Source organism: Neospora caninum, chromosome XII (assembly GCF_000208865.1).
Source record: "Neospora caninum Liverpool complete genome, chromosome XII".
Taxonomy (NCBI): Eukaryota; Apicomplexa; class Conoidasida; order Eucoccidiorida; family Sarcocystidae; genus Neospora; species Neospora caninum.
The window spans coordinates 4094613-4163463 of record NC_018398.1 but is presented as its reverse complement, the minus strand read 5'-3'; the positions used below and the strand labels follow the sequence as shown (position 1 = coordinate 4163463).

Genomic DNA, 68851 nt, shown 5'->3' with positions numbered 1-68851 from the left:
GGTCGGGCTCTTCAAGTCAGCAGAGCCGTTTAGGAAAACTTGCCATATCCGAAACTCGCGAAAAACATCCCCGAGTTCGTAGCCACGTGCTATGCATGGTTGACTCCCCGCGTGGACTCTTCCAACGAGCGAGAAAGGGGGACAGCTCTGCAAAGTAGCGGTCGGAAGATCTTTTGTAGAGGCCTCTCAAAGCGCAGTTTTTCAAACGAATTTACTTCGCACAGCAAAGACCCTCAAGATGGTGAACTGCCGTCGTAGTGTTGTGGTTCACAGCATCCCGCACCTGCAGCTCTTTGCAGCCCGGCGGTGTTCGTGTGCTTGGCTGCTCTCGACAGTCCTCTGGCTCTTGGCGCTTATCGTGCCATTCATAGTTGCCTTCTGCTACGATGGTACGCCGCACCTTTACGCGTTTTCAAGTCGCCCCCCGGGAATGCTCTCGACTCCGGGGCGCAGAAATCAGGAGAGTGCACATGTACAGCTTGCCATCAATGCCGTTCTGCGGGTTGGCAGCCATCCGAGCGTGGCCGGTCTGAGATGATATCTCAGTTCCGTGCCGGTGACACATATGTAGAGTCTGTACTCCATGTTGCAGAGTGGCCTCGCGCCCGGCGGCTCCTGTCTTTGGCCAACCCGAGCTGTGGGCGCATCTCACTTTTTCGAATAGAATTGAAGAGCGACTGCGCCAGCAAACACATCTCGTCGAGTATGGTACGCTTCTGTTCTCTGCCTCTGAGCTCTTTGTGGTCAGGATGGTGGTTCGACAACTTCAACTACATGGTTTTGGTTTCAGAGAAGCCGCACGTTCTGTCCGTGAAGCCCGCGTTTGCGTCTGTGACTCTGCGGCCAGAGGAGAGTCACTCGGGGCATGGTTTGAAAACCAGAGCGTACCCAAATTCGAGCCGCCTCGTGTGGAGGCGGGGCCATCGTCCCAAGCGCCTGCATCAGGCTGGCGAAGAGTGGGCGACGGTGCACGGTGACAAGACGGAATTGCAATCGCCGCAAGTAACCGTAAGAGTTCCAGGCCGCGGTTTGCTATGCAGCCGCTTCCCATGCCCCCAAGGCCACAAAGAGCGCTGGATCAAGCCGTTGCGATAAACAGACAGAATGCCCGGCATCCGCACATACACAGGAGAGGGACGGTCCCATGACGGCGAGGCACGCATTTCGTGGGGCATCCAGGAGGGGGAAGGGAAAGAATTCTACGGTGGATTCGTTCACGTTTCGGGGCTCTACTCTAACCAGGCTGCTCTCCAGTGCAACGAACTGCAGATCTGGATACGCCAAGTTCTCTGTCTCGGCGGTCCAGAATAGGCAAAGAATTCAGTAGCTCGTCTGGGCGACCGTAGCAAGTTCGGCCATGTTGAAGGTCTGTCTAGTCATTTTGTTTCCCTGCTTGTTGCCGTTCATTTGCAATTCCCCCCTTTATTCGCTTCAGGCGTCTATAAGTGGCGCTGAAGGCGATGTAGTGCACGTAGAGATGTCCTGGCAACTGAACGCAGCGGCTTCAGAAACGAAAATCGCTCCATATCGCCCACCTGCCAATTCGCAGCCTGCGCGAGTGACTCGCTGCAAGCTGGGCCTCGAGGTGGTTTATGAGCTCCAGGTCGGTCCACATTGAAATGTGTGTAACGAAGAACAAGAGATGTCAGCGACAGCCCCTGTGAAGTTCGTGAATATCGACATTGACGAGCTTCCGGACAGAGTCAACGAACAGCCAAGATAGCTCTGGGGCCGAGCAGGTCTACCTGAGGGAAGGTACCTGTGACACAGAGGGTTGCAGTTCGGACCCGTACCGCTCTACAAGCGCTCGCGTGTCCGACGGAGCTAGAGTGTGCACTGACTGTAAACGCTGTTGCAAACTCGAGCGTAGCACGCGCTTGTTACTCTGGTGTTCCACGTGCCAGGCGACGGGCACGTGGGACAGCAGTGGCGTTCTCTGTGCGCACTGTAGTGTGACTAAGCTACTGGAGAGAGAACCGGATAGACGAGAACACCTGTGCGGACTTCCATTGGTTACGTTCAGTCGTTCCCTGGGGAAACATTCCAGGGCATCACCGTCGTTTCGGAGAGTTCGAATTCACCTGCATCAGGAATAGCTTTGGAAGGCGTCCTTGCACTCCAGCAGCATATACCTGTGGACATCCGGAGAACAATACCGCAAATGTAAGCGCCAATTAGATGCCTCGAAATCGGGTGTCGGTCACGCATCTCCCCTAAGGCTGCAAGGGCTCTCTCACAAAAGTGAGGATGTCTGTTGCTTCAATTAAACGCATACGAGCTTCAGATAAGTCTACGTTTTCAACAAGCCTGCTTCCACGGGGGGGTTGTGTTTCGGAGTCTGGCGTGAGAGCACAGAAGGAAGGAAGCAGAAACAAACTCTGTATCTGGTTAATTTGAACGTAACAAGGACACTGGGAAAAACGAGACTGCACAGACGTACGACCATCACACGTCGGGCCGGCTAACAAGCTTGGTGTCACCCCCCCCCCACCCACGACATAATACTCTATCGTTACCGTGCACTCGGGCTCCTTTCGGGAAATTCATTCGGCCAGTAACTATGTTTTGTCAAATGGTAGACGTGCTTTCCCCTACAGAGAAGGAAGTTTTTCTTGAAATACACTCATGTGAACCGCAGATTTGGAAAGCAGCCACAAAGTTCAAGGTGCGAGTGCAGTCGACTGCTGAACGGTGATGCACTGAATAACATCAACGTGTGGCAGCTTAAAGAATAGTCCTGATGGTTTGAACAAACAACTATTCTGCAGTATGAAATCGTGGGCATAAGGTACACACAGAACAGACACTGGGAAGTTTGGCCTCTTTTGTGTTGGCTTTCAGAATTCAAGGGAGCTCTAAGTCACAGTACACCTTGCCAGAAGCATTGGATGAAAAAGAAGCTTTCAGACTCCAAGAGCAATCTCGTACGTTCCTCCCACGCACAGTGGTAGAACAGTTCAGTCCTTTTGTGGGTCCGGCTGTCACCGAATGTCTCTTTTTTACAGCAACCTGCTGAGCTTAAGTTCTCTGTGTTTAGGGACTCTTCTTTGCGGAAAGGAAACATCCCCTGTTTTCTCTTGCGCCCTTTGCGATGTTGTCTCTTTCTTCCAGTCGGTCTTGCAGCTTCGACAGAGAAGGTCCAGTGGAATTACGGAGGATCGCAAACAGATATGGAACAGTTTAAGGCGACTATTAGCCTGACGGTGCTGTCACAGCCTGTGGCACGGAAGCCAACTTTCTTCGAGGTTGGAGTGACCGCCTGGGTCCGATACTTCGTCTTGGCATTTCCTTGCGTGTAAGCAACTGTAGAAAGGTGGGGATTCACAGGGACCGTAGCGTGCACCCTCGTAAGGACCGTAGCATGCATCCTCGTCTCAATCCGATTTTACGGAACGGAAGCTCATCTGCAGCAGTTCTTGTTCCAGCTAGACGACAGAACTGCGCGTTTTGCGCAAGAGCTCGTACTCACTGTAAAATAGTTCGATCTTCTCGTCGCTACTCTACACACTTTTGACCACTCCGAAGCGACCACACAGTTTCGCTTTGCATCCGCGAGAAAGGGCGTACCCCATCTGGTCGTCTTTGTAGAGGGGTGGTTTCTTGCAGTATGGAGGGGAACGCCTGTTCTGACCCGCCCTCAATGGCAAATTAAGAGTATAGTCTGCGACAGTGTCGTTCATAAGAGCTATCGCGTCCAACACGTCTTCGATTCCATCAGCTTCAGCAAATCGGAGCTCTAGGGTCTCCAAAATTGAATAGGCTCTAGCGGAAACTAGTCGCAAGGAGTGAAACTCACTTTCACACACGGACCGCTTGTAGCGTTGAATCCGCAGAAACGATATAAGCGACTCGAAGACAATGTGTTCACACGTGATTGCTCTGGCCTAATCCATGCTTTTGTGCGTGCAGCAAGATTATGAGGTTCTTCAAAAGCTTCTTGTTCGCGGGAAGATACGTCACTACCTACAGTATCAGCACGGTTTCTAACAAAGAGATATAAACAAGATAAGCTCCGGAGGGTCTCTGAATGTCCATCGGCAATTGACTTCGCGACCCTAACAACTGGCACGCAGCGACGGAAAAATTGCACCGGCTGCTTTTAATTTCTTATCATCTTCGCCGAATCACATCCCAAGTGGCGGTTTTCCTTGCAGGTTTTGCTTGACCGGTGGAGGCGCCGTCACTCAGATAATGTACGCCACAAAAATATGCCCCTTTTCTGTTCGAGTCATCGACTCCGAACTCACCAACTGCGACGCCACAGCATCTTTCGATCGAAACAGAGCCCCCCATGCAAATGCCTGTATTGCCTGAAGCGATCGACTACTCTTTTTCATAGCGGAACAGGGTGATCCATGATAAGATTGACGCATACGCATGTGCGTCGTCGCTTGTAACGTTTTATATTTCCATGCCCGAGATCGCCAGTATCACTTCCCGTCGTCGCTGCCTCACCGACTGCAGTCCCACATCCTCTCTTCATTCAATCCAGTGGACGCTGCTAAGACGAAAACTAACAAGTATTCACTGTCAAGAACAACTGCGACTGTGACTAGAAATCATTATCTTATCGGAGTTGTGTCGCCAAATTGAAAGTATTGGTTCGTTTTCCGTCTGCTCCCATTCTGAAACCCATAGTCGAGCTACAACAGGACTTCCAGGTTGTGTAGTAACTGAAGTGATTCTTCTCTGTACCATCGTTTGTACGGGTAACCTGGTGGACCCTGAACACCGTTTTGATATATCCAACGCTGATAAGACTCAATGCAGTTCCGTGTGGGTCTCTGTGGACCCACTTATATGATTCTTTATCCCCTCACGCTATAGGTGTGCAAGGAATAATGCCATCACCAATTTCCTGCTACAGACCAGAGGTGTGTAGTTCGCTGCAGTCACGGTACAGTAAAAGTGGCAATAATGATCACTACGATACGGAATAAGAATTGCCCACTGCGTCCCCTTGCGAAACGACGTGTAGACGAGAATCGTTTTTGGCAGGGGCGATCACCCGTGATCCTGTTACGCCCCGACATCTCTGACTCGACAGCGAGAATTGCGGTCCCAACCGTTTCCTTCTGTTTGGTTCCTAGCGGGTGCCTGTATTCGTGGCATTTCGATCTGCATTCGATTGGGTCGCAGTCTTGTTTTTTGTCATTACATGCGAGCCATAAAACGCAGTACTTGATGGCAGGACACAAGAACAGAAAAGCATGGCCCACACGATTTACACTGCTGGTCATCACTGCACGCGACATCGTCGTTCGTATCACACCCGTGAAGGGTATCTTCGAGATCTTAATCGCCCCTTTAGGGCATTACATTCTCGCTGTTGTTCGATAGCGACAGAAATACAATCACCAACGATTTGCAGGCACATGACCAAATCGGAAGAATGCGCCTGTGAGTTGACACGAATTTCCGACGCACTGTTAGAAAACCCCTTCCATGATCTTCCCCTCCTGACTGTTAATAACAGGAGAGGGGCAAAACCGCAGCTGGTGTGAGTACAGCATTTCGCCCAACAAATTGGGGAACCCAAGGCAGGTTACGTTGTGGTACTGCATTTTCTTAAACTTCGTTGTCGCCAGTGTTTTCCAAAAGTAACTAAGAAGAATACTATGATAATGAAGCATTCGGCAGCCTGCAGCGTGGCCTGTCAAGAAAAATACTACCAGTGCATTCGATGACAGCTATCGTTGACAAAGTCGCCTCTCTGGAGTAACCTGCTTCGTAAGGCGACACAGCAACTGCATTAATCTCAGGCACCGATGAGCCAAAGTCTTCCAAGGCCTCCAGGTCCACTTTATCTAGCTCTTTCCCGACAGAGACCGCTTGCTTATGCTCCTTACAAACCATAGGGCTCCTTTATGCTCCAATAATGTCCGCTTCGAACCTTTTTTTTCTATCGAATCTGCCCCTTGCCCCTTTCATTCGAAGAATCGCCAGATCCGCTGCACTGGACGAAGGAGGATAACCGAGTTCTCGCCTCTCGTTTCCAACATGCAGTGTAAAAAAACTTGTAGCCCCTTCCTCAAGCCCGGAACCTCTATTTCGGCCGATATTGTGCAATTGGCTTAGGCCAAAAGAGAATCTGCCTCTGATGAACTGGACAGCAGTGGCCCTGTGACTGGGCCAGTCCCATCTCTTCCATCGTCGCCTTCGGAAGCAGCCGTTACCACCTCACGTTCTTTGTCTGCAGCCTCTGTTCTCGTCTTGTCCTCTCCACGCTGGTCCCCTGCTTCTAAATTGGGAGTTTCGTACAGTGTTGGGTCGACGGACTTGTCGCCCTCTTGAGCCAGCATCAAAACATTCGCCCTTCCTCTTTTAAAGACTTCATCAACCCAGGCGCTGCAGCAGACACGCGAGATAACACAAACGCAAGAACCCTGTACCAGTGTGCTGTTCTTGAACATCCTGTTCCATACACACCATCCGAAGTATGTCTGCCAAACCGGCAATACGTTCCAATCAACGAATCCATAAAGACGGAGCACGACCGGAGCGGCTCGAAACACGCACTGAGGACTGAAAACTAACGGAATTGGATAAACCCTCATTTGCAACAATACATGTTTTGATTGTCCACAGTGAGAGTAGATCAAAAGATGAGCCAGGGAATGAATAGTTCGGGACACAGTATCCCTCTCGTATGCCCGTGAGCAAACGCCGAGCTGCTTGTACTGTGCCTCACTGCATTGCGACCGAAACGCCTCCAACACCCACCTTATCTCCTGCTGGGTGAGAGAGCGCAAGTGATGGTCGTCATCTGAAAAGGCATTCCGAAGCACAAAACAGTTACTGCTTATCGAGCCTTAAGTGCTCGGATCCAGCACATCAAAAGATGCGTAAAAGTCGCGACTGTGTCACCGATGTACGGCCTGTCCAAGTTCTGTTCCGGGGGCTACCACTGCCCACAAATTTTTTGTCACCTAAAGAAAGGAAAAGCCGTGAAGGTGGTGCGGCTCAAAGATGATACTACTTGCTACGGGGGGAGATGCGCACATGCATGCCACTTTCACCATCGTGGGCACTCGGAAACTGAGACTCACCGATCACCTCGAGTCTGCACCGACCGAGCTCTGCCGTCTCAACGAGGCGTATCGAGTCTTGAAGTGACACAACCGTGTCTCGACTCCCATGCACTATCAGCGTATACGGATAATTGCGAAGAGACATCTGCTGCGTTGTCCGGAGGTACCGCCGGTACATGTCTTGAGCCGGAGTGAACAACAGCTGTATTGAGGTAAGCAGCACAGCTTCATTGCAAAAGATGTACGCGTGGCCCCGTAACACAACACTAATGTGGTCCCTCGAGTAAGCGACGACAACTGCGCCACAGCCCTTCAGTTCGAACGAGTTAATTATTACCTTGTACAGGACAGTCCTAGCAGTCAAACGCTCTCACAAATACCGAATTGTCTGCCTGTCACCTTCACCAGGTGCGAGGCACTAGAGGGGAGCTGAGTCTGCATGCAGTAATTGACCTTCCACCGTGCCACAAGCACACAACATTGGCCACGAGCGATCCGCCGGGTCACAAAAGGACACGAGTTCACCGGCAAAAGCTAGGTATAATGCACAATCACATGCATGCGCACCCAAAACAAAATATGGCTCAGTAGGTACTTACCAGCGGCATCTTCGGAACATCCATGTGGAATGCGACGACAGCACCGAATGCTGATGCGACGACAACATGGGGCCTGTATGTGTGGAAAGCCTCAGACGCTTCGCGAACAGCCGTGCTCAGTATAAGTGACGACAACCACCGGCCACTCACGTAGTATCCAACACAGGTGGCGATGACCTGTGGACACAAAAAACGATATTCATTTGTTCATTTCACACAGTCATCAACGATATCATTCAAACTCTCCGCACGGCTCGACACCATCCACAAGCAATAAGCATCCGGTGGTGCCAATCTGAACCGTTTTTCCGTATACTACGAGCAGAATGCACATTGGCGAGACCATTGATCACATGCAGCCACCCACGTTGACGCCATCCGCGATCATTTAGCAGGCTGTCAATCGAGCTAGAGTACAGCCGATAACAAAAAAACAGCTTCCCGATGCAAGCGAAGCACGGCAACAGGCGCCGTGCACGGGGTAAGGAGCGGCGGCGGAAGTAGCCACGCAGCAGCAACGACAGAGTAGTGCGATGCTACGTTAAAATCGGCACCCATATCACGGTTATCAGTGGGCCCTCTTCATCTGGCAGGAGGGGGTCCGCTACGGTGGACCCATCGATACAAAACTACTATCTACTCCTCCTCTGCTCCTGCACGAATAGATCCTTACCGCAGCGATGGTGAACATGGCAGCATGAATAGAAGTAATGAATATCCAAAAGACCCTGAACAATCCAAATCCGCGATGACCACAGGGCGTTCGTTGGGGAGACGGAATTAGTTGAGCCCACCATTATTGCCAGATTGGAACTTGGCAAATCTCGAATGAAGTGACTATTATCTGCGTGAGCCACCCCTTATGTTGCGGAGGACCTTGTCACAAACTTTACACTGCCAACTGGAATGCTAAAGAAGCCCAGGCCATCAAGAAAGGCATGCAGTCGACGGACTGGCCATAACGAACTATTATACGGCATCAGCTACTGGGTCTTCACCCGATCCAAGATCTGTGTAGTCTTCCCTGGGGTTGCGGAATAGCAAGGGTGACTCGCAACTGAAAACTTACACGATTATACTAATCGCCAAAACGATGAAGCAACCGAAGGCGATTGTGTACAGCAAAAGGATTTTCCGGCTTTTCAGATCAGGCGCTAGGAAGTTACTCCGTCCCACGGCGCGTTGCAGGAGGCGTTGTTTGCTGCCAGCTGGTCCTCCGTCCATCCTGTATCCAACAACGCCGAAGGAGGCCGAAGCAAGAGAAGTCGAATGTGATGAGTGGGACAGACGAGATTTAGGCAAAACGGAATAATCATCGTGGCCTCTCAGACAGCTAAGCTTTCCCCCGTGTGAACAAGCCGGCAGAGCCCCCTCCTACGAAGCTTCTTACTCATACGTAAGACTGGAAGTCTACAATTTTCCAATACAACTGACGTTTGCATTGGATCTTCCAATATGTTGTACACAAATTTCACCCCGTACTACCTTCATCACAAAGCGCCCGTGCATCATCCCCCGTGGCGCCGCAGTACAGATAGGGGAAAGTGAGACCATAATGAGGCATTGTGAGGGTGATAGGTGGTTCATGAGGATATTCTCCTTCTTACCCGTGAAGGAATAAAATCCGGGGCAGATCATCATCTGTGTTGCTCATTGTGTCACCGCAAAAAGTATGGAACGAAACTTGGCACTGCAACAGCTGCGGCCACGTTGACAGCCGGACGCCGGTGGGCCCCCTGCACAAAAAAGTGCCACACGGGCTAGTCCGAAACTGACGCTGGCAAACTCGAAGGTCAGGTTAGCCGAGTGGTCGCTTTGTTGGTCCTTGCATTAAAAACTTCTTGTCGACATGCTCTCGACGGGGCAGATAAACAATACAGTGCAACTGTTGAAGGCCTGTCCACTAAACCACCACAGGGCAAACCAACTGGAGGCGACATACGAGGGAAAACGACAGCCTTCAAAGATACAGAAGCGGTTTCAACTACCGTATCCCCCCAACTTATGCAACAAAGCGGCATGCACTCATCTACGGCAAGTCTGTTCCCAAACGGAAGTCACTGTCGCCAGCAGTGACATCGGCCGTCGCCGTCTCTGGTGCTCCGCTTGACCGACTGCTGCGGCCCTCAAACCCACAAAGGAAACGGGATCACGTCGCATTTGTTTTGCATGCAGACAGCCGCAGCAACCAGTAAGCTTCGATGTACTAACGCTCGCGTAATGGACAATTCTAAAAAAACAGTCAAGCGCCTACCAGATTTGGACGTACACGGCGGGGGGACCTCGTCCACTGGAAGATGGCGGCTCGATATTTTCACCCCTTCAGGCATGCATCGAGATGCTCAATACCTAGTATGGTCTGGCTAGACTATCGAGACAATTCGTTCGGAAAGCAGAATGATCAACTGGAGTACCCGTGTAACAGCTCACGACAAGCACGACTTCAGCGTGTAGCGGAAAATGACGACGACAAAACAAAATCATAAAGCCTCAAAATTGTGTGAGAGATCCCCAGACAAATGTGTCGGTAGTTTTTTTCTGGTTTTCCACGTGATCTGGGCCGCTTATAAAGCATCGTGGCGCACAGCTTTCTCAGCACCGCCACGCCTAACCGTATGGCGCAGGCAGCTGGCCCGCCACTATTGATTTGCTTGCCCGCGCATACAAAGTCTAGCAAACGAAATTGCGACGTTGCAAACCCGTCATCTCCGGTACTGTAGGTTGCTCGTTTCAGTCTCTCATGCAGCATTTGGCTAAGACGAGAACTTTCCATCTGGAAATGTATTTGTTCGGTTGGAGACGCTGGCTGCTTTGTTCGACTACTCCACACACTGCCTCCCGAGCTTGAAATGCCCAGGCAGAATCCGCAGCTACCAACCTCCAGAGAGGTTCCCGATCTCGTATTCTTGCGTGGGGGATAACCACTAATATTTTGCCTGGGTAGAACGGGTGGCCACATATTTGGAATGCGGCCATCATCTGCAAATTACACAGTGGCAACTGACAAAACACCCACCTACAAGCGCGTGGTGCGCACGAGCCCCCTCAGATGGTTGATGAGGTGGGCGGGTACCTGATATGAAGCAAGGTATATTTTCACAATTTAAATATACTCACACACGTGTCCAGAGTCCGACAACGAACCGGTGTGAAAAAAGGGGACTTCAACAACGTCTACGTACAACCACGACGTGACTAAACTTCTGGATTGCGCGGGTCGAGACCGCTTCCGACTCGTTTTTGGATAGCAAGCACGATTCAGGAAACCACAACAGCAACGCCAAACGAATGCTGATTTCGAACTGGCATCGCTCCAACCGAGCCGCACTTTCGCTTGCATGCGGGGCTTGGCATCAGGCATGGCTCAGCCTTTACTGGACTGAACATCGACGCTGGGCAAAGCTGTGACGGTGGGTGTGCGCCGAGGTAGTGCATCCGCACACTCAACAGCGTTGGATTGGTGTTGCTTTAACAAGCGACGACTAAGATGTGCCAAGTTGTATGCAACCGTGCAGGTTCCGAGGTTTTGTCTGTTTCCCTGAAAAAAGCTCTCTCCGATGGCGTACGTAACTTGTTCTGTTCCAGATACGATTTCCAGTACCTTAACACTATGAATTGGGCAGACGAGAACAGTGTGTAAAGAAATGCGAGTACACTCAAAAAAAGACCTTCGCGTGTAGGTTGTCGCGTCCCGGGAGCTCACATGTCATGCCTCTTGATTAGTGTGGGGAAAAAGTACCTTTATCCGTCTGCGTCCTCGCGTTTCCACGGTTTGTGTTCAGTAAGATACCAGCGTTTGAAGGTACCTCCTGACTACTCTCCATATGGTGTTCATGACGGCAAATCCCCTGAAATCTCGGCGGATGCCAATCACAGTCTGGCCGACGGAGGAGACGCTCATGGCAGCGGGTTGTTAGGTGCTGCTACAGTCTGTGTCTCTCTCTTCTTCCTCTGGACAGCTTGCATCCAATTCGACGATGACGGATGGTTAAACATTTCAGAGTGAATGATCTGTTAATTCGTCCCTTCCTGCATTAGCATATTTTCCGTCACCATGGATAACGCAAAGGCTACCAACAAAAACGACCCTGGCATTACTTGTGAGGCAAGTATACGGAACCGCTGCAGACAAAACGACAGCCAGCTGCCGCCTGACCGATTTTCATAATGTTGCCCGATCCTCGAGATCGGAAACACCTGCGTTCACACCGCAATCGAAAGGTCAACAGTGAGGCGCGAGAGAAAAGTTCCGTCCAGAGAGTCCAGCATCCGTTTTCCTGCAGGCCCCGTTGAAACGTTCAGATTAGGTGCATATCGCACAGACCCAAAACACCGACACACCACAGCAGAGTTTTTTTCATGCGTTTGTGTTCACTATGCCTATCTAGGACGACGAAAACGAATTCTCCGTTGTAATGGAAGCACATGCTCCCAAACTGTAGTGCCCAAATATTTTTCCAACTGACGGGAGACGGCACCAAAATCTACCATAGAGAGTTTCCGTAGTCAATAACTGTATTTCCCTATCCTATCCAGTACAGTGCGAGATGTACGCCCAAAATTGTAGACGCGGTGCCAAAGAGCATCAGCCGGCCTCCTAGGTCTTGCATGTGGCTGTTTATCTTCCGAGTTTTACTGATGATCGAAATGGACTGCCCTCCGCTACGCCCGTGTGGCGATAGTGGCTTGGATATACAGGGACAGCCTTCCGAAATCGGAGAGATCGGACATCGGTAGGAGGTGTTGTGCAAGTACGGTCATACAAAACATGGTTACGCAGTTATGTGGATGCAAGTACGTCTGGTGGCAGGAACTGGAGAAGCTGAGCAAGGCAATGCGATCGAGAGATTTCCGTGGGCTTTTACACAGCTACGTAGACGAAATCTCAGACCCAAAACACAAAAAGGTAACCCGGCCTAGCTCCTGTTGCGGGTCCGTCCTTGGCACGTCACGCCCACCTTGGGATCCACCTTTGTGAATCGTCGGGTTCATTCTGCGCCCGGAACCTGGAACTTTTGATGGTCGCTAGAAGAGCAGAAAAGTGTTCCATGCGCCTCTCTAGGCGACAGCAAAGTCATAGCTCATGACCAGTGGGGGATCTAGAACCGTGCAAGACGGTTGTGGTGCCACGCTAGCGTACGCGACGATCCTTCGCTCTCTTCAGCTGAAGCGGAAATCCTGTTACCAGGGACCTCGTACCGGTGTGTCCTGCGCACGCATTTCTCGCAGGAACAAGAGGATTACATTCTACAACTGGAAGAGCAGGGAGATATGCCAAAAGGATGCGTACTACTGAGACCAGAAATCGGTCGGTGCCTTTGCCGCTCACAATCGTCTTTTGCGAACAGTTCGTGTAACAGGTCCTGTCACAGGACGAGGCAATTATTTTCGCCTGGCCGATTGTGGATGAGACACATCCTACACTGCTCCACACTTTGCTGCTTGGCTCAAAACCCACGCCGGCATCCTGGTTCCTCAGCCGAGTATCGGCGTTTGCCACCCTATTGCGGATAAGCGGCAAGCCGTTCAGGTTTCAGCAGCACGATTCAGCATCTCTTCTTCGCATCTGTGGTTCCGCAGCGGCCGGACGGAGGTCCTCTGTATTGCTGAGCGTTCCTGTCTCTCTCTTGAAGACGCAGAAGGAAGACAGACGGTTCGGGTCAAGAGCGCGGCCGGATTCCCCCGATAACCCGGTGTTCAGTGCCTGCGGGTTTTGTGTTTCAGGTTGTTGCGTCAAGAGCGATGTGGTGTACCCAAACGGCATCTATCAAAAGTGCTTCATCAATGTGTGCCATTCCCCCTGGATCGAAGATTTCTCGGTGGAGCAGCGCGACAGGGGATCCGCAGTAAACTTGCCGTACAGCATTGGTGCCCCGCGGCCGGACAAGGATAAACGTACGTGTGTTTTAGCTGAAGGAAAAACGTCGACAGCGGCCGAGCTGCCCGATACCCTCCACTGAAGTGAAGACTTCTGCAGAGGGAAATTCGCCGTCACCGCACGGTTTTTCATTCCCCTCATCAGTCAAATCCTGTCTTGAAGTTTAGATGGAGTCGGCACCCCATGGCAGACATTTCCAGGTCAACACAGACACAACAAACCAGTGCCAGGTGCAAGGCGCGAACGTGCGTCTCGCGCACGGCCCTTGTTAAAAAGGAAATTTGTGTCGCTTGACGCGTGCGCAGACATTCAACATCGGGTGAATGCTCGGTTAGGGAGTGCACAGGCGCAGCCCTATACCCGATGCCACTCTCAACACACAGATCTGCTGGGGCGTGTGCGGAATCCTGTCTGTGGCAGATGGCGCTGCGTGTCTCACATTTGACGTGTGCGTCAGCACCAATACCTTCGGACAATGCCATAGTAAGTCACCGAACATGAACAGGAAAAAAGCACAACGGGGTCGCTTCGCCGCGCCCTCACACAAGACACCTTTTCCTCCAGGTCAGAGAGCTTCAGTTGCTCCACGGTTCACATTGCGCATTTCTTTTTCCGGCACGCCACGAGCCGTTCACACTGTACCGCGAGGGACAGCTCTGCCGGTCTGGCAAAAGGACCACCGCAGCGACTCTCTGTTTTTCGTTCCCCTGTCTCTACGCTTCGATCTGCGCATCCGTGGCACGGAAGGGACCGTTGTGGTGTCTCGAACGGAATCTCTCAGGGCAGCCGACTCTTCTGCGGGTTCTGATTGAGAGTTGCACGGACAAGGTCAACTCCTGCTACCTCAAAGGTGGCGAGCGGATTCACCCCGGTAAAAAAGGATCAGCAGCGAGAGTGTGCGCTGTCAGCATCTGAAGCTAACCGTGCTTTGTGGACAGGACATAAGAAGGCAGTGGCATCTTCGACAGGGTGTCGTGCTTCACGATTTCACGACTCTGAAAATCTCCACTGCATGCGCGTGTGAGATGTTAGGACACTAGTCATCAGCCGATTTAAGGATCTGACCTGGCTTCGCACTTGCAGCTATGTGATACAGTATCTCTTGTATTTTACAGGTTCATGGTGCGCAGGCATGCACGAAATCCTCCCCAGTTCGTGATAAAGGCTCCAGAGGGCCTGCCGTGCTCTTTTCAATTCGGATATGGTCCTAAGTCCGCTCCGTTGCCACGCCGAACTCCCGCATCAGCTCTCGTTGTTTGGACCCAGTTGACCGCCTTCTGGGTGTCCTTTTGTCTCATAGCTGCACGTTTTCGTGTGTTCTTTCTTACTTCACCCCCAGACTTTCAAGTCCTCCAGAAGGCGAAATGCAAGGGCGACTTGCCGGGGTTGATGTCAATCCGAGAGGACATCATCAAGGACAAGCGCAAGTTCTGGGAGCAGCGAAAGAAAGAGCTGGAAGACAGGCGGCTGAAAAAACAGAGTGCCGACGATGCAGTTGAAGAAGGTCAGTCGACGAGAGAGACGGTGTGCTTTCTACAAGAATGAGTCGTGTTTCACGACGGCAGCCTTGCCTGTATCGGGCTGATGACTAAGAAAGCCCGCCATGTCTCGTTTTGCCTGCCTTCCGGCCTCCTTCCCTTGTAACAGCCGAAGGTCACATTTGTGCTCCTTGTGCATTCAGTCATAACACGGAAAGACTTGAAGAAGATGGCGAAAAAGGCGAAAGCGAAGAGCCGAATCACCCAAGGGTTGCGGAACGAGAAGGGGGCGTCAGATGGTTTCGCAGCGGCTCCAGCTTCGAAGCTCGGCTCGCCGGATGACGGAGAACGCGAGGAAGGCGGCAGCGATGAAAACGACGACTTCCTTCACGGCGCCACAGTGGACCGGCAGAAAACAGAGTTGAGCCCGGGCGAGTGGCGAATTATTCACCAAGGAAAAGTCGACTTATCGGAACTCTTCGGACACCACTCGACGGTACGCGTCGAACATACTTCTCTCCTCTTCCGCCTAATGACGGTATTTTCGTCTCTCCCCTCTCCCCATTAGCATGTGCACTAGGGTGGGCTCTCTCTCCGGTTCGGACTCCCGCGTCTCGGACTTTAAAACGTGTGTCGAGTTTTAGCTGTCTTGGCAGATAGGCCTGTTTCTAAGCCACCCCCTCCCCCCAGGAAGCAAGGGCAGACGCAGCGCCCGATTTTGCAGCTCCTCTCTACGTTTGTGTGTACGGAAGACGAGGATTTTGAACACACGTGGGTTTGAAGGTGTTCCAATTTTCAGTGAGGGATAGATTTGGAGCGGCGTCCATGCGTTCCTTTCTCTTCTCAAGGCTGGTGTGTTCACCGCAAAAAGTGGTCTTACGCGATGCCTCCTGCTGTGCTGTGTCGCTTGCCAGCTGCCTATGGAAAAGCCCGTCCCTGAGAACCTACGCGTCGAAATTCACCTCGGAGCTTCAGTAGTGAGCGCAGTTCTCGCCGAACAGCGGGGAAATAGCGTTAGGTCTGCGCTCTGTTTTGCTCAACTCCCTGCTCGTTGTGCTCGGCTAAGGCAAAATAGAACTTGGATCGATACACAAAGGCAGTAAAGATCGAAAGCACTGGAGCAGCGCCAGACTCGAAAGAAGTGTTCGCGAAAGTCGGGAGGTGCCAAGAGAGGAGCTGGGAGAGGAGACGAGACTCTGGCCATTCTCAGCTTGCTTACACAAAGAGAACCAGAAACGCGGAAACGTCTTCTCGCTTACATGCGGAACCAGATAACAGAGAGCTGTGAATCCACTTAAATCAGAGAAGCAAGTGCAGGCAAATACAGCATCAGCGGTGACGATGCACATCCACAAAGATCCATATATATATATATATATATATATATAGTGCTCACGTACTTGTAAATGAATATTTACGTTTTAGTATATTTCTTTATGGATACCTGTATGCGTGTGCGTACACCTGTTTCTGAGTAGCCGTACTGTTGAAGAAGGCGCATGGTCAGGCACAGATCGTGCTTTGGTGGGAAGGCCAGGACTTTCGTAGCGGAAGTGTATAGGCGACAAGGAGCAAAACGTGTGTGTGCGTGTGTGTGTCCGTTTCGTCTGTTTCTTCTTCCTTGTGCCTCAGCTTTCGAGTACGGACATCGACGTCGCTATTTCCGAGAATAACAAGGTGCTAACCATTGCTCGGAAAGGCGATCCCTATGCCCCCGTAAGACCTGGCGTCGTTCCTAGTTCGCTAGAGTCTTGCGGTTTTCTCTCGACACCTTTTCGAGTTTGTTTACACTTCCATCATTGAGGCTTTGCTGATCTCTCGCGTTCTCGTTCCCCCGAACTCCCCAGCCACTGCATTTCCCCTCCAGAAGCTGGTTTTCCCGAGTTTCTCGTGCTCCAAGTTTTTCGCTTCAGATGTTTTGGTCGCCCCTTACGTGCGCCTTCACTCTCTCTGTTCCTTTTAAGAGGGGAACGTTTGCGAAGTAGTGTTGGATTCTAACCGTTTTCCGCCACGCCGCGAGACTCGCTTCCCGTGTGTCTCTGACTATCTCTGGCAAGGCTGCTTCCTGGCACTCTACGGAGGAACGACTCGAGGGTTACGGCACCTTTTTAGTACATCTACCCTGGAACAGGGAAGAGCGCTTTGTGCTTTCGAGGTCATACGTTTTTTTGTAACGGTGCTTGTGTCGGCATTCTCACATCTCGCATTCTCACATCTCTCCTTGCTTCACAAAGCTTTGTCGCCTACTTTGCCGTCCTTGAATCCAGGACGCGCCTGCTCGGCGCACCGCGCGCGCGTCATCCGTGTGATCCCTTCCCCCTGTTTTGCGTTCTCTCGCTCCAGCATACCGTGCCTCTGCCTCATGCAGTCGACTTCGCCCAGGGTCGCGCTCAGTTCTTTTGCGAAAGCCACCGCCTTCACCTTGTTCTGCCTGTTCTGAAATCGGGCCTTCTCGGGTCGGCCAACTCTTTAAAAGATTGCAAAGTCGACACAGGATCGGCCGAGGACGCGCAGCCCCCCTTGGAGCGCCGAGAGCCCCTCGAAACCGCGGAACCCATTCGGCAAGACGAGAATAAGTCGATTGGGCAGGATCATGTTCTCGGCAAACGCAGCGCCGTTGAAGCTGGCCAAGCCGACGCTTTGGCAGCCGCAAAAGAAGACGCCGGCGCGGGAGAGTTCGTCGCCAGTGGAAGCAGCGCAGCCTTTGAATGGAACGGAGAAGATCCAAAAGAGGATCAGCTGGACGGCTCTGACGCGCGCCTTCCGCCTCTCCTAGAGAGGCAAAACTCCCAAGACAGCGCAGAGAAGCGACGCCACGACCCGAAGAGGGTCACGACTCCTCTGAAGCTCTCTAGGACTCCCGGAGAGGTACTCGCCCGTGGCGAAGCGGCTGCCAGCCAGGCTGTTCCGATTCGCTTCGCAGGAGAAGAGGCGACAGCCGCCTCACGAGACCTGAGCGCGGCGAGGGTCAGTCTGGGGAGTCTTGAGAGAGGAGAGACCAGACCGGCTCCGAGAGATGGCGGATTTCTCGAGGTGACTGAGCCGGAATTTCATCACATCGCTCGGAGTGTCTCGTCAGAGTCGTCGGCGGAACCCGAGCAGGAAACTTCCAAGACCTCAGAAGCTTCACTCGATTCTCCCCCAGATGCCACGAACTCCGGCATCGCCGAGATAATCGTTCATACAGGGAATGCAGCGTCGCTGCGACATGACGCCTGCAAAGAAAAAAGATGCGACACGGAAACGCATGCACCTTCTCCCGAGAAACTAGAGTTTGCAAGTCCATTTTTAATTAGGGAGGAGAAGCCCGAGGTAGACGACGGCGCTGACGCTGACGACTTTTTGCATCACCCTTTCGTCGAGTGCGTCGACGATTCAACTGTCCTGTCGGATAGCGAAGCGCGAGGGGAAGGGAAGAAGCAATCCCTTCCTGGCCCATCTTGCGAAGCGAGGGGGGAGCAAGCGAGTCGCGAGCATCCACTGAACGAGGGGACTCAACAGGCAGGAGAGCCGCATGAACTGGAGGCCCCCGAGATTGTGGAAACGAAACAAAATCTCCTTTTACTGTTTTCTCTCCCTGCGGCATTCGCGCCCTTTGAGCATCAGGACAACACGGTTCAAGTGACAGACTCTCGCACGGTAAGTTCCGTTTCCAGCTTTTTCGAGAGAAACCAAGTCTCAAACGGTCTCGACGCATTGCTCGGCACCCTGCGTCCGCGACAGCTCCGTCCCCAGCCGTCCCTACGCTTGGCCACAAAGCCTCGGGCCCTCTGAGCGGCGACCTTTCTCGCCTTGTTGGGGCTGGGACCATCCTCTAAAACGGCGTGTGGTGCGCTCCTGCATATCGGAGTCTCGTTCACGAGCGGTGTGACGAAAGAACCTTCTGTGCACTCATCTCTGTCTTCCCTGCTGCTTCGTGTGTCCTTCTGCTCTCCATGGGCCTTCGCTTTATCGGGCGGGAAGCCACGCGCGTCTCCAAGGACGCGGGAAACCGGACGCTCTTTCGTCAGGGTGTGCAACGCATCGCCGTTCGAGAGTCACAATAGACACAAATCACGCGTTAAGGGCTATCACGTGTCCTCGGCTTCCTGCGCTGCATGCGCTCTCTGAACAGCTTTACATTTGTTTCCGAGCTCACCGGTCATGTGGAGAATCGTCGACATCAGAGGCAACACCGAAGTCACCCGCCCGCCAAAATGAACGCGATTTTCGTAGGTCTGGGGGGGATTACGATTCGCGGGAGAACTGGAAGGGGAGGGATTTCAGTTTGAACTGACGCAGAGAAAGTAGATAGACTTTGCCATCTGCTACGCGTGCGAACCACACAACACACTCTCGCGCACCTTCGTGTCGCCATTCGTAAACGATAAACATCGGAAGAAAACACAGAGCCGCAGAGGCGTCTGCGAATCCTTTGAGGTCTGAGTGGGGAAGACGGACGCCATGGACTTCTATATCTTATGTACACGTATACGTTTTAAACCAGACGCGCCTATACACGCCCATGTAAGCCCTTACATACGCGTAGATTTGACTGCAAACTTCCCCCCATGTATGTTTCCATACATGTAGGCACTGTGCGACGCTCTCTAATCTCCCGTTCCAGGACCTAGCCATTATTTCCCCTGTAGTTGCTTTCTGGGTTCTCTTGCCTCTCCTCTCTCCTCTTTCCTGGAACGGTCGTGTGTTTCTGGTGTCTGTGTATTCTCCCTCCCCTCTCGCCTCCTAGACACTCCTCCGGAGGAAAGCGGCGACATCTCGTGCGGCGCTGAGCGAATGTCCAGTCTGCTCCCCGCTTCAGCCGCGCATACCCCTCGCGAAACAGGAGGCGTTCATTTATTCTACTGGAGAGCGCGAGCAGTTGACGCTTTAGACGGCCTGCAGCATCGACTGTATTTCAAAGAGGAGGTCGGGGCTTCACTTCCTGCGGGAACAAGTCGCCAGGGGGCCCGTGAGCCTACCGGCACTCGTCCCCTCTCGGGCAAGGAGGGACAACGAGCAAACGCCTCCGATTCGGTTGCGGTGGACGAAAACCCCAACCGTCTCGCAACGGAACAGACGAAGGCGAGAAAGGAAGAAGACTGTCCAGAAAATGCAGCGAGTCGGGTCTCTCTGGAGGCGAAAGAAAAGGGTCCACAGCATGCAGAACCATGTCAGTCTTCATCTCGCCTCTTGCAGACAGCCAGCGAAGCAGATCACGGTCTTAAGAATCAAAAACAACCTATGTGCAGCTCCACTTGGACGGCTCACGTCGTTATCCGAAAGAAACGTCGAGAACTTTGGATGTCCGATGGTGAGAAAATCGAAGTCGTCCTGGACACCTGTCCTTCCCGCTCGTTTGAAAACGTTTCTTGACTCCTCGAGGGGTATACATACATACTTACATATGTACATATATGTAAATATATATAAATGTATATTGAAGTGTCGATATTTGTGTTCCCTTACGACAGGTATCTAGATATTTGGAGAGAGAGAGGAAGGAGCGTGGATGTGTATATGTATGTTTGTATGTAAGGACTTGAGTGATATAGGTAGGCATCTGTAGATACGGTGAGTAGGCAGGTCGAGGTCGACGGGTTGGAGGTAGCTGAGGGTCAGTCTCTTTCTCTGGATGGAAGCAACACCTGTTTTTTCTATTGTGCCTGTGTGCTGTTCGCTTCTTCGAATTGCCCGAGAAGATGGTGCTCGTAAGTCGTTTTCCCACTTTTTCCACAAGCATAGACAGGCGCAAGAGATTTCCCGGAGCCCGGAGCTGTCGTCCTGCGGCCTGGACGAAAACAGCAGGAACAGGAACGAAAACAGATCCCGACAAGAGGACCAGGCAGAACTCGGGGCAGGAGACGATAGGGGAGAAAGGAGTGGAAGGCGGGTGACCGTTGTTGTTGATTCGGATGATGAAGCAGGAGACGTGCCGTGCGTAGAGGGAGGCGAAGTGCAAAGGGGAGACGACGGGAGGGAAAGAGAGACGCGAGAACGCAGAGAGGAGGGCGCATCAGATAAGAATCCCCGCGATTTGCACAGCCTCTCTCTTTCGGTTGACACCGACGAAACTTTTGGACAGACGGGAGTAGCAAAGGAACCCTTTCTCTCCGAACAAAGCCGAGACGGGAGAGACAAAAGAGAGGACAGGGAACGGGACCAAACAGATTCGGACGAGAGGGCGACAGGGGAACCAGAAGGGAGTAAGGAAAGAGAAGAGAATCCGACAGAGGACAGAAAAGAGGAGTGGGCGGAAACGGAAGAGGACGACAGGAAAGCTATTCTTGAAAGTCTCTTTGTAGATTTCGACAAGGACGACGACCCGAAACAAGACGCCTGTACGATAGGGCGGCTCCTGCTTCTCCACAGTCGTCTCTGGCAAGAAATTGTCTGATTTTTTGTCGAGGATGCAGCCAATGCATTCGCTTTTACGGCGAGCCTGATTGCTGTAGCTCCTCCAAAACAAACTTTCTCGGCTGTACACTGACGTGTATATACGAATATGCGAATACAAATAGAGACGCCGATACATGGACATACACCGTATCTTTCGCGAGTCCACTTCCAAGTTCGACGTTGAAAGCCTGTGCGATCGTGAAGTGTGTACTTTGAATATCGAAACTCCTCTTCCGTTCGCAAACAGCTCTGCCCCTTTTGTGCCGTGGGATGCATATTGTGCACCTCTTGCTGTATACAGCTCGGCGAAAACTTCGGCTCGCTCTGTGCCGCCGAAGCGCCGTTCACTGATGCCCGCGCGCACAAAGATCGAAATAGATCGATGACTATAGGTTGATACAGATAGGTATTTCTTTGAAGTTAGATAGCTGTAGACGAATAAAGTTTGAAACCCGAGAAAAAGGTTACCTTTCTAGGTTCTTTCCCAAATTTCAGCACTTGCTTGGTGCGAGTCGATTCCTTGAGGCCGACCCGGTGTCCGTACACTGTTTTTAGCCAAGAGCGACCGAGCTGATGCGCAGCACACAAGACCCGCCTCTCTCGCGTTTCCTCGCCTTTCTTGTCTGTCACTCTCCTGCTCAGTACGTGTCCCCGCCGTACGGCTGTGCGCGGACCCGCGCGACAGCAAATGAAAAATCCTTCCGCGACGGGAGTAGCAAAAAGGAGACGTCGAGGGCCGGGAATGAGGAAAGACGAAGATAGCGGCAAAGAAAAGGGATTGATAATAGGTCCACAAAAGGCGGGAAGAGACAAGACTTGTTCTGTGTACGAACACAAAAAAGCGGCGTTCGATTTTGCACGTTTCGTAGTACGATCCGGTGCGCAAAAAACGACGGTATAGAGGTGGTGAGGCTCTGTCTTGTCTTTCCCGAGCTTTGCTGAGAGAGACGGGAAGAGAGAACGGCGCCTGGCACCATGTTTCCTGTCATCGGTCCCCGCCGCACAGTTGCGACCAGGACACGAACGGATGTCACCAGAAAGAAGGTAAAATGGAGGACAAAATGCAACTGTCGGCAGAACCAGGAAGTGAACGTCTGAACAGAAAGGGGCCAGAACGCGTTGTCTCTCTGCGCAGTGTCCTCAGACCGTGTTTCTCCCTCGTAAAAGAAGAGACAGAAGGACAAAAAATCGCGAGACAGCCCCCGAGAAGAGAAATCGAGGAGAGAGCAAAAAGTGAGAGAAGGGAGACGACGGATATGCCACGGAAAAAGAGCGCGGAGATGCACGAAACTCGCCGGCCTAAAAAAACAAAATATGGAGCCATCTGCTTGAGTAATCTGTGTGTTTCCGCATTCCCTCTTTCTGTCTGTCTCTCCGTAACGTCTCAGGAAGAACGACAGATCTCCTTCTCTTCCGCTCTGTCAAGGCGTCCTTTCTCTTCGTGTCGCCTTATGGCCGTGTCTATGTCCCTCATTCTCCTTTTCCTGTTTCCTTTGGTCTCTCAAAGTTCGTCTTTCGGGAGTTCTTCGTCCTCGCCGTTCCACGCACGCGCGTCTTCCAGCTTTTTGAGGTTCTTCGGCAGCTCTGAGATCGGCGCCTTGCCTGCAAGCAGCTGCGTAATGAAGGTGTTAATGCTTTCCTGCAATCACACAGATAACCCAAGGTTCTATGCACCATATATATGGAGTTCCCTGATCCAGCACATTACCAAAGGCTCTGGAGAGAGATCAAGAGAGGGAAACGAAGCAAAACCCGAGTATGCCTGTCGGCACAGACAGGCGAGAGGGCCCGCGCAAGTCTTTTTTGGAAGGTGCGCGAGGCCGGGGTTCTCCGCCGCAGGATCCAATCGAAAAGAGGAACGGCTGAGAGGCGAGAAAAAGGTGCGTCGGCCAGCTCCTCTGCGCGCAGGCGATCCACGCTCTTCCACCACGCGAGAGGAGAAGAGGAAGAGGACGAGAGAACAGAAACGGAAGAAAGAGACACACGAACGTGAGGACGAGAGAAGGGAGAAGGGCCCAGGAGTTGAAGCACGAAAAGAACCAATTAGGGGGAGGGGGGGGCCAGTTCAAGAGGAAAGCACAAACCAACTCTTGGATGAGACCGGATTCCAGAGTCTTCTTCTTTGACTCAAGACGACAGCGGGATCGCATGCCCCGCTTCCTTAGCTTCACGGCCTGTGCACAGCACAAAGCACTTTGTCTCTACGTCTGCTCACCTGGCTGAAGTCTCCACGGTGAATGGAGTATTTCCCCTTGGACAGGTGAATAGCCACGACGGCGGGGTAGCCAAACGCGAGGTTGAGTTGTTCCTCGAATTCAAATTGGTCTCCACCTGAACCGGAAAGAAAAACGCACCTCTTCCGCCAGTTCTTCACTCGCTGGTATGAGTAAAATTTGCGGATTCCCGGACGCGTTAGAAAAAAGAGCATCGACAGAGGCAACGATCTCCTGCCTCCCATCTTTCCCTCCTCTCTCCTCCCTCCCATATTTCCCTCCTCTCTCCTCCCTCCCATCTTTCCTGCCTTCATTCTTCTCCCTCCCATCTTTCCCTCCTCTCTCCTCCCTCCCATCTTTCCTGCCTTCGTTCTTTCCCAGCTTTCTTGCCGGTCTTCTCCGTTGGAACCTTTTTTCTCTTTTTTTGTCCTGAGCTCTGCCTTTTGTGTACCTTGCGACCAGAAGAAGGTGATGGGCATGTGGAAGGAGGCTCGCACGACTTGGTTCAGCGTGGCGAGATACTCGTTTCTCTTCTCCTTCTTGCTGTCCAGGATGTGCGGCAGGAAGGCGAGGACACAGAGTTTGTCTCCGCACGCATCTCGGAACTGCTTCTCAGTCAGCAGCTGCTCGGCAGTCACGTTGACACTGAAAACGAGGCAACATACGAACGCAACTCAACAAGTTATTGAGAGACGCTCACGAGCGCAAAACCATAAAAGGTCATAAAAGGCTTGACACACATCCCGACACGCAAAACACGCTGGTACAGACGCACCACCAAACGTGGAAGGACAAGGCAAACGCACACCGTCAGCGATCAAACACGACCTTGTCTCTCCCTCACCGAAGGCGCCGCACAACCGCATATCTTCCCTCTTTCGCTCTTCTCTTTCCCTCTTTCGCTTTTCCTCTTTCGCTCTTCTCTTTCCCTCGTTTCTTTCCTCTTTCCCTGGGACGCACCTGAAGAATTCCAAGGCGTATTTGAGGAGCGCCTCTGTCGTCCGTGGTCCTTCGTAGTCTTTGACCATGCCGACGCTCTTCTCGCCCGCGGGGAAGAGTTTCAGTGTCGGAAAGCCCTGAAAAGCCCGAAAGCAGGACCAAGCGAGTCTGCTGAAAAGAGACAGAATGGCCAGTGTGGGAAAGAGAACTGAGGCAAAAGACACAGCGAACTGCAGGCGACTGAAAACCACGACACTCGCACAGGGACCAGCGAGGGTTCGGGGCGGGATGAGAGGCGGCGAGATGCTTCTTTTTGCTACTTGAACACTTTTGCGTTTTAAAAAGTGTGTTGGACTCACCCGAATGCCGTAGGTGCCGGCGATGACCTTTTCGACAGTGGCGTCGACCTTGCCAACTTTGACTCTACCCTTCAACGCTGTCGCCACTTCTTCCCACGTCGGCGCAAGTGCTTTGCAGTGTCCGCACCATGGCGCGTAAAACTCAATGAACCTGAAACAAAACCCGGCAACGTCCCAACGCCGAACTCGACAGCCGATATGCAGAAAAGGCATAGACATGCACATTAACCTGTGTATCTAGACAAGTAGAAACGCGTGCAGAAATGCACAATTCACTGTATATATATAGATACACATATATAAATACATATATATATATATACGTACACACAAGTGTATCTGTATGTAGACATAAATATGCATGTACATGTGCGTAAAGGAAAGGCGAGATAGCCGTCGTTTTCGTTCGTTCGGTTTGTCTCACCAAACACTCTTGTCGTCCTTCATGACCAACTGGTTGAAGTTCGCATCTGTCAATTCAATGACGTCTGAGGGGCCGTCCTTCTTCGGCGGGGTGCTCTCGGAGGGCTTGGCATCTGCGCCCGCGTCAATCTTTCCTGGAAACACGAAACGGACCTGTCCTTTCTCTCGTGAAAAAATCCCACGCTTCGCGAAGAAGAGAAAACCGACTAGGCACACACAAACGCACCTGCAAACTGCAGAGAAAATGCATCTAAATGTGCAAATGTAGGTATGCATCTAAATGTATATATAGATGTATCGATGCAAGGAAAAACGATACACGCTGGTGTGTGTCGTCTCACTAGGCTTACGAAAAAAAAAATGCAATTATATGTACAACTACGTATACGAAAATATATATACACACACGCAGATTTATATATATATATATATATATATATATATGTAGGCAAATCTGTACATGTACATGGAGGGTATGCACATGTACATGGATGCAAACGCGCGCAGTTTGTGGAAGTTGCTTTACCTGCTAGGCGAGCTTTGGCCAGTTTCCCTGCATGCATCATGGCGAACTCGATGAGAGACGCAGCGTCGCGGTTCTGGTTGTAGTCGAAGGTCTTTGGGGGTTTTCCGCCTATAAGCCCAGCAGCGCACGAAGGGGAAAATGGGAGCAGGGAGGGAAGCGGGAGAGAAATCAAGGAGAGAGGCAGACAGATTCTTTGTCGACGAACATCGAAATAGCGAGAAGACAGGGAGAAGCCAGGAGAGCAGCGCAAGAGGATGACAAGGTCGGAACGAACAGAGGGACGACGACTGAGGAAGCAGCGAGAAAAGAGGACTATGGACAGAAGGACAAAGACACATCGGTGCGAAAAAGAAAATCGAAGGAAGTAGGCAGCTATGGGCCGGGCCTTGTCGCGTTAAGTCCATACAAAAACCTGAAAAAAGAATCGATGTTCAAAGAAACGGCCTTTCAAACGTACATACACCCCAGTACGTGAATCCACGCAGGTATCATTCGCTCGCCCCCATTTCTTTATTTCTTTCCTCAGTCCATTCCACCGAAACAGATAAAGACAGAGGCCTTACTGGGGGAAAGCCACGATTCATACATATAGATGTATATATGTAGGTACAAAACGTGTATATGTCTGTACATATAAATACATATATTTACACATTTGAATAGTTCGAGCTACTGATCTAATGTAGATGTAAAGAACCATAAGGAGAGCGAGATGCTCTGACAGGGCGCGAGATGAATGCGGGAAGGAATTCTGTTTACCTCGTCCAACAAAGGCCTTGACAGTGGGGAAGCCTTGAACGCCGTACTCGCCCATAGCAGCCTGGTCTGAGACCGCGACGAGGGTTACGATGCCGCGCAGAGCCTTCGCTGCCTTCTCGAACTCCGGGGCGAAGCGCTGGCAGTGTCCGCACCTGGTTCGCAAAAAAAAATGGAAAGACCCAAAGCGTCTCAAAGATATTCCAGGACATCTGCCGCTCAAAAAGAGCTGTGCAACTGTGTACACAGAGTCAGAGTGAAAAAGCGACAAAGACATCCCTACATATACGCATATACTTTGTACGGTTGAGAGACACATGTGTGCTTGCATGTTTGCTCATTTGTTAGACCTGCGCAGAGACTGCAGCCGGAGGCGCCGAGATATACATACATATACATATATACACATAGATTCCGAGGAAATCGGGAGTAGAAATCTGGCTCCCTTGAGAAGCCAAGGGTTGTTTTATCTGCACACAGGTATAAATAAAGACCTGTGGGTGCGTGAATGTATGTGAAGTGGGTGCGTGCAGTGCCGTGTGCCGAGAGTGAAGGTGTGTAGCGGTGTCTTTCCATCTCACCAGTCGGCGTAGAACTCGACGATGAAGAGATCATTCGAATTCACGACCGTTTCCTTGAACTGCTGACTGGAGAGGACCTTAACGGGTCCGTTGGGCGAGTAGAGCCCAGCCTCTGCACCCGAAAAGGGCGAGGAGACAGAGAGACAAGCGAGAAGCGCGTAGAGCGCGAAGCTGCGGCGAGCCAGCGTCAGCGCCATCTTGTCGGTGTCTGAGAGAGAGCGGTAGACGATCCCGAGTGGAGAGGTTCGGTTTTTGCACGAACGAATGGGGGAAACGAGAGAAGTCGAATGCAGGCGTGCGCACGCACCGTCTCGCATGAAGTGTGCACAAGACAAGAGAGAGGAACACAGCAAGAAGTGCAGAGAGAGCTCGTGCCTTGGGGATAACGAAGACCGTGTCTTTAGTCGGCTTCTCTTTTTCAAGCAATTCTAAAAAACCCTAGAAAACCCGCAACGGAAAACCCCACCGTTCTTCTGTGTACGTACACCGCCGGGGTGTGCGCAGGAGCGGGAGAAGAGACGGGAGAAAGGTGCACCACGCCGCATGCGTGCAGGCGCGGCTTTCTGTGTCCTGCGGAATTCTGTTGTCTTTTCTTCACTTCTCACATGGAGAGAGGTCTTCTGCAAGACAGTCCCGCAGAGAAGAACTGAGACGTTGGCGCGCACAAGAGGGGAGCGTTTCGGCTGTCTGGACAGCAGACGGTGTTTTGAGACGCACGAGAGAAAAGGCGAGCGAGAGGAAAGCGCTGTGGAGAGCGCTTTCCTCTCTCCAGCGGCAGGTGACCGAGCGCCTCGGAGACGGTGCTCCTCTCCCAGCTGCAGAGCTCGAGGCAGAACGCGAGCGTTAAACGGAAAAGAGCTGAGGAGTCGAGAAGAGTGAAGAAGAAATCGACAAGGGCCAGAGAAAAGGGACAGAGAACGGGGGGGGGATTTTTGACGGGAAAGGTCAAGAATCGGTCTTTTCCGGCGGAACGGAAAGAGCGAGGTGATTTGAGGCTTGTCCATCTCTCTCTTGAACTTTAAAAGGAAGAAACCCTCAGCAAGGAGGGACCTGGCCTTCGGCGTATAGCAGTTCTGTGTCTTCGTGGTGTGTGACTGTAGCACACTCCGCTCATCGTGTCGCGCATCGCACTGTCTCCTTTTCAAACGCTCATCCTTTTCCTCTGCGGGCTTCCCTCTCTCTTTCCTCCCTTAGTTTTCCTCTGTCTCTTTCTCGTCCCTCTCCTTCTCCCTGGCACGTCTTTCTCTCCTCTTCGATCTCTCCGTCTCTCTCAGCAGGAATCTGTCCCTCTGTCTCGTCGCCTTTGCGCAGTGACGCGAGACGATCTGGTCGTAGCAGAGTGCGAAGCTTGCGTGGCGCTTTCTCTCGTTCTGTGCAACCCCCCGCCCCCGGCCTCCCTTTCTCGCTTGATTCTCCTGGCTGTGTGTCGCTGCGAGAGCTTCTCGATGCCCAGAAAAAGAGACGCGCACACACGCCACGACTCACGCAGACGTCCTTTCAATGGATTTCGAATTCCGGCGAAAGTCGAGGCGCGGTGAAGCAGGCCTCGCACACGCGCTGTTCTGTAGCTTTGTGCACATTCTAACAGACACTGGCGGCGGCCACTCCACATGCGAACCGATAGGTTTCCGGGGGAAAACATCGAATGCTGTTTCGAGACTCGCCAGCAAAGCGCCTGCTCTATCGTGATAAGCCCGGTGGAGCCTGCAGGGCGTGTTTTAAGAACGGTGACTGCAGTGGAGCTTTCTCGGCTGCTGTATCGCCACTCGAGAACTCCCTTGTCTTTCTTCAAAAGCAGGAAAAGGAGCTCGAAAGTGTCCTCTCACACGAAAAGGCACCGCTACGAAAAGCGTGAACAGCAGAGGCAGAACATCCCACGAAGAGGAAACAGGCAGACAGGTCTTTTGCCGCAAGAACGAGGAGAGGAGATCCTATGCTTCTCCCCGTCCTTTGCAGCGAACTGCCTTGAAAAAAGTGAAGAACATCCACCGCAAAGGAACGCGTTTGAAAAGCTACTTCTCAGAGAGAGAAGAGAAGCTGTGCGTTTCTCTGACGTTGGGAAACAAATCTCCCGTGAATGGAGTTTCTGTCTCGAGTTCTCTGTCGCATTTTCTCACCAGAGTGCCCCGCTCTCTCCTCTAAAACTACGACGGTGCACAGGTGCTTTCTCTTGTCTGTTGCATCCGTTTATCTTTCTAAAATATGCCGACAGTTCTTTCTCACGCGAGAGTTTACGTGAGCTGCGAGTGTCTCCAGTGAGAGTCTCTCTTGTCTGATTATCACCTCTCGAGGGTCGCGAGTCTTTCTCGGTCACACGGCACGCGTGTTCGCACCTCTTGTGTGTCCCTTTTGCACAGAGAGAGAGGCTCTCGCCTGCCTTTTTAATTGAATCGCGGCGGAGCGACGCACAGCCCCACACCTAGCGCTGCCTCAAAGCCGGTTCCGTCGCTCTTTGTTAAAGCAGAGGCCAAGATGCATCTTGCCCCGATGCGTGGGGACAGTCTCCCGCGTGATCCAAGAGGCGGCAACAAGAGTGAAGCCAAGCCCAGAGACGAGAGAAAAAGAAGTTGAAAAGTGTAAGAGAGAGAAGAGCGACACGTAGATCGATAGTGAGGGCGAGCGGGAGGGAAAGGGACCGCGCTACAGAGCGATGAAATACGTACAGAGGCAGAGAGGAAGACAAAAGTGCGCCTTTCTTCTGAACTCTTCTTCGGGAGGCTTTTTGCGTAGAGGAACGTGAGATCAAGAACCGAAAAAGGAAAAGAACGTTTCTACGAACAGCATTTCCTGCCTACACAGCGTTCCTCCGAATTCGATACTCTGGCGCCTCCGCTATCCAGTGACGCACGCAAACCTGTGCGAATTCGGGCTTCTTGAAACGGAGAACTCGAGTGAAACTAACATCAAACGAGCGCTGGGACGATTCTCCTCTTTTTTTCCGGGGCTCATGCCGCATGATGTCGGCGAGCACACGCTCTGGTTTTTGAGGAGAGACAGATAGCGTGTAGACGGAGCGACACAGCGCATGCAGGCGGGAGAAAACGAAGAGAGGCTTTGCAGTGTCTCGCGCTGGTTCTCCTTTTTGTGGAAAGGCGATTCAAAGGTAGGAAAGTCAGCCGTTTCGGCGTTTTCATCCAAGGCGCGAGGCGATGCTGCTGCCTCCTCTCCTTTCTCTTTTTCTGGGCTTTTCGTGCAGCCGTCGCCGCACGTGCACAGACGAGTCGCCACGTTCGTGTCGCACAACTTCTCTCGCTCGTTTTTCTGGCGAGGAAGGACGCAGTCGTTTTCTCTCTCTTTTCAGTCGCCGTCAGCCTGTCGCTAACCGTCGACTGTCCCTAGAACTCGACAGAAAAGACAGAGAGAGACTCGCGGGCGACGTCGGCGAACGGCGGGCGAAGAAGATTCTGGCTCCTCTCCCCACGACAGGAAATTCCAGGAGCGACAGGCCTTTGCTGTCTCGAAGAGAAAACAGAATCCACGCCTCTTCTTTCCAGTCCTCTGCCGGGATTGAGGCGTCCTCGAACTGTTGTCCCAGTCCTCGGCCGACTTCCTCCACCGCAGGCAACCCTCTCGCATGCGTCTCTCGCGCTCTTCTTTAGCAAGCTGTGCTCCTCTCTCTTCATCAGCGTCATCCACTTTCTTCTCGCTGTCGCCCTCTTCTCTCCGCTGTCTTGTCCTTCTGGTTCGTCTCTGTCTTGTCGCTGTGTCTCCGAGGCAACAGCCAAGTTTCCTGGCTTCCTGAGGTGGGGAATTTCCGTTACCATGGCGCGTGCGGGCGAAGAGGGTAGGAGACACGACGCACGTGTCTGGAGCCTCTGAATGGACCGCGGCAAATCCATGCACACCCTGCGCCGCCCGACTCTCTCGCCTCGCTCTGTCTCGCGTTGCAAGCCCGCGAAGCCCGCGCGCGGCGCCATCTTTTTCTGGGCAGCATCTCTCTCTTTCTCGTGTTCACGGTTTCCGCTCTTTCTCCCTTCTGTCTTAAGGGTTCTGTACACGCCGCGAAGCAGCGGTAGTTAACTAACAAAGGTAACTAACTCAAACTCCAGTTGTACAGTGCTCGAGTCATGTGAATTAAAAGACACAACAAGACTAGGTGTTCGTGGTAACTTCTCCCGCGTCCTTTACGCCGCACAGGTCTCTGCCCTCAGTCTTTGTATCTCCTCTGAGGTCACCGGTCCTTTTTCGTCCAGTGACGGTCTTCCCTAGACGTTTCCCCTCTTTTTGTCCCCGCTGTTTTTCTCTTTCAGCACCTGTCTCTCGACTCTCTTTTCTTTCCAGGAAGGTTTCCCTTTCTTCAAAGCACTCGATCTTGTTTTTTGTCAAACGCGTTTTAGTGGTCTCGTGCTCTCTTTGTCTCGCTTCTCGCGATGCGCCCCATGGACTCCCTCGCGTCTTCCTCCGCCTCCATCGGCGGCCGGTCGACCGCGTCGGGTCTCCTGTCGTGCGTCCTCCGCCGTCTCCTCAGCCCACTGTTTTCTCCGCCTCTTCCTGCCTCTTCTGTCGCTCCGTCTTCCCTCTCGTCTCCAGCTTTTTCCCCTTCTCGCTCGCGCTCCGCTTCGCCACTGCGCCCAGACGAAGAAGCGCCGTCCGCCTCCGCCTCTCCCTCAGACTCTGCCTCCGCCGTTGCTCCTTTCTTGACAGAAGACAGAAGGAACAAGATCCTCGAGGAACTGTCTCGCCGGTGCAAGGAACCGCCCCTCCTGACCGTGCAGGAAAGCTGCGCGGAAGAGGCGAGTTGCGTCCGCGTCTTCTGGTCGGCTTTCCTCACCGCGAAGGACGGCGGGACACCGGGAGACACCGAGGACCAAGAAAACCTCTCTGCGACGCACCGAGATGCCCCGTTTTCTGTCCAGCTGCTACTCTCCGTGTTCGACAGTCAACTGCGTGAAATTCAGGCGAGACTCGCAGAGCACAGCGGCGAGGAGCGAAGGGAGGAGATGCTGCCTCGCCCAGCTGCGTCTCCGGGATGCGAGGCTGCGGGTTGTCCCTCTCTCGAGGAGAGTCTCGACCAAGGCCCAGCGAACGGAGACGGCCCTGGCGAAGACGAGTTGGTCCGCGACGAAGCGGCTCTGCTCCTCCTCAGACGCAGATGTCTCCAGTGGATGGGGATGTGGCGCGTCGCGACGCATGCCTTTTCTCCCTCCGGTCGGAGACAGCTCAGAGTCTTTGTTGATCGAGAGAGACGAAAGCGCGACGATCCCCCCGCGGGACGCTCCCTTCTCTCCGGCCGCAACAGAGAAACGGGATCCTCTCCGCGAGCTCCATCGGCTGCGCGTTCTGCGGCAGAGCCTCAGCGAGAAGAGAAGCCGGAGGATCCCGTCGCCGCTGCGGTGCCGCAGGGACGAGCGAGTCGTCAGCCGAGTCCGGAGAAGAGACGGAATGGCGACGCTGCTGGCGGGAGTGAGAGAGAGGAGACCAGCGAAGGGCGGCCGTCGCGGCGGGCGCAGAGAGCTTCGCGGGGAAAAGCAAAAACGTTCTACGTCGTTCAGACCGGCGGCGGCGCAGGCGTTCTTCGCCAGTCGACTTTGACGCTCCACAACTGTAGGTCTTTGGATTTCCGAACGAAAAAGCAGACAGCACGCTTGAGACGGATCTTCCGAGGACTTTTTTCGCGCTTCCCTCCTTCGAGGTCTCGTGCCTTCCGCTTCTCTTCACTTGGCGTCCGACTCTGCCTCGAGCGCTGCACGGTCTCTCTTTGTTCTGCTTTCTCCGCAGTCGTGAAGGTCCAGCAAGTGGGACAGGGCGCGTACGGCGATGTGTGGATGGCGGAGGACGTGAAGAATCGTCGGCGGGTTGCGATGAAAAAAATGAAGATCATGGCCCCGCCGCCCGGCGGCGCAGTCCCCGCCAACCCCAATCCTCTGCCGGCCGCGGGCCTCGCCGCTCGCGACGGAAATGCGAAGAAGCAAGAGAGAGACGAGAAGCCGAGGGGCGAGAAGAACGCGCAGGGAGGCGTCGCGGCTGTCGCCGCCGCCTGCCAGCAGATGAACAACGCTGGCGAAGAACGCGAAGGCTTCCCGCGCACAGCCATTCGCGAAATTTGTCTCCTCAACGAGCTCGCGAGTCAGCACAGCAAATCCGAGGCTCTGCAAGGGCAGACTGCGGAGGGAAGGACAGCGGAAGTCGCAGGGGTTCGGGCGGCAGAAAACGACGCTCGCAGGGACGAGAAACAAGACAGAAACAGGACGTCTGTGCCGCGTGTCCCGTAAACCACGCTCTGCAGAGAGGTGGCGAATCGAGAGCAGAGAATGACAGAAGACAGCGACAGAAGACGCAGACAGTAGAGAGAGACACTGAGTATGCAGAGGCAAAGAAATGAGAGGCAGGTCGAGAGTCCGAGCAGGCAACCTCTCGTGTCTTTGCGTTCCGTGGTTGAGTGGTTGAGCCTCGCTCTGCGCGTCCCCCTGTGTACATACACTCAGTGGCGTGGGATGCGTCGTTTCGCTCGCTTGTCTCCGCTTTTCCGGATTTCCCTTTTTGTTTCGTCTGCGGTTCTTTCCCTCCAGACTGCAAACACACCGTTGAGTTACTCGCCGTCGTCCATTCCAAACGTAAGTCCTCTCCATGCGCAAGCCGGATATGTGCATATATATATATATATATATATATACATCTGAATGCATGTGGATTTGCGCGCGCACCTGCATGCATCGGCGTCTGCATTGCAGCGATCGCCTTTGCGTCGCCCCTGCGCAGATACAAGCGTGCGTCGTGTTTGCTCGAGGAGTCATCTTCTCGTTTTTCACTCGGCCCGTGCCTTCCCTCGGTTCCGCTGTCGGGCTCCAGCTTCACGGATCAAGCGGTCGGAGGCACGAGAGGGCGTATGTTGGAATTGCCGACAAGGACGATTCCCGGCGTCTCGCTTCACTGTAGCGAAGACTTGTAGAGGTGGAGGCTGCTGTGTGTGTGTGTCTGGGCAGCGCTCGCCTCACCGCGAGGAATCCGTCCGTGTATTCTTCGTCGATTCACGCACATCCGTTCCCGCTTCGTCGCGGCTGGTCGCGTTCCGAGTGTATGTACGCACGCGCAGATAGGGCGCCGAGGTGTTTCCGTGTCCAGCGCGTCTCTGTTTTGGGCCACATGTTCTTCTCGGCTCTCTCGCTGGTTCTGGTTTCTTTCCTAGCTCGCCTGAAGGACCGACACCACAGAGGTTCAGTTTGGATGGTGTTTGAGTATCTGCCGTTCGACCTCCTCGGGTTCCTGGACGCGATTCGCGACTCCAAGGAGAGAAGAGAAAAGTACACGCGACCGCAAACGGTGAGCAGAGTGTTTGAGGACGGCGAAGAGCTCTCAAGTCTCACCCGTGTGTGCGTTGTTTCTGTGGAGGAGCTCTCCGTACCTTCTTCCCGTGGTGAACATTCGTGTTCCACGGTGTGCACGGTCGGCGTCAAGTGGAGCGTTGTTGGAGAATGTGCCGATCTTTTGTTTCAGTGGCTGTCCATCGGAGAGATCAAGGGGATCCTGCTGCAGCTCTTCACGGCCCTGCACCATTGCCACCGCAGAAACGTCGTCCACCGAGATTTAAAAAGTCGGTTGCGCGCGCTACAGAGACAAGCACAAGCCAGCGACAACCGCGACAAAAACGGGAAAGTGACAGCAACAGAGGAGATCAAGGGGAGAATAAGCAGAGACCAAGCGGAGGAGAAGAAGAGAACAAGCGGAGAAGAAGAAGAAGAGAACAAGGGGAGGACAAGAAGAGACCCAGGCGAGAACAAGAGGAAGAGAACAAGGGGACAAGAAGAAAAGAACAAGGCGAAATCAAGAGGGGTAGAAGCGGAGAACAAGATCACAAAGAAGGGATGAGGAAAGAGTCCTCATTGGATTTCGACAAGGAGGGACCAGCCACGAGCGAGGAGGGGCAAGAGGCAGACAAATGAGGAAAGTGAAGGGACGCCAGACAAAAACGGGAGGCGGCGCGGATCGAAGCTGAGTGAGAGAATGGGAAGGCGAGAAAACGGCGGAGATGACGGAATTATGAAAGCGCAAAGACCGGCAGGTCTCGAAAAAAAAGAGGGAAGTAGAGGGGTTCAGTTCATCTATTTCCAGAGAGGGGAAATGGCCAAGAAAACCGGTGAAGAAGCAAACGCGACGCCAGAAACGTTCCGGTTTGTCTGAGTCTGTGTATTCTTTCAGGTGCAAATCTTCTGATGGATGCAGATGGGACTGTCAAACTCGCCGACTTTGGTCTAGCTCGTAAATTCACGAAATTTGTTGCGCGGCAGCCCGAACTGCTTACGCGCGCCTTGGAGGAAAAGAGTAGAGAAACCCTCCACGTGCTCCCTTTCGCCGTCGAGAAAAACGAGAAGCATCCGAGTCCTGGGAACGTCACTGCAACCAACCCCAGCGAGTCGTCTTCTCCCTCGTCTCCTCCTTCCGGGTGTTCCGTTTCCGGATTTCTTCCGGGGGAGGCGCTGGCGGAAAGCGAGAAACCTGTGCTGACCAACCGAGTGATCACGCTCTGGTACCGTCCACCTGAACTGCTTCTGGGCTCCGAGGCCTACGACGGAAGCGTCGACATGTGGAGCGCAGGATGCATCATGGCTGAACTGGTTTGCGGGATGCCTCTGTTCGCCGCCGATCGAGAGGCGGCGCTGCTCCGACAAATCGTCGAGGTAACACCCATGTGCACGAATGCCGATGCATGCATATATATATATATATATATGCATGTGTAGACGTTTACATGCATTGGTACCCGTGTTTCTGTCTACCTACAAGTCGTTTACGGATTTCCGCACCGGAATACAGGCCGACACCCATACAACTACATATATACATATATATATATGTCTGTATATGCGGAATTCGTGTGTATATGTCTCTGCGTGTGGGCTGAGACGAATCGTGGGACGGCGGTGGCTGAAAAGCTGGCAGAACAGGCTTGGGTCTGTTTTCAGAAAATCGGGCCTCCCTCCGAAAGCGATCTCGCCAGTCTGAAGGCTCTCTGTCCACAGCATTTCCGGAATCAGTCAGGAAGAGGCGAAGCCTTTGCGCGTGACTCCGTGTTCGACGGAAGCGGCGTCGACCGGTCTCTCGAGATTCAACGGCTCTTCAAATACCGCAACCAGTAAGGGCGCTCTCTGCTCATTCGCCTCGGTCTCGCCTCCCCAGTGCATAAAAAAACTGCGAAGATCGGAAGGAAGCGCGTCCGTTAGTCTCTGCCTCGAGACGCTGTGTGCACCTCTTCCTGCCAGATAGAGAGATATTAGTTTTTGCTGCTCGCCGTCTCCTCGGCAAGCGAGGGCCGGCGGGAACCGTCTGACTTTTTCGCTGGGCCTGAGGGGGCGTCTCCCTTCCTTTGTGTCTTGTCTCCTTGCCTTCCAGAATAGGCGACGAAGGCTGGGATCTGCTCCGCCAGCTGCTTGCGTGGAATCCTGGTGAGGCCTTCTCGTGCAAATCTGACGAGAGAGACTGGAGAAGCTCACAGACATGTACAGAGGGCCCCATCCACGCTGCTGCCCGAATGCGCAGACATCATGTCCATATATATATATATATATATATATATTCGTGTATATGTAGACATGTAGTGATCCCCAGCCTTTGCCTTGGTTGATACGCCGATGGAGCGAGGCAGGTGCGAAGCACAGTTGCATGCAGAGGCGTGTTTTCAAAATGCCGTGCAAGGCGATACAGCCGCCATCCCCGACTCCCGGAGAAAGCTACAGACCGAAAGGAGAGAACATGCGCGAAGCCTTTCGCCCCAGTACCGGGACGTTTTTCGCAGCGTGACATCTGTGTAGAAAAGCGCCTGTGTGGGTGTATTTAGTTTTATCCGGATCGGCGTCGTGGTGCCGAGGAAGACGAGTGTGTTCACTGGGTCCTTTTCCGCTTTTTTCAGCTAAGCGAATCACCGCGAGGGCCGCGCTCCAACATCGATGGTTCTCCACGCATCCTCTTCCAAGACGGTGAGGGTTCCGTGGCATCTGTGTCTTCTGCCGACGGTCACGCGATCCTTGCTCCCCTCTTTCTTGCTGTGGAGCGGGGTTTCTGCTTTCGTTTGCCCATTTCCAAGTGCGGCAAATGCCAGACTTTCGCGCCTTCGTTTTTGCGACTCTCCGCGCGTCGGTTGCTGCAAACGTTCGCCTCCGCGCCTCTCTGCCTTAGAGCTCGATCTGCGTTCTCGCGGCTTCTCTCTCTGGTCGCTGTCTCTTCTCCCGGTTTGAGCTTGTTCTCGCGTGCGTCTCGCGACTGTGCAGAGTTGAAAAGCGAGCGAATCTTCACGCGGCGCACAGCTACGTCTCGAAGCATGCGCAGCGACGAGGCGGCCGCGAACCGCGTCAGGTGGGAGCGGCGCATGCAAAGAAAGGACCCGGGAAGGAAGGCTCTGCCGCTGCAGACGACATTCGATGCGAGTGAGGCAAATTCCCACTTCGTCTCAACTCGTGACCCGCACAGAAACACAGGCAGCCCTAAGCACTTCTCTCGCGTCCCTCCACCTTTCTGCACATACAGAAATGCATATATATATATATATATATATATGTGGATGTGTAGATCCATATCCGTCGAGGCACGTAGCTGTATCTGTGTGGACATGCATATGCATGTATATTCATCTGCGTGTACTTATGTAAGTAGCTGTAGATCAGTAGATATGCCTGCATGGACGCACGCGTCGCGTGAGATTTGAGACGCATCGGTTTGCATGTCTCCTCTTTCGCGGGTCTTTGCGATGACAGCAAACGATGCATTTTGCGCGGCGGTGTCGGCATGTATGTGCCACGCGGCATGGAAGCGTTTGCACGTCCTCCTCGCAGAGTGAAACGACGCTCGCAATGTGAAGTCCGGTCTGACGCGAATAGCGGCATTTTCGCCGACGGGAAGCAGTGCGTGGGTGCGCCTCCTCAGGAATTAGAGGTGCTTGCATGTGCCTTCTCTTTTCGCACAGGCGGGTGTCTGTGGAGGAAGCTCGCGTCGCCGCCTGGACGCGCAACTTGGAGAGGAAAGCAGCGAGACTCGAAGGTGCGATTTCTTGGAAAACGACGCAAGGGCGTGCCACAGAAGAAGCGTGGAGACGTGGCACAAGAGAGAGACGTGCAGGAAGACGCAAGGGGGGGACGGACGGAAAGGCGGAGCGCGTGTGAACGGGGGAGCGATCTGTTCCGCTCATCCTTCCGGAGAGAAAGATTCGGTAGCGTCTTTTCGCGGCGTCGCTTCTCCCCCGCCGCAAAGGCTGCGTTTTCCACGTTTTTCCCTGTCTCTGTCTTCAGCCTTACGTCACCTTTACTGCGAACGCCAGAAGCTGGACCAGCGCCGCCGGGATTCTCTCTCCCCCACTCCGCCTGTGGCGAGTGTTTCGGGAGTATCGACTCAAGAGACTGCGTCTTCAGGGTCGTCTGCGGAGCCTCCCGGGGCGGCGCGCCTTTCTCTTCCGCTCTCTGCCTCGCTTGCGCATCCTCCTGGAGCTGCCGAGCAGCCTGCGCTGTCTCACCCGCCTTCGTCTGTCGAAGGCGCGCCGGCGTCGTTCGCCGCGTCTTCAGATCTCTTCCCGCGGAAAGAGAGAGAGGCGTTTACGCAGATGCGGCGAGACGAACGCGGCGACAACCCCTGGCACGCAGAGGAGCCAGGCGACGACCGGGAAAAGGAGGGAGAAGAACGACGCGAAGACGAGAAACAGGACTCCGTGCCGCCCTCCTTTGTCTCGCCGCCGCCTGTGTCCACGCACTTCTCACCGGGGAGTTGGAACGAGCACACAGAACAGGATCGCGTGGACAGAAGGCACTGTAAGCGAGAGGTTTCTGAGTCGCGCGCATTGCCTCGCGATGAACACACAAAGAGGTCTCCGGAGACAGAAAACCGCCCGGCGGGTCGCACGGTGCATGTGGATCGGCGCGGAGACGTGCATTGCTGCGAAGGAAACAGACGCAACTACTGCAAACCGGGACGGGGGGCGTTCAAACTGTATATCCTGTCTCCCCACACGCGCGCCTGCAGCCGGCCATCTCTCTGACTCTTCCCCGTGCAGGCGATTCCGTGCTCAACGGTTGTCCTTTTTCATTTTCAGATATACATAAAAATCTGTTTCGGTCAGTGTATGCAAGTGTTTTCCTAGAGGCATGCCTGCGCATACAAACCGGGTCGTGGCGCCGCGTGTGTCTCGATGGGTGGTCTGAGGCGCGCCGAATGGGCCACGCGTGGAGGACCGTGTTTCCCTTTTTCGCTCTGTCTTCCCCTTTCTCCACTGCTTTCTCTGCTCTGTCTTTTTTGTCGCTGTGTGGGTTGCGCCTTCTGCCCAGATGGCCGAGAAGAGAGAGAAGGCCGGCGAGGACGCGACAGCGCGTTCGGCGACTCAGGCGTGCATGCGCCGAGCCACAAAGGCGGCTTCCGCGGGCGCTGCCTCCGCGAGATCGGGGACGAGGAGCGCGGCAGAGAGGGCGAGCGACGGGGGGCGAGTGGGGCGAGCGCGCGCAGGTCGCCGCGCGGCTCCGAGGAGCGAGAGAGAGACGTGTACGCCTCGTGGCGAGCTGGAGAGAAGGCGCGAGGCAGAGAGGCGGGGGAGCGAAGCGGAGGGAGGCGAGACGAAGAGCGGAACGAGCGCGGAGTGAGTCCGAGCAGCCGTTTCCACCGCCACAGCCGGCGAGGCCACGACGCGTCCGGTCACGCGTCTTTCTCTTCTGGGCACCTGGGAAAGGACCCGCCGCAGCGCAGCTTGGCGAGCATCGCCGAGGCCTCGGCGCACGCGTCTCCTGGCGGGTCTGTCAGCGACATGACGAACAGCGACGAGGAGACAGGCAAGAGGCGAGGGGGCGAGAGTCTCTGCGCGACCTCGCGGGGTCGGAAAGAAGGCGGTCGGGAGGGGAAGTGGTGGTCCCCTCGCGAGAGTCGCGCGCGCGACGACAGATGGCCGGAGGCGTGGGACAGGAGGAGCCGAGACCGGGGCGCAGAGACAGACTACCCACTGCCTTCAAGCGATAGCTCGCACTCCAGGAGGAAATGGGAAGAGAAGTCGCGGCGGTCGTCGCCGTCCTTGTCGGTTTCGCCGGAGCATCGCGGCGCAGGCGGCGCGGGCTTTGCGTTCCGGCGCGGTCGCGACGAGCCGGACAGCGCCGGCGAGTCTCGTCGAGTGAGAAAGCGCGGCAGGGAGGAGGGAGACGAGCGCGCAGATCGGGCGCACCGGGGCAAGCGCGGCGTGCACGCGAGAGACGCAGCGGAGACCGACGCGAGAGGATGTGAGACAGGAAGAGAAGCCGACGAATTCGGTTCCGGCGCGCAGTTGTCTCCGGGTTCGTTGGCTCTGTTGTTTCCGGCACACGAGGCCCTAGGTTTGGAGGGAGACGGAAGCGAGAAGGCAGCCGACGGCGCGTCGCATTTGTCAGCAGTCGCGAAGAAACAAGAAGAGAGAAGACGAAAGGCCTTCGACCTCTTCAAGCGCGCGGCCCAAAGCAACGCCCCCTGCTCATCGGGTGGGCGAGGAGTCCCTGCGCATGCAGATGGAGTTTCCGAGAAAGCAGAGAAGCATGCACACGAGAAGGCCGAGGCCGGTGCGGCAGGGGCGGCGCCTTGGCAGGAGCAAGCTGCGAGGCCGGAGGGGTCGGAAGACGGGATCTGCGACGCGAGCGGAACCGGTGCGGAGGGGAGGCGCGAAGCGGTCAGGGACGAGGGCGCGAGGACGGGCAAGAAAGAGGGGAAAGGGTCCGAAGACAAATCGAAGCAACTCGGGTATCGCCGTGGACGTGAGGACTGGCGAGACAACGGCGGGAAGACGGAGAGAGAGAGGCCGGAACCGCGCGACGGCGAGAAGGCCTTTGGCGGTCGACACAGAGACAGCTTGGAGAGCAACCGGTCTCCCCGTGCTCAGGAAGACCTGAAACGCATGTCCCTGCCGTCCGTCGAGAGTCAGCTGTCGAGTCCGGACGCGCTCGCAGCGCTGGCTGTCGGCGTGGGTGCTCGCGGCGAGGAAGGCGATCTGCTCAGCTGCGGAGCCTATCGAGAGAAAGACGAGAGAGACCGCGGGCTGCACAGCCGAGACGCCCAGAAGGCGCGCGAGAGAGAGCATGAAGAACTACGAGGGAGACCGCGGGCGTCCCCGGAGTCGCGGCACGCGGGGAGCACGCGGCACCACGAGAGAGACAGTGGTCAACCCGACAGGCGACAAGAGAGAGAAGACGCGAGCTTTCCAGGCAGGTCCACAGCGTTTTCTTCCCACTCTGTCTCACCTTTCTCCCCGCCTCACGAAGACGAGGTCCGGGGAGGACGGGATGGAGAGCGAAAGAGGACGTACCCCTCCTTCGCCTCCTCGAGCGTTTCCAAGGAGGGTCGGCCCCCGCCTTTCGCCCTGGGCTCTTCGGGCCGTGGCGATGCCCGCGCGGCCTTCCAAGCTTCTCCGTTGGGTTTTGCTCGGCAAGATGCGCAGCCGCGCCTCGGCCCGCGTGAGGAAGAAGAGCGACGAAGACGAGGGGTGGAGAAAGGAGACACTGCCGCGCTGGATCGGTGGAGTCACGGCAAGTCGCGAGAGTGGTCGCCTGCCGAGAAAGCGCGGCGAGAGAGAGGAAGCGATTTCCGCCGACCGCACACAGAGCGCGGGAGCCTGGGCCGGGACGACCGCGCGTCGTGTCACCGGAAGGATCGGCGGCGAGACCACGGGAAAGAGGAGAAGCGGAGTCGGGGGCGCGAGGACAGCGCTGAAGGCCGGGACGCGAGAGATCACCGAGAGAGAGACATGCGAGGCGGGGTCTACTGCGACGATTCTCACCGGCGTCGAGGCGAAGAGAAAGAGCGGCGGAAAGGACGAGACGGGAAGCGAAGACGGATGTCTGACGCCGAAGGAAAAACAGGAGACGGGTACGCGAGAACAGCTGCGGTGCGCGGGAGTACCACACTGCGGAGTGAAGCGTCTCGCGCGACGAACTTTGGCCGCATCCCCCACGGCAGTGAGACCCGCCAGAAGGCAAAAGGGGACCACGCGAGATGAGAACGAGACGACAGTTTTGTGAGACAGCGAGGCAGAGACAGAGAGAGGAGGGGAAAGGTAGCGCGTAGTGAAGGAAACAAGCATTTTTGCAGAACGAAAACACTCAAGACACAGACCACGCGAGGGCGATTGGTCCAGCAGTGAGGCAGCGCCAAAGGAAGAACTGGTGGCGAGTCGCGGAGAATGGGAGAGGCAAGGCGGAAAGGCAGAACGCGAAAGAGAGAGCATTACAGAAGCGTATTGAGGGGGGGAAGACGATGGAGGCGGAGAGAGGCGGTCTCCAAAGGAGCTATCTGAGGTGAATCCTACATTCGTATTGGCGCATGTGCACTACGAAAGTCAACCACCTCCAACAGAGACAAGTCTAGCAGAAGCCTCCAGGGAAAACGGGAAGAACTTTTACACGTGGTCGGCACGGAGAAGGGATTTCGCGTTTCTTTGTCGCGTTGCTTCTCTCTGTTAGAGAAAGAGACGAACGAGACGGTCAGTGAAGCAAACGATGTCACCGTGGCTCTCTGAAAACCAATCGTGTGCCTTGTTTTTCGTTCTCGCTCAAGATCCAGTCTACTGTCGTCGCTTGCCTGTCTGTTTGCTCAGCAGGGACGTCGCCTTCCGGTCGTGAGCCTCTTCAGGTTCCGGCTTCCGGCTGTCTCAGTCCAGACTCGGGTTTGCCTTCGCTCCCCCGTCATTCATCGCCGGAGAGGAAGGGCGACGCAGAGAGTGTAAATTTTTGCCCCGTTCAGAATGCGCCGCTTGTCGGGTTACGCGGAGGCGCAGTCGAAGAGAGACGGAGAGAGCGAGGCACGGGCGCTGGTCGCGGTGCATCTGAAGAGAAGCGAAAGGAACGAGAAATCGCGAGAGTGACGAAGAATGTGCCGTCTGTCCATGGCGAAGGCAGAGAAAGAGCAGGAAAGAAAGCAGAGGGGTGCGCCAGCCGCGGAGCCAGAGTCCCGCCGAACCGCAAAAGGCCCGTCGTTCCACCGCCTCGACGCGTCCTGGCAGCGAGAGAAGACTGGGGAAGCAGGAAAAGAGAAGAGCAGGAGGGAAGGCGTGGAGAGTGTCAACAACTGTAGCGAGTCAGGGCCTTCCGAAAGGTCCATGCACGAGAGAATCGTTCGGGTGATGCGCCGGCGCCAAGTGTTCTATTGTCCTCTCGAGTTAACCAGAGCAAGCAGTTGTGGAGAGGCTGCGCCATGAAACGGAGCGATGGAAAGAGAGATCAGACACGGAAAAAAAAACAAGAGGAGAAACGGAATAGCAGAGGAGAAATCAGACAGAACTCGAAGGGGGTGTGCAAGGCGAACAGAGGTTTGCTCTTTTTTGAGACGGCTGGTTCTTACGCGTCGTTGGGAAGAGAAGTGGAAAACAAAACCTGACACGAAGTAGTGCTTGGTGTACGTCCGACGTGCGAGGAACTCGAAATGCTTTTGTCGAACTCGACACTGGCGTTCTTTCATCTAGTCTTGTCTCTGACTACTGAGGCACCCCTGCCCGCAGACACTCAAGGATGCCCTGTGCCCACATGGTCCCATTATGTTACTGGTACACCTGTGAGCGCGGCGGGAAGAAAAAACTTGCACCGAAAGACGTTTTAGTTCGAACGCCGCGGGCGGAGTACAGCAGCGCGAGTCTCCCGCTGTGTCGACAGGGTGGTTCTTGCATCTTCCTACTTTGGGGGCAGAACAAGCTCCACGGGAAGTCTCTTTTTCGCCGGCTACGTGTGGTAAGCTTCGAACAAGTCATCAGCTGTATCCGCCTCTTCTATAACAAAACGAAACTTCCCGCGTCCACTCCCACAGGGGCTCAGCCGAAAGGCGGTATCTTTCTTCGTGACGCTGTGCACACCGACGTTCAACGCCACATACGGACCTTGCCTTGAAAGGTGTTCAACGAAAGCGACTCGGGGTCAACATATGCTGATTCACGAAACTTGTTTACGCCAAAGAGTGGCATTCAATCCTCCCAAGCAGAACATGATTATTCCAGGCCGTCATGATGGTTGTCCTTCAACATTCATACCTTAAAAAAATGTGAACCGTCGAATGAATGCGTCCTAACACACTATGTAATAATTGGAAACCACAGGCCTGTCACACGCCCCAAGTGAGACAGAAGTCGAAACAAATCTGCGGCATTGAGAGGCCAGAAAGACGTCATGTGTTGTGTCGTCCTCTGGTGAGTGGAGCCGCCACATGGAAGTGAAGTATCGCAGAAACGCTAGAAAAGGCGCACAGTACTCTGGATGGTCTGCTAGCCGCGAAAGGCGTTCTGCTGAGTTTTGCTAAAACCGGGTTTTGCGCCCGTCAGAACAGTTCCGGTCAACCTTGAACACTGGGTAACTTTGATTTCCAAGATTTAAAAAGCACTCGTTTTCGAGATGTGCTCCCGAGCGCATTTGACCACAGCGGGATTTTTCATTCCGTGGCGATTTCTCTTGCTAGTCTGCAAAATGGATTTCTCGGTGGATCTCCAAAAGCAGACCCAGGTGATGTGTGTGGCTATTTCAATCCGAGCTCCAACGTCTCAAGAAGTGCTTACACACGAAATTATTCCACCCTCTGCTCTCAGAACAGCTTCACGATTCTTCTGAGAGCTTCTATGACCAAGGAGCTATCAAGGATACGCGGACAAACAGCATCACAGCCACTGGCGTACTCGAGTAGTAAAAGCAACACACACATGGAGACGCGAGGTTGCAGTCCACTGAAACCCGAGTCAGCCTCTTCAAACTTCGCCAGAAGCGATGTACGATGGTTGATCCATGGTAAGATGCTTCTCATCCTCCCGAGCCAGTGGACTGCGGTAGAAAAGAAACCGAATCACAAAGTATACCGTGGTCAGAGAACCATCTAACTGAACGTCGGCACAGAGCACAGTAAAGAACCGTTGTCGAGCTTAAGGATCGCCACGTTGGATCAGACACCTGTAAGTCTCGCCAGCGCATTGCTGTCCGATGGTTGATCCAAGGTTATGTTGTATCATCATCGCGGCATCCTGATAAGCTGTACGACCAAACGCGCGTACGCAGCTATACTGCAACAGACTCTGACGTTCTCACAAACACACCACGCACATCACAAGGAACACAGAAGCGTTCGTACACATGCGTAAACGTCGCGGGCGCTTAGGTAACAGGACATCGCACAACGCTGTCGTTCCCCGTTCGATTCTGCAGAGTGCGTTGTCACCTGCGCCGGAGAGACGCCAGTTTCGTTTTGTCTGCAGGCGTGTGCCTCGACACATCCTGTATGCGAGTTTCGCAAGAACGCGATGAAGACACGAGGGACCCGGCGGCCCGCATGTCACTGAACAGCGTTCTGCCTGATTTGTGGGGAAGGTCTTACTACGCGCTCAATTCTCTGCTAGTCTTGAGCCGTCCGAGTGGCTCTGCTGTCTCCGAACCAATACACGGCGGCGTCACCAAAGAAAAAGATCCAACGAATCACAATTCTCGGCGGCGCGCTGCCAAGCCATCCGTTTTGGGCATCCACGCATCTTTGAACAAAGTCGCGACAGAAGACACCACTTCTGACCTGAGCCGTAAATTGGAGCGTTGCCAGCTTACCCTATATTAGCACCAAACAACGGCATGTGCAAACTGCAGCATTCGTGTCGTGCCTTTGTCCAGAAATCCACTACCTTCTTTCGCGAGGTGGCAGAAGAAGTGCACCTGTGCTTGGGGACAGACTCGACTGTTCCGCATCAGCATCGCCGGTGCGGCATCCAAGAGAAAGAAACGGTAAGAAGTTCACGACGAGTCCATGGGGAGACGCAACTTCTGTTTTAAGCACAGAAGGGACAGAAAATACAACGAAGGTCGACCACGCCAAATGCTCCACAGACTAGGCCACAGTTTCTAGACATGTTGGAACACCCTCGAGGGCAGAACCTTCCCCGTTCCTCTGTCTTTCAACAATACAGTAAGAGATCTTCAGCTCGCCCTCAGATGTTTGAGGGGTACAGGAACACGCGCACGCGGCCAGCGATGGAGCTGGGAGGCAAGTTGTTGCGGAACTTCGCGCGCACAATGCCGCCATTCCCGTGAGGGCGGCGGATGCGTCCCCAAATGACCTGAGGAGAGGGAGAGACACAGGCGCAGCAGCACAGCGAAGCCACCTTTGACAACTTGTGAAACGGCCACGTCGTTTCAAAGAACTTTTACAGCCGTGAGAAAAAAGAAATACCTGACTGTGTCTTATCCCACGTTTCATGGATGCTACAAAAGTAGAACCACAGCGAGCGGCGCCCCCCCCCCCCTCCCTGACGCCGCCCGGCCCTCGACTACTCCCTGTCATGCGATCCCTCAGAGGAAAGGAGCACATTCCCGGAGTACCGCACACTCGCCCCGACATACGAGCATCAGGGAAGTACACGGCGATGTAAATACTTGGCCTTCTTGCATGCCTCTCCGTACGGACTCCTCCCCCACATATGGCGAAAAGAGCCCCCTTCCACATGGGCTGATGGGGTGCCTGTGAAAGAGCAACAGAAACTCACTCTGTACTTGGAGCCTTGCTTCTCCGTCTTGGCCTTGTAGACGTAGGCAACACGCTTGCCAAGGTAGAATTGGGTGTCTTTGCGGTCGTTCACACCCTCCAGCTGCAACAGGGAGCACGACGGGTACTGGTTGACCTTGGATCTGCGCAGAAACGACAAACGGAACCACAATGACGAACACGCCTCCAAGTTCCTTAAGTCTTTGATGGAAGTATACGGGTTTTTAACAGAAAAAGGAAACGAGTGGGGCAAGGCAACTCAACGTAAATTTAACAACGGTCTTTCACTGGCATGACCCCGAAGGCCAGTGCTCTCGAAGAGACGGTTTCAGCTGCTGGCGACCCTCAATTGCTGGGGTTCCCGAGCAGTAACAAGCGACGAAAGAATCACTTGTTTCAACCAATAGAGCCACGGAAGGCGTCGAAGCCAACAAACAGACGTAAGGAGAAACAGGGAACGGCGGGCCGTACGCTCAGCCTGTGCAACCCCTCGAAGCCCGCCGTACGCTGAGATAGTCCACTAGATCAGCAGCGTCGCCTGTCTCCAATCTCAAAACTTGTGCCCGGTGGAGCGCCTCTTTTGCCGGGGGATCGTGAACAGGGGAACACAGTTGACTGCAGACGTCCGCGATCCATTAGAAAGGAACGGCTACATCGTACGACTGTACTCGGACAGAAGGCACCGGCACATGCTTGCAGAAAAAAGGAGGAGGCAAACGCCTGGAGCCGCTGAATGCACGCTGTCCAGGAAAGGGATCCACCCGTACAGTACAGTAAAGTGAGGAAGCACTCCGGCGCACACATGCTAGTTTCGAAACCCCGGTATGGCATGCGAGTTTGCAGGTTTTTGACGGGCGTTTGTCGTCGCCTCCTGCTTCCGGAAAAAAGCTGAGGAGACTTATCCATCCCCTGCGTACGTGGAAAAAGTCAGAAGACATCGTCAGTCGGTTTCTGCAAGAGATCGAGCACTGGGCATGTCAGAAACGCGCCCCCACAGCCTCAAGAAGTCGAAGAAAATTCACTCTCCGGTCGTGCGCGGCAGCCCACAGAACGCAACCGGCAAACGTGCCCAGTACCACCCATATCGCAAATAATAAAAAAACATAAATTACTCCGTGTCATCGAAGCAATTCACATGCTGTGTCCACGGCAAAAATCCATGAACCATGCAAAACGTACCTTTTGTATCCGAGCACGATCCCCCGCACATACAGCCTCACGGGCTGCTTTGTTCCTGACTTCTTCATCCTCGCGAGAAAGAGATACCACACTTAACCACAAGGAAAAAAGAAGGAAAAAAATATAACAAAGGCCGATACCTCGAGGACTTCCCCGTCTCCTCGCAGCCCAGTCTCCCAAGAAGCTGCTCAAGCAAACGCCTCGTGATCGAAAAGGGGCCTACTATGTCGCTCCACTGCAACAGACGAGTCCCCCCAGAGAGGCCGCATCCCACTGGGTCGCCTTATAGACGAAAATGCATGTCTTCGTCCGATAGTGTGAATGGCTTATAGAAAACGTGCGGCTCAGGGGCGTCCGAGTCGCGCGGACACCAGGCTCAAAACTGCGCGTCCGAAAAACGAAAATACGGAACGCGTATGGCATGGGGAAAGGCTTTCACTATCTGGCTTCTCATCTTACGCAGCCATTGCCCTTCTCCTCCTCGTGTCACTCGAATGTCGATCTGTCTTGTCAAGGAATGCTCGTATGTGAGTAAAAGGACAGTGAACTTGCTGGGCTTGCCAATGGGGCCTCCAGAGGCGATTAGTCAGAATTCTCTGGTTCTCGGAATCGGCCGAGCGACGGATGCCCGATGTAGCTGCGAGCGCTGTTGCTGTTGCCATATCGTTTCGAAACTACCGTGACTCTCCTTATAAGCGAGGCCGCACGAAAATTGTGCCAGGAGGGACTGCAAAGCCAGGTAGGCTGGGGGACATGTTTTCAGATACTACATTTGCGCGTCCCCTGTCTATATCTGGCCCACTGGGAGATCGTAACATACGGCGGGCGGGAATAGACGACAGTTTCAGTTGCTTCATTCAGATATACTGATCTGGTAGACAACGTTACCCCATTTCTAGTGAATTCCGCGAACGGATGCGAGATCAGGCTGTGCAAGAAGCGACTCGCCTGCCGAAAGCCCAAGATTCCGTTGCTGTACGCACTTCGAAATCTGCAATAGAGTGCTGGGTTCAGCTCGCATAGTCTGCATCATTCTCTTCCTTTGAGAGACTCACAGCCCGAGAGAACACCCACAGGAAGACAATGCACTGCGCAGAGGTCGTGACCATAGTAACCATCCACGATGAGCCGTTTAGCATGGAATCATGTATGTTGTAGAAGGCAGCCTCTGTTTCAGCTGACTAGTTTATGTTTTTGTGATACATATGGTGGCCTCCAAACGGAGTTCGCTTCGGGTGATCTTGTTCACTTGCTGAAGTTGACAATCAACGTGAATGCTTGTACCTGCGCCGACGATACGGGGAAAAGATGGGCCTGCGCTAACCAGTCGCTCGCATCAACAAAAACAACGCAATTTCACGGGGACAAGCTGCAGACGGGTCCGCCCTTCCTCTTCTTTGAGTATTCGCCAGCAGCGCCTTGTATGATGTCGCCAATGCTAACACCCTCACACCCGCGTTTTATGCAGAGTGGCAAGAACAGCTACATGGAAACAGAAACATGAAGATTAATTATCCATCCAAATCGTGAGATGCTTCTGCCACAGGAAACAATGATGGGATCAAACGGAACGTTGGAGTCTTCAGTCGGGACTCTTCGTGTATTGAGCAACCCGCCCGCGCTACGTGGACATGTCGACTAGGGAACCGAATATTATGTGGAGCTGCAAGCTGAGTGTTATAAATGGTTACAGTTCCTTCCATTTCAGTGACAATTTCGGATACGAGCGTTTATTGAGGATGATGCGGGATGTCGCGCCAGGTTCCCAGGAGAATTTTGTCGAGGCAAGAGAGGTTCATACCACGGCAGCAGTCCTGGCGCCTCTTTCAACAGAAAATGCGGATAATTGTGGAGGGCCTGGCCTGAATAGAGGCAAAGCAACGGCGATGTATTGACGCCATTTCTGCCATTGTGGGTTGATACATCTGACTCAGTGCCAAACGCCTAATTTTGTAACGCCACCTGGTCCCTCGTTGCTACCACGTGAAGACAATTGGTTTGCATCCCAACCGGTGCATTTGGCGGCTGGGTTGGTAGCGGCGCTTGCTTACCGCTTGAAAAGAAACGATGTTCCTGTCTGACGCACACATGAACGTGTTTCCGGCCTGCATAGTGGAAACGGAAATTACCCTTCTTATTTTCCCGGTTGATCAGACAGTTCTTATTTCCCGCACTCGCACATTTTCACAACACAGAACCCCGAGTGCTTGCCGGTGGGTGTCATGAGCTGCGCGCTACAGAGGGAGGGCGCGTGAACTTCATGGCGACACATACACAGGCTGCTGCTGTCAGCTACGCTGTGCTCGCGAAAACTGTGGTGGTTTTGGTGACGGTTCATTCAAAATCCCCGCCTTTTCTCTGTCACCCTGGAGTGCAGCAGTTCACCCAACGTATGTGCGTGCGCCTCGTAGAAAAATCAACAGAAAAACACAGTGTTCTTTGAGCGCGCGCGGGTTCTGGGCTTGGAACTTTCGGAATTTCGCATTCTGTCGTCCTTGTCCGGGGGTGTTCTCTGTGGTCCCGAGAGTGGTGGTAGAGAGCGTACAGATTCTCATCTTACATTTCTCTTCAAGGAAAGTCCTCCTTTTTTTAAGAAAATGGCTGACCAGCTGACAGAGGAGCAAATTGCGGAGTTCAAGGAGGCGTTCAGCCTCTTCGATAAAGACGGCGATGGGAGTGAGTTCACGTTCTCGCCTTTCTATAAGGCCCGTATAAACTCGTCACATCTATCTCTCCTGCCTTCCCAACTCTTACCCGCCGCTGTTCCATATTTGTTTCGTACTGCTTACACTCATGCCGAAGTTTGCTGTGCGAAGACGGGGCACTGGTGGTCCTTCTCGCTGTTTTTGAGAAATGTGGTGCTCCTTTCGCGACGGAGGACGCAGAGAATGCAGTGGACTCCGGAGGGAACCTTGATGAACTGTCGGGTTTTCTCGTTGCGGGTCTTGTGTGGCTGCCAGAAATTTTATTTGGGGTTGTATTCGACTTCCCCCTTCGGGGTCACTCGCTTCTAAAGAATTGCTTTCCTCTCGTAGGGCAGAGGTGCAGCACCTTTCGTAAAGACAAATGCATATTGGCTCTCACGCCTCGCGGTGGGGTTTCGTTGGCTGAAGGAATGAATTCAGTTAAATTGGATTCGAGGAAGCCACAGTGGAAAGCAGTTTTCTGGGGAAATCTCTAGAGATCGTGCAGACGGTCACGTCATTCTCAGAGGAGGCACGGGCTTTCGGGGGCGACACCGAGCCACGTCTGTACTTTTGATTTTTGGGAAAAAAGGAGTGTGTTAACTATGGTCTGGGCCGTGCGTCCAGTGCGGAACACTGGCGCATGGGCTGTAATTTGGCAAGGAGGGACGGGACAAGTTCGTTCACTGAAGTGGAAACCATCTTTGCTCGCTCATCACCCAACACATCTGACGCATTCCAGTTGCACCATCAGCGGCGGCGAGGGTGTCGAGGGACGACGCGTGAGAAATCTACTTCAGTATCTCCTCTGTTGCGTTTAAAATGAGCAATGGAACAACTGTTTTGCTCACTTTTCGCACATTCATGTGTTTGTGTTCGTGTGGAAAATACTATGATTCAGCAATCACTACAAAGGAACTCGGTACCGTCATGCGGTCACTGGGCCAGAACCCGACAGAGGCAGAACTTCAGGATATGATCAATGAGGTTGATGCTGATGGAAATGGTGAGTTTTTCACGGCAACACAAGCCTGCAAGTAGTCATCAGCTGAGGATGGCTGGGAGTTGGGCGAATACAGAACTTTGCCATGATAGTGTGCGGTTTTATGGCTTCGTGGCGATGTTGAATATTCTTGTAGCCGGTTCGGTTCAACGTATTGTAGTCTATAGTGCGTGTTCGGACGTCTGCTATCTGGCGTGTCAAGGGGTTTGATAGTCCTGTGGAGACCAGAATTGTGACTTACCAGAGAAAACCATGATTCGGTGCGGCTACAGTTCTGCAAATAATTCGGGTGTTTTGGAGCATTCTATTTACACACTTGGCAGGCACAATCGATTTCCCGGAGTTCCTTACTCTTATGGCACGGAAGATGAAGGACACTGACACAGAAGAAGAGTTAATCGAAGCATTCAAGGTGTTCGATCGGGACGGCAACGGCTTCATTAGCGCGGCCGAGCTGCGACACGTTATGACAAATTTGGGAGAAAAGCTTACAGACGAAGAAGTGGACGAGATGATTCGAGAAGCAGATGTGGATGGCGATGGCCAGATTAACTACGAGGAGTTTGTAAAAATGATGATGGCAAAGTAAAAAATGTGTTAAACTCTCCTCCGTTTTGATTTTTTCCTCTATTTGCCTTGTGTGCGATCACCAAAGTATGTTCTTGATTGTTGATGAGAAGCTGAACAGCCGACTGATATGCCGTTCTGTTTTGTTTCTGTCCCCCCGAATTTCTGTCTCCCACACAGCTCTGGCCCCGCCAGAACCCGATCCCGCCAGTTTCGTTACGATACTGAAGAAACCGGAACTGTTCATGTTTTAATCTATATTCTTGAGAAATCACAATAGTTTGGAAACGTTTGATTTTTTGGAGCGACCCAACGGCAATTGTTGTGGACACGCCCGTGTCTAGATTTGCTGGGTAGACAGAACACTTATTAAGCACAGAGCTTTCGTCGCAAGATGACACTTGACATGGAAACTGCGAATCTTCCGTGCGCCTTGTTGCCGGAACGCAATTTGTCTTGCTAGCAAAGACGGACCGCTCGAAAATGCTGAGAAACAAAGCACAAAGTCGCCAGCCACACAGATATCCCACCTTCCGCAGGAGCCTGCCGCACTAGGTTGATTTAAGTGTGCGCGTCTTTGGTAGTGTGGTAACAGGGTGACACGGGCCGAATTTTATCAGAGATCGAATGCTCCTTGATACGCTCTAGCCTCCACCAATCGACCGCGAGGAAACGTCTTTTTCCTGCTGCGGTTCTGGGTTTTTTCTGACGAGGGTCATTGGCGGAATGGGTTGTATGGACGGAGCTTGTGAAAAATCTGTGCCCGGCGCTGCCGGCGACTGCCTGGAAAGAACACCAACTGATTTCCACGTTTACCTCATTAGGCATGAATGGTGTGACCGAATAACTATATCGGGACGGACATGATTGTATAGAAGGCTACAGGATACTCATCCCAGAGCTGCATTATACAAGGATGGAGGGCGTCCTACTCTGCCCTTGCTAGTTCGTGAACGAAAGTCGGGTACGGGAAGTAGTCGTTCACAGGTGGTAGGGGAAGTGCTTCCTCCTGGCTTATATGGGTTCTCCATAGAGAGTTGGAGTGCGAGAAAGAAGTGCCTGGTGCTTCAGTTTTGCTTTGCCCGTTGCTACGCGCTCGAATGTGAGCAGTGTATTCAACACTGTTTCCAGCTGTTCACCAGATCTAGTCTGCACCGATGAGAAACCGGGATGCGCACGAGAGAGGGGCGCTGCAGTCACACGGGGGGAAAAGAATACTAGAAAATGACGTTGGAAGTTCCGCGGGGACGACGTCGTACAGTTGGCACCTTTCAACAAATAAAACAATGAGCTCGTGAGAACAGGGGATGACGTGGATGCTGGAGCCACTCTCGCTCGTGCGTGTGGAAGCGCTGCTCCAGGTCAGCTCTTGTGAGATTCGATCCAGAATGCAACATTTTTTTACAGCTTGTTGACGAACGACCGTACAGCGGTAGTGTGCTCATGTATTATAGGACCTCTGTGTCTATTGAAATTGACGTACCCTAATCTGCATCGATGAGCTCGATATTCTCCATGAGGCATGTTGTTCTTTTTTGTTTTCGCACTAGACCATTCTCACGTCCGTCAAAAACCAGTCCAACTTGTTTATGAGTATCGCGGCCTAGAGATTCCATTTCTCTTCTCTTCTTCCTCTCGCTCTTTGTGCTCTGCTTTTTCATGAAGGGAAGTGCCACAATTGGGAGCATGTTGTGGACCTGGGTCATATTTCGATCCATTCACCTGGTGAGCCGGAAGTCACGTCGAGTGCGACGGCATGCTGCCTCATGTTAGTGGCATCTGCGTCTTCCTCACTTCTTCCTCTTCAGGGATTGAAATACTGGAAGGAGGCAGTGCAGCAGAACAGCGGTGTCACGACCAATCCTTCCTCCAGAACGCAGGAACTCAGCCGACAAAAGGCGACCAGCAGCTACCTTGCATGGTGGTTTCTAAGCTGAGCAAGTGTGACGTTTTCTGCGGTCCCTTTCCTGCAACTGCAATTCCGGCGCCATGTCGTGGGCCCCCTCCATTCTGATCTTGTCACTCTGGAGTTGGATCATTGTTGGACGTGGACAAAGTTTGGGGGGCTCCGCCCCTGATGATCGAGGTAGGCAGGAAGAATTCGTGTTCGGCTGCATTCGAACCCTCGCAATGTTTTTGCAGAAAAAACAAATGCTGTCTATTACTTGCTGTAGATTTTGTGTCGCTCTGGCCATGTCTCTCTTGCGAATTGCACCTGAGGTTACACTGAAATAGAAAAGGTCTTTGGAAGCTTTAGGTCGTAAATAATTCATGTTCCTCAGCCGACGCCATAACTTTTGAAGGCGAAAGTTGAAGGCACTAGGTGTTTCTATAAATAGGAGCATGCATCGACAAACTGCAAGAAAGCATTGCCAGCGTCATTGTGGACAAAGACGATGTGCAGCAGCCCAGCATTAATTTGTGTGCTGTCCCCACGGAGAGGAGCATACAATCCTTTCGCAGCCCGTTTTTTCGTCTTCGATAGAGTGTACACGCGTACCGCTGTCTTATCACATGAGAATTACTACGAGTAGTTCCACTGTGTTCCTTTTCCCTCACCATTACAGGGCAGGCTGCCAAGCCTGAAACTGTTCTGCAGTACGGCATCAGTTTGGAGCTCAAGTCGAGAGTGCCTGATGCTCTTTTGAGCTCTCCTCTGCTGGCGCACTCGGACTCCCTATGTCTCAACTACAAATCGTTTCACCTTCGCCACCCGTCGTACTTCCCAGCAGCTGCCATTCGGTAAGAGTGACACAGAAAGTCTATGGTTGCTGCCTACTGAGTACGCAGTGACTCGACGATTTCTGTGCTTCATATCGGCTGCGGATGTTTTCGTCTGTTGTTGCCATTGCATCACCGGAACTAGGCTAGTAGTATTTGATGGAAGAGGTTCCTGTTACTGTCGTCCCAATTCGGTTACCAAAAGCACGCGACATGCGGTTCGGGTTCTCGATTGAAAACTTGCGAAAGACGCAAGAATTTTTGATATATAATATTGAATTTAATCGTCCCACCATGAGGTGTCGGCCATGATGCGTTTACTAACTTCCAGGCATGGTCACTTCCCGTCAGCATATATCCAACACGAGAATAAACCGGGCTACTACGAAGGTGTTGAAGAGGATGCGCTCGTTCTGAGGGACTGTCAGCAGTATGTTCTGCAGGGCAACTTGACCTTGTGTGGAAATCTGCATGTCGACGGCCGCCTCAGCGTCATGCCTGGTGAGTTGCGTATGGGGATAGTCACCATCACGGATGCCCAGATACATCAAGCGTGCAAACACTGCCTGTGAGACAGGAGCAATAGAGGTGGGCTTGATAACGTAGGGTTGTCTGACGTCGAAACTGACGCTGTGACTCGACTGGACGACAAACCGCCTTGCTGTTGGAAATTCAGGAGGACCGAGCCTTGTTCTTCTTGCGGCTGTAGATCTGGTTGTGGTGACAATGCAACAAGAATCTACCATGCTGGTCTGTTTGCGATGCCTACAGGGGTGAACGGCACACGAGTGTTTGACTCGCCCAGTCCTTACCTGTTAAACCGCTGTCTTTTACATTCTCTTCCTCGATCGGGATCAGTCAAGGTTGAAGGGGCCTCCCTCTTTGTCTCAGGAAGTGTCCAGATTGGTGGAACTTTGACAGCCACTGAAGTGCTGCTAGATTCCGGAGCAGAGGTGCTTGTTGGGATGCGAGGAGCGCGAGAGGCTGTTCGCGCGACCTTGACGGGCCAGCTTCCTACCAGTGACGGACAGGAACCCCCGCCTGCAAATAGGGGGAAGGACATGAAACAGCCTATGTCGGCCGAAGAAATTGAGGAGAAAATTCAAAAGAAACGCGGCAGGCCAATAAATCATCTGGTCTTCTTCCGCCGCACGTACGAGCCGATGGACAAGTGGGTAGCAAGCGACCAGGCGACTCTGCAGGCAGCAGGACTGGCCTACTCCGATTCAAATAGGAAGAAAACTCTTTCCGTGGAAATCAACTGTCCAATATTGGACACGGATGGTGTGCCGGCGATTGACGGCTACAGTGGCGAAGCTGGGATTGCCGACGGATCGCTGGATTGGTCGGAATCGCCTGCTCCGCTCGGGGATATTGTAGTTGGCAAGCTTGTTATCTCTCGGTCATCACAACTGGTCGTCTTTGGTAATATCCGTGCTGACACGTCAGAGATATACGGGGCGTCAAGACTGAACTCTGTTTGCGGCAACTATTTGTCGGATACGGGGTCGGCAGGGCTGATCGCCAGAGACGCCTCAATCGTCACGTTAGGAGGTCTCAGCCTGAACTTATTTAGTAACTTGTATGTCCGAGGTGGTTCCTACTTCTATCAAACCGGCCCAGGACAGATCGCATTCGACACTCAAGGTACGTGTAGTACACTCAGCTGACGCTGTTGAATTATACTGTGGTGTATATTTGTATGAGGTTGGATGCCGTATTGGAGTAACTGAGCAGGCACGAGGGCGCCGCCGACCACCAGAATCGCGTGCGACCCTATCTGATTGCCCAAATTTCACCTTCGTATTTCCCTATTGTGCCACAGTCAAAACCGGCAAGGTAACCGTTGCGCTGCGTTTGTACTCTGTGTTGCCCTCCACTTCCAAGCTTCCGCCAGCGACCTCTACTTCACAAGCAATCTTTTGACGACATCGATGGTCCTTGACAATCTGTCGGAAGCTGTAGTTGGCGGTTCTCTGGATGCGATTAGTTTGGTTTCCCTTGTGGAAGCCTCAGAACTTCTAGTCATGGGGGGCTTCAACTCGACAGCACTAACGCTTTTTGACGGCTCTAATGCCAGGATTGCCGGCAGAGTTTTTGACGCCGGTTTCGTAAAGCTAGAATCAAACGGCTTCCTTCATGCGGCACCTACCGAGACAGCCCACGTAAGGCATGCGCTGAAAGTAGCACACAGCAGCACAATGGTATTTGACCGAGTGCCTTTGCTCGTGGTCGATGGGATGGTAGAAGTTACCAATTCGGATCTACAGGTTAAACAGGGCGGGTTGGTCGCTCGAAGCAGCATTATTTTGAACGAGGCTCACTTACAGGTCAACGGCAGCCTTGCCGCTACAGGGAGATACTTCGCTGGGGAGGACGGGATAACTCGAGAGGAGCTCGAAACGGAGCATTCACCGACCCCTGACGAGGATACAAGCAGTGAGCTTGACTCGTCAGGCGAAGCAGACACGGAAGACGAATACGTATTTTCTGGCAAAGAAACTCCTGAGGTCACCAGTATGGATGATGGGACCACGATTGCTCCTTTGTCTGAGATCGCGCTGCCAGAAAAAAGTGGTGGACGTGGTGGTGCTCAAGACAGCTCACCAATGAAGAAGCAGGCAGCTATCCGGTACCACCTGGAGGATGACGATGAAATAGACCGTAGCCCAAGGCTCACTGCCGCCGCTGAATGGCACAACATAACGGGGCTACTTCCGACTAACAGACGACTCGCTGAACATGAAGATCAGTACCTGCTATCGGGATACCTGAATCAGACGGAGGTCGAAAGCAAAACCAACAGAAACGGGGAGTCACCCCCTGGGACTGCCGATGCCCAGGGCATGCACAAGGCGGCGAATATTCCAGTGTTCAACTCGGATGGAGAAGATGTGTCCTTGACAGATGACATGCTTAGCAACGTGGAAGAAAAAAACTCCACACGTGTTCGACTCCCAGCCCTGGCAGCTGTCCGGTCGTCGATACTCGTCGGGGGTCAGGTGTACCTCAACAACACTTTCTCTCAACTCGCAGGCAGATCCAAACTGACTGTTTTTGGGCAGGGAGGGATTCGCGTTTCCGGCGGAGGCAGCCTTCAACTTTTCAAGGGTGGACTGATAGAAGTGAGGCTCGGCGACGTAACGGTCGACAGTGTTCTCTCACTTCTTGTGCACAGCAACCTTGAGGTCCACAGAGGTAAGTAAAGAAAAAGACAAACTTCAGAAAAGGGCAACAGAGGTGTAGAGGATGCCCGGCGTAGATGTTTGTACCATAGGTATATTTTCGTATAGTTTCGCAGGTTGCCTTCGAGGGCCCGAACTTCGAGCAAGCAATCATTTCCAGACGTGTCTGTACTGTGGACCCGTGCAGCTCTTGGAACCCCTGGTTGTTGCACAAACTAAAGAAGACGAGGGTTCACTGTCTCAGTGACACGGACTAAGACACCTGCGCAGCGGCCTCGAGTTACATGGGTCTCCCCGTCGAGAAACCCGGTCTACATGTTAACTCATTTTCCGGTCTCCTGTTTCGCACAGGGAGCATCTACTGCGGAGACCTCTACGTCAGAACAGGGAGCACGCTTGCTGGCGCCAGTGGAGATCTCATGGTTAACGGAGGAGCCGAAATAAGTGGCGGGGCAGAAGTTAGGGTTCGACACTGGCTCACTGTTCAGCGAGAGGGTCTGCATGTGATGAACGGAGCAGTCGTCTCGGCAGAGGGTAAGAGGCCGTTGGTGTACCTCTTCATCCTATCGCGTTCTGCTTTTTGCAAGCCACAGTAAAGAACAGTTGTGTAGCTATCAAAGAGCACGCTGCGCTCAACTACCCTGCAATGGGGCATCTCATATGAAGTCACTGAGCAATGGGCAGCGAAAATATTTTTTCCATTGCTAGGAAGCCTGCACCTTGGTTGCATGTGACGGCAGAACGAATTTTCACCAACTTTGTACTCTGCGGACGGCAAGAGACCGTGCAGAACGGATCAATCGATGATGAAAGTAGAAATCACACAATGGAGTGAGCTCTGACCACATGTTTTTTCTCAGCAATCGGATCTGCGTACGGAGATATTTACTGCGGCGCCGGGTCTGTCGTTCAGTCAATCAGCGGAGAGATTATTGCGCAGCGTCATATCATTGCGCAAGACAGATGCAAGATTTTGGCACAAACCTACATTCTTGCGAAAGAAGTACGTGCAGTGGGTTCCGGTGCTTTCTGCTTGTCTTTATCTTGCTACCCGTCCGTCCGTGGTCTCTTCCATTCACATGCACTAAGGCTGCACTGCACGGTATTAACTCACACTGCCAGTCCCTGACTTCCCTTTTTTTTCCAGTGAGGTAGTGAAGCGACTGGAAACTCCACTGCAGCTTTTTCTCTGTCCTGAAAGTTGCGCTCTTAGCTAGTTGATAGTTGTTCACCATGTGTAGGCTGTTTTGTTGGAAAAATGCGGGGCTGGTCAGCCATACCGACTGTGCCAGCACAAAGCGTGTCACGAAAGGCGAGTTTCGGTGTGTCGATCATGTGCAGGGTATAATTTCACTAGAAAATCGCGGATATGTAGAAGCGAAAGACACCGTGCTCGCGCCGGACGGCGGTGTCCGGAAAACAATTGAGTCCGAGATCAAGTTGGGTCGAGGCCACGTCGATGTGCAGGTGGGTGATACGTACATGCCGACGGGGACAATGCAGCTCGCTTCACCGAGTCAGAGGAAGCCTGGCTCTCCCTAGCCACTTGTAAAGACTCTTTCCGTGTTTTCTGGTCTATCTCTAGCGCTCTCATTTCATCCGCTTGCATGACCTAATCGTGCAGGCGTTAGGGAACCAAATGCCATTTAAGGGCGCACCCAGTTTTGCCCTGGAGCTGCGGATCAGTAACTGCGGGAAACCTAGTTAACCGAAACTCGCGAAGTTGTAATCACTCTGATGCCCACTCGTACGTTCAGGTCATGCAAGTCTGTCCTCCTGATCATCTCCGCTTTCACCCAGTGTACAACAGTCCCCTTGGTCCGGAGCTGGACTTCGAGTGGCATCAACCCCAAGAAGCATCGCTGAACCAGCAATGGCCGCTCACGCAACCAAACACAAGGCTGGGAGAGAATGCTTTGTCAGAGGATCTTCTTCGGCAGGCGTTGCTGCGCCGCGAAAAGGCGCTTGGGGAGGACTAGCCGACCCGAGGACAGTCGAAGCGCACGTCTAATGATATCGTCTCCACCTCTGGCCCCAGACGAACTGTTTTGGGGTCCTCTGAAACTTACCGACAACGTCCCCCAGAGGGACGTGACGGCAAACAATTTTTCGTCGACGACGCTGTGTACTACAGGAACAATCGACGCTTGGTAGCTGGTAGAGACGGCTTCGGTGGATCATATCCACAGGGTCTCCATAGGATGGCTTTAATTCTCCTTACGGGTTCCGCCTCCCAAAATTCAATAATGCTGCACTACGTGCCGATCCCCATTCACGTCACACCGATAGAGCCGCTTGGAGGTGCGGGTTGCGCAGCACGAGTTCTGGCAGGACTGGCGTATCGGTTCATCGCAGGCTGCGCATCGTGTACCATTTCCCTCAGTCTTTGATTGTTCGAATAATGTGCAGAAGGCCTTTAGAAGCAGGAGGGTTCCCATGTGTTCGCACACGAGCGCACGTGCTACGACTTCCGTAGTTGCGCGTGGCCCTTGTTGAACGAACAGCTCGACTGTCGTAAACAGTGACAGCGTAGTCTCTGTGTTTTGTCAGTTTCCGTTCCAATATTAGACTCAATGCTTCCTGAAAAACCTATAGGATGTTGACATTTTCTGACGAATAGCTGTATACGTGTCTCACTAAGTGACCGAGTGCACTAGTGTCCAGCTGGCATTTCACGAAAAACAGAGAAATCACACCGTTGGCTGCCAGGATACCGCACGCTCTTTCGACCTAGGCTTTCATATATCTGGCCACTTTCACTACATGTCCTGATCCATCCTTACAACCCTCCGCGAAGAGGATGCTTGCTCAGATCGCGGGCGGCAGTCTTTCGGTTTGAAAAGATTAACGTTGTAGGCCACAGAAAACACGCTTACATTCCACCGTTAAGTTGATTCATGATGGCGACGAACGATTCGCATACGAAAAAAAGGCAACAGCTGCTTCAATTGTTGCTGTAGTTAGCGTTTCCTCCGTATATCCCCCGAATTTTTCCCACTGCGGGAGGTGTGTGACCGCTCAGCCCAACAGTGCTGGAGCCGCCAGCAAACCAGGGGCCTTCTTCTTTTTGCGTTTCTGCTGTAACATTACAAGGGTTTCTATTATGTCATCATTATCCATGCCAAGGTAGCTCACCGCTGCAGCCTGAGAACAGAATGCATGCGAACGCTACAAGAAGGTCATTTTCAGCAGCAGACTGAGGTGATGCGCCGCTCCAAACATACATACAGGCATGCCTAGGAAATAGAATATCCACTTTTCCACAGGAATCTCCAGTGGACTAGAAAGCGTCGCTCCAGAGGTGATGCCACAGGACCGACAGAAGCATAAAGGGGCTATATATCCCCCTCGGAGCCTTCTGAAGACGCCCCGCGTATTTTCACGAGCGCTAGACCCTGACATATTGCTCCAGGTGGAAAGCTGTGAAAGATAGTGCGCAACTTCAGAACTCCTATGAGAAGCAGTCAATCCGTGATGGCGATCTCAATCCCAGCCCCACGGCTGTTGCGCAGTACCATTCCATTAGTACCATAGAACCTGAAAACCCTAGGCTGCTGGTAGCGCTCCGTCGATACATCAAAAAAAATGACGGTGCCAAGATTATGGTGAAATGCGTCTTCCCACCGCGCGCGTCATTCCTCTCTCACTTCCCGACTATTTTACTGCATCTCGCGGAGGGAGGAGCGTACCATTTGTCGTAGAGGAAGCAGTGTCATTTCATGGAACATATCCGAGTTGTCGCACATCAATCGCTCGAGGACCACCATTCTTCGCGCTGTCACGCGTGGCGCTCGTTCAGCCCGGTGGAAAGCGTGGAAAGCGCAGATGAGCTTGTGGAGCTGTCCAGAAGCAAGAGGAAAACTTGTCAAAGCAATCAGAGAAAAGATCTCGGACGCAGCTTACAGCACTACGCATCGATCGCAAGGCAAGGGATGAGTGTTTTTCTGGCTCCTGGCCCAAGCCTGTGTGCGCATTCTTACACTGTACCGTAGAGTTTTGGAGCGGCATCTTCACGTGGGATGCGAGAAAACCGCTACAGACCAATATGCTTCCCTTCCGCGTTCACGAGTCACCGGCATCGATCGAAAACTATCAGAACCAATGTCGTATCACCTTTTAGCCTACCTCAGGCGGTCCCAGACTGGCGCTTTTAAGTGTTCGGAAGGACCCAAGGTGGTTCTCGACGGCGTGGAAAAATGCCTCACACGCAGAGAGCAGGTAGCTGGAGAAAACCAAGAAAGAAAACACAAGCGCAGACGGCATCTGCCTATGGAATAGAATAGACAAAAAATCTTTACGGTCACCGGCAACAGCGGTGGTATAACTATTCTCGCGAGCCCCAGTGGAAACGCGCTATACGACAGACAAGAAGACACGTTGACGGTTTGCCTAGCCTCAGTCAAGCTGTCAGCGTGAAACCCCCACGTGCAGCTGCTACAAGCAATATGAGAACGCAGCACGTCGCCTGGATGTTGACAGGACTGCGGTACTCCCCGCTCACTCTCCAGTGATACCGCATTTGTGGACGGGATTTTGCTATCCCTTAAGACCATCACGCCCACCAGCGCTGACGCATTTCTACTTTACAGGAACACCTTTCCTTGGACTACGGAGAGCATGCCGAAGACCTATCGTACGACTGGGCCTCTACCCGCGTCGCCGAAGGTGGACAGACACCCCGTTCGGGACGGGGATCGATGAGAAGAGAGAAAAGGTTCGTCGGGTGTAACCGACTACCGAGGCACAGGAAGCTTTGTCGCCGCCGCTTCTCGACAAGTTTTGTAAGTCGTTTTTTCGTCTCCATCTGACTCACTTGGCCATTTTTTGTCGAATGATGGACGGGTCCACACTGCCTCTTTCGCTAAACCGCGATCTCTCATCCGTGCGTGCGTCGGTCGAAATGCCGTTGGCCTCGGTCACAATGGAGAGGTTTTCTTCGCCGTGGTGTTCCACCTGACAACGCGCTGTCGGCCCGCGTTGGAGGCTCTCCTGTTCTCTGCCGTCTCTTGAAAGCATCTCCTCTCTTAGGTGTAGGAACTGCGCGACTGCGCTACACGTATTGGCGAGTTCTGTGAAGGAACTGCAGTCCAGGACGAAGCGCGTAACCACCTGCGTGAGTTCTGTGGCAAGCAGCAGTTGCCAGATCTCCTTTTTCTCCCGATACCGTTCGCCGACCCTCCGCGACATTTCTGTCTCCACACTGAGGTCTCCATATCCAGTCACCTTCTCCCGTCCAGGCGCTGACGGGGCGTCGACAGTACTCTCCCCGCCATGGGCGACTGTTGTTTTTGCCTCGAGCTGGAGACCAGGAGCAGCGTGAGATCGGCTGGAGCCGAGGATATCTTTCGCCTTCGCCGCAGCGTAGCAAATGACGAATGCAGACGTCGAAGCCAGTTCGCCGCGAATGAAGAACTTGCGAGCCCCCACCTCCACGGCAGACCAGTCCCTGGAAGTCCCGTCTAAGGCATCAGGCCTGTGGCGCACAAACGCGTTTTCGTCACTCCTGGACACATCCGCCACACGCCCGTTCCCTACCGACTCTGAACGAGACGAGGAAAGCTTAGAAGAAGGGGAAACAGCGGGAGTTCGGCTCGCGACATTTTCGAGAGACAGCAGGAAGTCGCGTGCTTGAGATTTGACTGGGTGCTGCGGCGCTTCTTGTTCTAAAGCATGACAGACGACATCGGCGGCCTCTCGACTGAAGCCGCTGTAGGCAGAGCCTATCTGGCGACAATAAGGGGAAAAGGGAACCAGCACAGACAGAACGCCGCGCTTAGCCCCGTACGCGTGTCTCCCGACGCCGGAGAAGCCGAAGAAGCCTGCGTCTCCAGCCTCACATCTCGTTTTGCTTCCTCCGACTACTGCGCGCATTACCTTTCACCTGCTAGTTTAGTTAACTCTTAGAAGACGCTGCGGTGCATACCAACATGCCTACACACACTGACAAACGTGCTAAACTACTGATTGTCGAACACGTCGCTTATCCATTTGCTACGTGCGATGTTGCTGCTGGCATGTCAAATGCAACAGCTGCAGTTAGGCTTTGCCTTAAAAACAAAGATGTGCTCCTCGACTCTGGGGCCAAAACACGCTCACGACGCAGAGAGACTTCGCGCTGGAGCGGAGCCAGAAGAGGGTCTGTACCTTTGTCGACGCTTGTAGGAGAAGGGAGAGTGTATGCCAGTCACACTCCGAAAGACGCTGCAGCCGCAAACAGAGCCCGTAAGTCTTTCGGATTTGCTGATCCACCAGAAAACGCAATGACATGACTTGCTTCGACGCTTCGACAACCTGTCTCCGTTGGAGATCGATCAAGCCGCCGTTTTTTCGCCGCGCTTTCCTCACCCGCCGCCGAACCGATGCTCTGCTCTGAACAATTGTTGCGCTACAAGCCGAACTGCATGCCTGCATGCGTGCTTGTCCGCTCGTACAGCATCTAGAAAGATACACAGCAGCCGCGCCAGTGAGGCTGGGCCTGCGCGTCTCGGGTAACTGAAGAATATTGCGCGCGAACTCAGAAAGGGAACGAGAAAAAGGGAGAGCTTTACCTGCCTCATTCTCGTCAAGCACGCCCCCTGTCTTGCACGTAGAGTTCCTACCTGGCGTGCGCAGTGGAAGAGAGAAGGCAGGAGCGGGTCGTCCACGAGTCCAAGCCGCACGTACGCATTCGCAATCATGCCGAGAAGACGGGGCGAGCATAGTGGCATGAGAACTGGGAAAGTCTGAAAAAATGCATTCACACCAGATGAAGGCAGAGAAGAAAACGCGTAGATGCGCACACCCCGGCACTTCCTTCTGCGGCCAGGATACACCACGGCAAAGAAACCCGGAAATCCATCTACGGAGACACATCCACGCAGTGCCTTCAGCGCGGTCTCTTGCTTAGGTCGTAACCGAGCGAAAAACCTTCCGCCAGCGAACCGCGTATACCCCCGTTGTCCGTCGCTGTCTCTGAAAGACAACCGTTAGGAAGAGACACCATCTCTGGCAATGAGAAAGCGTCCGGCTACAAATCAGAAGAAAGAGGGCATAGCCGAGAAGCAGTCACGAGGAGCCTCTTCTCTCTTCCTTCCACCGGTCCAGGAGCACCAGCTTCATCTAGGGGCGAGGCGAACAGGTGAGGAAGACTGTAGACACGTCGTCAAACTCTTGCCATCGCTTCGCCATCCCTACATTGGGCCACTCGGCACAAAACCAGCGGAAACGAAACGTAAAACGGCACCAGCCGGCTCACGGAGGCATCTCCTTTTTGAATTCCTTCACTGCGTTGAAGCTCAGAGGAAGCGAGGAAGGGACGACGTTTCCTCGCCCGTTCTTCCTTTCCGCACCCCAATGCACCCGGCAGGACGAGGACGGAGGGGTCGTCGCCGCAACTGTGCGAGCGAGCCTTACGCGGTTCCGCGGCAAAACCCTTGCCAAATGTGTCTCAGTCTGCGTGTCGACCACTGCGACACCGGACGCGCTTCTCTCCTTTCGCAGCCGCTCTCTTTCTCCTTCCTGTTCTGCTCCTCTTACCTCGCCCACAACTGAAAACCACTCCTGGTGGAGAACTCCCGCATTCGCGAAGGCGTTGGCGGCAACGCCCACGACGGCGACGTCCATGCCTCGAACGCCTTTCACTAACTCCCGTCCTAGGACTCCAAAGAGGTCCACGAGACCGGTCTCGTCGGCGGCCCCCAGGTGGGCGTAGGCGACGAGCAGGGCTGCCAGCATCGGGGGGGGGAACTGAAGGCGAAGCGCCACGACCATAGGTTTGAGAGCGTAGAACAGCGGAGGGAAAGTCACGCCTGTTCGAGAGAGTCCCGCGAGAAGAACGCACATGCGGCTGTATGTCCACGACCGATCGCCGGTAATCACTCGACCGCTGGGCGGAGAAGCCCACAGAGGAGTGGGAGCGGAGGCGGCACCGGCTCGCCGATTCGCAGAGAGAGAGACAGAGGCAGAGGCAGAGGCAGAAGAAGTGGAGTCGTGAGAGGACCTCGAGGAGGCCGTCGCCGACAGCGTGCGTGGCGACGGAGCATGCGCCGCGGGGCAGGGTGACGGGGGAAGCGCAGAAGCAAAGGTTGTCGCCAGGTCAGAGGCAGACCGCTTTTCCGAGTCCGCGAACGCGGTGGAGAAGATGTGAACGGCCACGGCATACAAGAAATCATTCCGGTCAGTGAGAAAGGATGTTTGCGTCTCTGTGTGACTCCCACTCACTTCATTCTCCGGATTCCCTCGCGTTGCTACGCCGAAGAGATGCCCGTTTCCACGGCCTTCTGGGCCCGCTGGAGCGACGCATCGGGACGGATTCGGCAACAACGCAGCGGAGGCGTCTCGGGTCCTTCCCTCGGCTGCAGACTTGTCGAGTTTCTGATCAAAGATGGCATCTCCAGGTGTGCCGCCTTCCGCGCCTCGATGCTCCGCTTTTTGTGTTTTGTTTGCGGCCACGGCACACGCAGAGCCTTCTGTCTCCTCTGCTGTCGGCAATGGAGCAGTCGGGCCACCTTGCGGCTCAGCAGGCGACTTGCACGGTTCTGGAAAACGCTTCGATTGCCTGCTGGCTTCTTGTCCACTCCTTCGAGCGGCCTCTTTCGGGGGCGGGAGAGAAGAAAGGACATTGACTATGCGGGTGAGGATCTCGAGATCACAGCTGGCCATATTGCGCCCTACCCTTTTGATGATCATAATTGCCATGTCTGCGTCCTCGAAAGCCTCGTTTTCTTTCTCTCGCAGACGATCCTCGGCCTCCTCTCGGCTGTGGGCACCACTGGGTGCGACGCGACCCTCCCTCTCGTGTTCCTCTGTCTCGCTGCTTCCTCCTTCCCCCCTGGAGACGCTGTTTTTTCGCGCTGGCGCCTGTCTCTGCGCGTGTCGAGTTTTCGAGCGGTGGAGCAGCGCCTGTAGAGCGTAGAGACTTGCGTACTGGGAAAACGGCTGGCCTCGTTGAAACGCCAGGCGACGCAAAAGAGTGCGTGTGATGTTTTCTTCATTTTGATCGAGGCCTTCAGCGGAGTCGCCCCCAGGCGTCTTCGACAAAGACAGGCAGTCCCGGAGCTCTCGGCGAGTGATCAGCAGTAAGCCGAGGTCGGGGACGGTCCAGGAGTCAATGCACTCCATGATCCGCCGATCTAGGGCATCGAGATTCCCTCTGTCCAGTCCAGGAATCGCCACAGCGTCGCCCATCTTGTCACGGCCTTCCCCTCCATCCTCCCCTTCAGTCCTGTGCGTGAATCCATCAGTCGCCCTCGTGTTTCTCTGCCTCGCAGCCTTCTGGCGGAGCCGAACAGTCGACAAAAGCCGAAGCAGAGTGAAGAGGATCTCCTCTCTTCCCGATGCTTCTTTGTCACGGGAGCGGTCAAAGATCTTTGCGAGCTGAGGAGGCATGTCGGAGTTCTGCTTCGCTGCCGAAGGCGGTGAGTGCCTACTTCGAAAACTGTCTGTCGAGGCGCGCTGCGACCTGGTGAGTGCATTCCTCTCGGCGACAGCTGGTCGGAGGTAGAACGGGACTTCTTTGACCCACTGCCGATGCACTTTCTTGCTGCGCGCAGTCCTGGGCTCGTACAACTGACCAAAGCTACGAGGCGCATAAACAGCAGCCTCTCGCTTCTCCAGGTGCGCCTCCGCGACAGCCCGTTGACGATCAGATTGATAGAATCTCTTACACGCGAAAACCCGATCGGCCCAAGTCCCACTAGGGCGACAAAACGCGCCGACATGAGACAACGCAGTCCCTTGATGGCTACCAAGTGCAAGAAAGCGAGACCTCGGACCGTCGCTCATTGTTTCCCCTGTACCGCCCCTTTCGCTGCCTCCCCTTTGCGTTTGCCTGCGACGTCGCTCTCTGCCCCGCGAGACCGCGAACCTCGCCGTCTCTCCTCGATCCAGAAAGGAACACGCATGTCCTGGAGTCTCTGTCCGTCGTTTCTCTCTCCCCAGTGCTGCTGGAGGGTCCAGAGTCCTTTGTTTCTTCTGGTTCTCTTCGCCGCCGTCTGGCCTGTGTCTGTTCCCTACGGACTCTGGCGGTGCTTGAACCCGGTGACTTGGCAGTCGAGTCCAGGAGGAGACGCGAGGAAAAAAACAAACAGGAGACTGAGGACGAAAGCAGCATTCTGAAGACAAACACATCGCGAGCGAGGTTCCCGTGTTCAGATATCTGTCTTGGGCGGGAGCGGGAACGGGCGTCACCGAGCGCGGCAGAACGCGTCCAAACAGCCCCATCTTGAATGTCGTCTCCTATTCCGTGGGACCAGCGGCTCTCGTCCTTCTTGAACCCGTCCCCCGCTTGTTTTCCGTTCAACCTGGAAATGTCCCCTGATAGTAAGTGACCGGATAGGACGCCGCCTGGGGGCGTGTCAACGCACGGTCCGACGTCAGGTGAAATGGTTCGCTGTCTGTCGTACGGCCTGAGCAGGAGGGAGAAGAGCATACGGTTGAACAAGGTGGGATGTCTACTGTGTATTCAGGCGGCAAACAGATATAACTCATGTCAACCTGCAAAAGCCGAGAAAACGTTGTGGAGCAGCGAAAGCGGGAGAACATGCCGGTTTGTCTTGGGCAAAGGCGCGTGAAAAGCACCCCCCCACAGCATCCATTCCCCATTTAGGAGGGAAAGAACGGCATTCACAAGAAAACGCGCGCTCTAGAATAGCCGCAGGAACGGCGTGCACGCTTCTTGCGAACGCGAAGAAGTCACGGGCGTTTCACCATTGCCGGGGAGCTCTACACGCCATGTCGCGGCACCGCTGAGACCTCAAGGCGACCGCATCCGGCGAGTGCTACCACTGTACCAAGAAGAGAAAATCATTGACGGTGTTTGAGATTGACGCGGAAGGCACAAACACATGCTTGTTAAGTATACATAAAGACACAGCCCCAGTGTAGCCCTTTGCGCGCGCATGCATGCGGTGAGAGGCAATCGACGGGCTTTGAAGCGAAGAAGCATATGGAATCTCGATT

The 68851-nt window shown here is 53.7% G+C and overlaps 9 protein-coding genes across 9 annotated transcripts; 5 read left to right on the top strand and 4 right to left on the bottom strand.

The window, feature by feature from the left end:
* Positions 1-6074: 6074 nt before the first annotated feature.
* NCLIV_065500 (conserved hypothetical protein) lies at positions 6075-9284 on the bottom strand (the record flags this gene model as incomplete). The annotated part of the gene is made up of 7 exons (XM_003886101.1): positions 6075-6348; positions 6724-6766; positions 7050-7233; positions 7631-7807; positions 8304-8358; positions 8700-8855; positions 9238-9284. The coding sequence occupies 7 exons, from the start codon at positions 9282-9284 to the stop codon at positions 6075-6077; spliced, it is 936 nt and encodes a 311-aa protein (XP_003886150.1).
* Positions 9285-13928: 4644 nt separating this feature from the next.
* Positions 13929-18760, top strand: NCLIV_065490 (hypothetical protein; the record flags this gene model as incomplete). The annotated part of the gene is made up of 7 exons (XM_003886100.1): positions 13929-13991; positions 14256-14379; positions 14848-15012; positions 15190-15482; positions 15901-15963; positions 16619-16702; positions 17330-18760. 7 exons carry the CDS (start codon positions 13929-13931, stop codon positions 18758-18760), a joined length of 2223 nt encoding a protein of 740 aa, XP_003886149.1.
* A 1840-nt stretch (positions 18761-20600) lies between these two features.
* Positions 20601-21362, top strand: NCLIV_065480 (conserved hypothetical protein; the record flags this gene model as incomplete). The annotated part of the gene is made up of 1 exon (XM_003886099.1): positions 20601-21362. One exon carries the CDS (start codon positions 20601-20603, stop codon positions 21360-21362), a length of 762 nt encoding a protein of 253 aa, XP_003886148.1.
* A 1503-nt stretch (positions 21363-22865) lies between these two features.
* Positions 22866-27358, bottom strand: NCLIV_065470 (hypothetical protein; the record flags this gene model as incomplete). The annotated part of the gene is made up of 9 exons (XM_003886098.1): positions 22866-23003; positions 23580-23695; positions 24029-24222; positions 24538-24653; positions 24876-25026; positions 25300-25504; positions 25825-25932; positions 26584-26735; positions 27162-27358. 9 exons carry the CDS (start codon positions 27356-27358, stop codon positions 22866-22868), a joined length of 1377 nt encoding a protein of 458 aa, XP_003886147.1.
* A 4182-nt stretch (positions 27359-31540) lies between these two features.
* NCLIV_065460 (putative CMGC kinase) lies at positions 31541-42078 on the top strand (the record flags this gene model as incomplete). Its single annotated transcript, XM_003886097.1, has 13 exons — positions 31541-32705; positions 32880-33227; positions 33671-33715; positions 34288-34421; positions 34596-34692; positions 35298-35776; positions 36062-36231; positions 36489-36541; positions 37006-37072; positions 37364-37519; positions 38056-38129; positions 38378-38890; positions 39404-42078. 13 exons carry the CDS (start codon positions 31541-31543, stop codon positions 42076-42078), a joined length of 5976 nt encoding a protein of 1991 aa, XP_003886146.1.
* A 3942-nt stretch (positions 42079-46020) lies between these two features.
* On the bottom strand, positions 46021-47821 carry NCLIV_065450 (hypothetical protein; the record flags this gene model as incomplete). Its single annotated transcript, XM_003886096.1, has 3 exons — positions 46021-46149; positions 46576-46717; positions 47754-47821. 3 exons carry the CDS (start codon positions 47819-47821, stop codon positions 46021-46023), a joined length of 339 nt encoding a protein of 112 aa, XP_003886145.1.
* Positions 47822-50350: 2529 nt separating this feature from the next.
* NCLIV_065440 (hypothetical protein) lies at positions 50351-52029 on the top strand (the record flags this gene model as incomplete). Its single annotated transcript, XM_003886095.1, has 3 exons — positions 50351-50429; positions 51339-51443; positions 51764-52029. The coding sequence occupies 3 exons, from the start codon at positions 50351-50353 to the stop codon at positions 52027-52029; spliced, it is 450 nt and encodes a 149-aa protein (XP_003886144.1).
* A 1967-nt stretch (positions 52030-53996) lies between these two features.
* Positions 53997-59455, top strand: NCLIV_065430 (conserved hypothetical protein; the record flags this gene model as incomplete). Its single annotated transcript, XM_003886094.1, has 8 exons — positions 53997-54093; positions 54575-54749; positions 55060-55229; positions 55620-56375; positions 56616-57926; positions 58265-58447; positions 58774-58916; positions 59255-59455. 8 exons carry the CDS (start codon positions 53997-53999, stop codon positions 59453-59455), a joined length of 3036 nt encoding a protein of 1011 aa, XP_003886143.1.
* Positions 59456-60931: 1476 nt separating this feature from the next.
* NCLIV_065420 (conserved hypothetical protein) lies at positions 60932-67279 on the bottom strand (the record flags this gene model as incomplete). Its single annotated transcript, XM_003886093.1, has 6 exons — positions 60932-61057; positions 61603-61752; positions 62039-62135; positions 62727-63637; positions 64513-64635; positions 65429-67279. The coding sequence occupies 6 exons, from the start codon at positions 67277-67279 to the stop codon at positions 60932-60934; spliced, it is 3258 nt and encodes a 1085-aa protein (XP_003886142.1).
* Positions 67280-68851: the final 1572 nt, after the last annotated feature.